Raw genomic sequence first — 59442 nt, 5'->3', positions numbered from 1 at the left:
AAGGTTTAAAGCAAGTACAGAGTACTTAAGACGGTTATAGGTTAGATCGTAGCATGGTGTTAACAGTTTGTACTATGGAGGCATTAGACTAGAACCGGGACGTTAACAGTTTGTCCTACATGAATGCTATAGGACACATGTGTGTTTCTTGGTTTGTTGGCACATGGATTTTCTATCCGTTGGATCCGTCTCACGTGCGTCTAGGTCGTTCGATGTGGTCTGTTGTCTTTGTTTCTCTAACATGTGGACCCTACATATCGGCGCTACAGTTTTGATTTTTTGGGAGTCGTGTCTGATTTTGTGGCGTCCGTCCCCTCCCCACCCCACCCCCACCCTTCATTTCCATTTCGTTTTGGCTTCTTCCAGGCGACTCCAGGCGACGTGCCGCTCTCCTTGGATGGCCGACCAGCGATTTCTAGGGTTCGTCGAGCTAAGTTCTCTCCGCTCCCTTCTTGTCTTTCAGTTTTCATGGATGCTAGGCTGTAGTTTTTGGCGTCAATCAGTGTGTTTTGGTTTGCCCCTTTCTTCTGAATGTTGTTTTCCCGGCCGTCTCCGATGAGCGTCCTACTGAGAGTACGTCGCTGCGTCGGGGCACTCGCTCCGTGCTGCTGCCGCTCGTTGTTTGTTGGAGCACCCGCGGGGGCACCGTCCATGCCGCTCGTGTCCATCCTCGTTGCTTCCACGCTGCGCCGCGTCAGGGCCTCGGACTCCTTCGTGCCCGCCGCGCTCGTTGACACACTCTGCGGCGTGGCGGCCGCTGCGTCGCCGCCGCTTGGCTCATGTTTTTGGTCGCCGCTGTGTTCGTGGCTGTTCTATAGTCTAGATCTGGTTTTTGTACGGTTTGATTTTTTTTATTTGTTTTGTCGTTGGATGCGAGGTTTTCGTGCTCTGCGGTTGCACGAGCATCATGTAGGTTGTAGGGCAACAACCATGAGCCAACGGAATGGGCCAAACGAGACCAGGTGTTTAGTCTGCCTGTGCTGTTTTGCGCCATGTCGATTCTTCAATACTGTACTACGTAAAAAGATATAGGGCATGTTCTGTATTGTAGTAATCTGTATCCTCAGCTCAGTTTTATGTATGTATCTTTTGAGAAAGAAAATGCTCGTGCACAGCCTGTGAGTTTGAGTACACCTCTGAGCCTGTCTGTGAAACAAACAACCCCTATATCCAGTGGCAAATCTAGGATTTTGTCTCAGGGTATGCTGCTAAAAAATTTTCATATACAATTCGGTAAATCCATTTCAGCAATTCGGTAATAATTATAAAATTGACAACATAATTCGGTATATATGCACTAAATAACATAATAAGGCTTAAATTCATGGATTAAGTTCAAACCATCCACTAAGGATAGTATAAATAGTTCAAAAGCCATATCAATAATTGAAGTAAGGCATAAAAGAGAACCAGAGACTTACAATGCTATTTTTGTGATTATTTTATTCGACGCTTTCGAAGGGACATAAATGTATTGATTATATCATCTTCATCAACTTTAAAAAAATATCCCGCTCAATGAAAGTGACTAGACAGTCATCCAGAAGACTATCTCCCATCTTATTTCTTAACTTTGTTTTCACAAAAATCATTGCAGAAAATACCCTTTCAACACTTGCCGTTGCCACAGGTAGAAGCAATACCAATTTGAGGAGCTCATAAACCATATAGTACACTTTGTGCCTCTTTGTTTCAACAAGCTTAATTGAGAGATCAACAATATTGTCTAGACCTTTGAAGCTATCATCATGTCTCATATCATCAATATAATTATCTAGCTGCAACTCAAGCTTGAGCAAATTATTATTTGAGAACTCCTTTGGGTAGAACTCAGCTAGTCTACATAGCTTCTGTGCATCAAAAGAAGCAAATAACTTGGAAGGACTGAAGGCCGACATACAAGACAATAACTCCATATTAATCTCATCAAACTGATTATCAAGTTCTTGACTTATTTGATCAATGACACCAATATATACTTCTTTTCTAAAGTGTTCATCATTGGTTTGCTTTTGGGCACGAGCTTTCCTTGCTGATTTTCCATAAGGAACATAATTACCATCCATAGCAGGAACTTCAACACCATGTTTATAGCAAAATGAAGTGACCTTCTCAAGAAAATTATCCCAACCATCATACCTCAATTTTTGCATTCTTTTCTTTGCCACATTAACAAGTGATATTGCATTAAAAATATCTTGGCCCCTTCTTTGCAAACACTCAGATAACTCATTTGTATATCCAAGAATAATATATGTTAAGTGTGTAAAGAAAACAAACTCAAAGTTCTCAAACGCTCCGGTCACAAAATGTATTTTGGTCCAATCATCCTTATATGCAGGATCATCCCCAAGATCAACCAGTACATCATGGATTGCTTCATACATAGTAATGATGTTGCATACAGTTTTGTAATGAGATCCCCATCGAGTATCTCTAGGCCTAGGCAAACCCATCTCTTGATGTAATTTAGTTCCAAATTCAATTTCACCACAGTCAAGTGCTTTCTTGACATTCTCAAGCCTAGCATTTCTAAGCATGTCATGATGCTTATAGGAAACTCCAACAATATTCAACAAGATAGATATTTGATCAAAAAAGTCTTGCAATCAGTATTTCCCTTGGCAACAGCAACAAGAACCAATTGGAGTTGATGAGCAAAACAATGAATATAATAAGCAGAAGGTAATTCTTGCATGATCAATGTTTTCAACCCTTTAATATCTCCTTTCATGTTGCTAGCCCCATCATATCCTTGACCACGGATTTGAGTCATAGTCAAGCCATGACTAACAAGTAAAGCTTCAATTGTATCCTTAAGTGATAAAGAGGTAGTATCATCTACATGAACAACTCCAATAAAATGCTCACATGACCTTTCCAATTTATCAACATAACGTAAGCAAAGAGCTAGTTGTTCTTTATGTGATATATCACTAGACTCATCAGCTAAAATTGTAACAACCCAAAAATCCATACACTAAAAATACCAACTACAAAATTTTTCTTAAAATTCCCATGTGATGATGAGTGTTATGTATAGAAACCCAACCTAAGAGATGCATTAGGTCTAACCCCAACCCAAGTCAACACATAAGCATGTCATGTCATTAGTTAATTATGATTATTTAAAATCTAACAAATAAAGTATTGCATACGTTGTTAATTCAAATTGTGATTTGGATTTCCATTTGCTTTATGTTATGCTTAACAAATACATTAAAGTAATAAACCATAAAGTAATTATTAAACAAATCAAAAGAACAAAATCTTAAAGATAAAATTATTTCTATTTTTGTATAACAAAACTACACTTATTTTTGTTATAGAAAATAGCTAAATAATTTCCTAATTTATATATAAAAGAATGTTGTGGGACTCATATCTAAAACTCCAACAAGGTACACCAATTTGGAATTCAAATTTCAAACCAAATTTGAATTCAAACAAAGGAGAAGAAAACAAAACAGAAAGAAAAAAGAAAAGAAAAAGAAGCCTCACGGCCCAGCTTCACGCGCAGGTCGGCCCAACCCACGCGACCAAACCACCGGCCCAGCCCTCCACTTCTCCTCCTCCGCTGGCCCACGCGAGCGGCTGCAAGCAGGCCTGGCCTGACCGCGCGCGGCCCACGTAGCCAGCCCGCACACCGCGCACGCCCACGCACTCGTCCGCTTCCCTTGCTGCCGCTGCCACACGGGCCCCGCACGTCAGCCACCCCCGTCTATAGTGTCGTCTTCCTTCCCCACACCGCTCATGCCTCCGACCAAGCCCCGACAGCGCTGGCAGGAGCGGGCCAGGGGGTCACGCTCGGGGCATGGCCCTGTCTCCTTGGCGCCGCACCCACGCAACCACTCGCGGCCGTTGGATGCAAGCTCGTGCCTTCGATCGCCCTTGATCCCCATCCGCCAATCACCGGGCTCCGCCGTTCCCCGATCGGCTACAAAGCCCCAACCCTGGTGCCCTGAGCTCTCAACGCCCTGCCGCCACTTTGTGGCCATCCCGTGCACACCTGAGCTAGAGAAGGGCGAGGAAGAAGGAAGGGAGAGGGAGGAGGAAGAAGGAGGCGCCATCGGAACACCTCCGAAGCCGCCAGAGCAGGAGCCGACGCCACGACGCTGCATGGCACTGCGCTGCTTCCGGAGCTACACGGCCGCAACTCACCACTGTGTCACCATCCAATCTTCCACGACACCTACGGTGAGCACCCGACTCTCCCCTGCTTGTTGCCAGACTTTGCTACTCCGGCCATGGCGCTCCATACCATGAGCGCGTAGGCCAAGGCCATCTCCGGCCTCTAGGCACACAAGCACAGCACACTCACGCGCACACCTACGACCACCTCCGAGCCCTTGGACGCCATAGCAGAGCGCGTGCACGTCGTGCTCACGATGCCGCCGTCATGCCGTGCACCACCACTCACGCACCCGGCCGCCTCGCCGGACTAGAACGCAGCCGTAGAGGATCATAGTGATGTCTGGAGGATAGCCGCGTAGACTGAGTCATTGATAGCCGACCGCAGCGCCCCGACCACGAGCACCGAACCACCGGCCGGAGTTACGCCATGCACCACCACCGTGGCCAGGACCGCTGGAAGCGCTTGGAGCTTCCTTGACTCATCCGCCCTGTTCACTGGAGCCATGGGAAGCTAACGCGCCCCGCCAAGCAAGCTTCCACCCCACCACATCACCCTGTCCGTGACTCGCCGATGAGCACCGCCACGCCAATCCACCGTTCGCCGTGGCCAGAGCCTTGGGAAGCCTTAACCGTCAGCCAACCCCCACCATCGTAGTCGCCACGGCGTGAGGGAACTTTTCCCCTCCTCAATTGGACACCAGCGCCACCACGGGAGCTCACCCAACGAGCTCGCCGCCGACAAGAGCACGGTCGTGGGAGAAACAGGGGAAATTCCCCTCGCCGGCCACCCGTGCATGAACTCGGTGCTCGTAGACCATGCTCGAGGAAAGAGAGGTGGACTTGGTCCACCATGCACCCTGCCTTAGGTCCATAGACCAGCGCCTCTTGGTCCACCGTGAGCCACGCTCACGCCCACAGCCTAGAAACGAAGCCCAGTAGAGGCCCAAGGACGTGACGTGGTAGCGCCACAGCATGCCACGTGGTGGGCCAAAGCCTAACCCGTATCCAGGCCCAACCGGCCTAGTTTGGACCCGACCCGTGTTGACCGTTGATCGGTCAATGTTGACCATTGACCGAGCCCCACGTGTCAGTGGCACAGACACTCTGGACCCACATGTTAGATGCTGACGTCACACGGGTCCCACACGTAAGAAGCCAACACAGCTGGGGTGACATCATGCTGACGTCACGATGACATCAGCCGTTGACATCAGCAGCCCTGGCCCCACACGTCAGTGACTCTGATTGTTGACCATTGACTCGCTCGTTGACTGATGTTGACTTTGACCAACCCACATGTTAGTGACCCAAGAGTCCCTGGACCCACCTGTCGGAACTGATGACGTTGTTGACGTCATGCCGACGTCATGCTGACGTCAGCTGGACCCCACCTGTCAGCTCGGAACCGAGATGATGATGTCATGCTAACATCAGCATGCCATGTGGACCAGTCATAGCGTAACACGTGTCAGCCCAGGATTAATTCAGCCTTTTTCCATTTTCAGAAATGATTTAAACTTCAGAAATTCATAACTAATTCATACGACCTCAGAAAAATATGAAACTAGGACCAAAATTCATCTAAAATAAAGCTCTACGCAATGAACCCATGTTTGGGTGCATTTGGCTCTTTTGAATTTCCATTTGCTTCTTTGTGCTATTCTATAGATGTCGCTAACGCGACTATAATGCGATCGATGCAGACTCGGAGGAGAACCAGACGGACGAGGATCGTGAGTACCATGAGGAGTATGGAGACGACTACACTGAAGGTGCCACATCCCACCCAATCTCGTAGCACCTATTACGCATGGCTAATATAGAACTGCTATTGCTTTACTTTATTGTTGTAATCACGCTGTGATAGGAATTGCATGGTAGTATGTTTTCTTGATGGCTTTTACCTTGATGCAACCTTACCCCTGCTCACCCTGCTATTAGGCTAGACATACGCTTACTGCTTATTACTTCTACTACGATTGTACTACATTGATGCGTGGTGGAAACTGGTGTTAACTGGACTATGGGGAGAGTGCTGCATGTGTGACTTGGGTGCGTGGAGGGTAAGGGTTGTGTCGACTAAGTTGGAGTATACGACGAGCCTAGGGCAAGTCATGCTATGTGGTGCTACCTAGGCACCCCTAGAATGGATACTTGTGGTGGGTAAAATGGTATATGAGGTGGTCCTGGGTGTGAACCTGTAATGGGAGGAGCCCAGGATGGAGATGCTGTGGTGGCACGATAAATGGAAACCCTGATGGAGACATTCTGGCTTGGTCATCCCTAAGGACTTACTAGTACTCAGATTCACCGGGAAGCCTTACGTACCACTCGCCCTATATGGTGCGGGACGGTCGGACTACTTGGTAGGATATTGCCACTACTGCTAGGTTGATAGCGGACAGTGTAAGGAGGTACGGAGCGTAGAGGATTTCCCCCACACCCTTTCGAGACTTCATGGAGACCTTGTGGACCCGGCTCATGACTCACAGTTTCAGCCACCCCAGACTAGACTTGGGGTGTACCAGGGCTGAATGGTAGGGTGGCATTATCCTAGGCTAGCAAGCGTCCGGAATCAGCCCAGTTGACGACGGTCAGCAAGGAAGGCAGATCTTGTGGTTATGTAAAACCTCTGCAGAGTGTATGGTTGATCGATCGATACATGTGCCGACTTATCGGCTATGGACCTTTCCTGGGTTTTGCTTAAACTAGATAGTGAGAGGAGTCATTCTTTTCTCCCACTGTGAGAGAGTGTCGATCGTAGCCAGGGGCTACAGGCCTTGAGACAGTGCCGAGAGGGAGTTGGCCTATCGACTGAGCGATGGTATGGTGTTGGTGGAGATGGTGGTATATCGATCCTAGGATCGAAACCTGGCTCTAGATGGAAATGGGGTGGAATGGGTATGGAAATGGTGTTAAAACTTGACTATACTATTATATACTTGATATGCTAAATACATAGGAAACCCTAGCCATATAGGTTCCTTTTGATTATATTCAACTTGCATCCAATTTCCACAAAGCAATGCTCATAGGGTGGGAGTGGCCAGTACAAATCGTACTGATAAATTTTAGCACACAGGTTCTGCTGAGGAGTATAGCTCCGAGGAGTTTGATGGATAAGGGGTTGTGCCTACGCTCGAGTTTGGCGATCTTATCTTCAAGCTGTTCTAAATGAATGCTACTTTTGATTTCGCTAATACGGCGATGTAATAATTTATGTACTTCCGCACTATTTGTACTCTGAATTTATCGTTGTATGGATGTGATATTCGACTGGAATTTGGGTAATATGATCTACAACGGTCTTATTACACTTCGACTATGTGAATTTCCCTTCGCGGAAATCAGGTCGTTTCAAAAATTGCATAGGGCTCATCACCAAGTTCTTCAATTATTTTCTTTCTAGTTTCTAGGGTACAACAGTGAATAATTTGCTTTTTTATGTCTGGGCTAGTTAAGGTACAATTACCTGGAGCATTGTCCAAAACATACTTCTTCACTTCTTCACTATTTCTGGCAAGAAATTTCAAAAGTTCAATGAAGTTCCCTCTGTTGCTAGATTCTTCACTTTCATCATGTCCACGAAACGCCAACCCTTGATGCAAAAGAAACTTGATACACCTAAGTGAATAAGTCAACCTTTTCTTATAAAGATAAAGATCCTCATCACTCCACTTCTCAATATTATAATCAATTGCTACCTTGGGATTTGTAAAGCCAATGTATCTCTCTTGAGCTGCAATATGTGCCTTAGAACCCATATGTTTGTGAAGTGCTTTCTCTCCTATATTCCAATTCTTCTAGCCATCAACAGTAAATGTGTCTGACCCAATACCCTTCTTGAACAAATAGCATATGAAGCAAAACACATCATCCTTCTTAATACTATACTCAAGCCAATCATTATTATACATCCAACAATAGTTGAATCCCCGATCCCTGTCTGAAATCTTTCTTTTTGGAAAATCATGTGCAAAAGGTTTGAATGGACCTTTAATAATATATGCTCTTCGAATTGCATCTTGATCATTAACAGGATATTTTAGAATAGGATATCTTTCACCTAGATCATGTGGAAGGCGATTGGTGTCATAAACTCATGGCAGTGAAGACGGTTGTGGTGGTGGCATAGGATTTACAATTTCCTCAACTACTCTCTCATGAATCTGCTCTTCCACCATAGGTTCAATCGGATCAGGATTAGAAGTAGCAGCAGCTGCCGTAGCCTTCTTCTTTGCTGCATGCTTCTGAAAAAGAGATGTAATGTCTCCGTTTCTCTTCATAACTACATAAATATTACAAAGAACACAATGCCAAATAATTAAATAAATTGCGCTTGCACGATTGAACTCTCAGATGCGATTATGGATCACTCACATGATATGAGTACTAAACAAAAGATCAATCAAGATCGACTCTGATGTTGAGAAAAATCCTCCACCTCGCCGCGTGATAGATGATTCTATAATTTTAGTGCTAAGCAATTAGCAATTAAAGTACACATGATTTTTTTAAAAAGCCGAAGAACAAAGATTGAATCTCACCAGAACAATTGTGATCACAAATTCGCAGACTATTAGATCGAGTAGGAGAGTGAAGGAGAAGGAGCAGCAGGATCGTTCATCCTATGTACGACGACCAAGGATGGAGATGAGCCGCACTGCTGTGGACGACATCATCTGTCGCCTCCTGGTCCAGGACACGCGGCGCAGCCACCCGGCGGGGAACAAGCAAGCACAGCTGGGTGAGGGTGAGATCCGCAGCCTGTGCGCTGCCGCCAAGGACGTGTTCATGCAGCAGCCCAACCTGGTGGACCTAGACGTGTTCATGCGGTAGCCCACGCAGCCCAATCTCGTTTTTTCTTTGTCTGGCATAAAAGCTCGTGCGACTCCATCCAGCTCTACGGCGACGTGCACTTATGTGAACGCCTTCTTTGCTGCGTGGACCGCGTGGGGTGCCTCAAGTGGGCCTTTCGTGGTGGCATGATGCATTCCAGGTATTTTTTTTTCTTTTTTCTTTTACATAAATACAAATGCAAATACGTATACAATATATAATAGTATATTCATCCGTGCCGCAGGGTATGCCAGTGCATATCTGGCATACCCTGTGCCTCCGCCACTACCTGTATCTATTATGATGCGAGGGATGGTGGTCGGCTAGAGGAGTTATTTTTTGTGGTTGTTTCTGAATGTTAGTGATAATGATTTGTTGATTCATCGTTTTGTGTTTTACAGATTAAGTTTCAGCAATCTATTGTTTGATAAATTTTCTATATTGCAGCTGAGTTTGTACTGTTTTCTTGTATTGAATTAAATTTCCCTATCGCTATTAATCGAAATGTGCTAGTTCTATTTTGATTTGCTTGCATATGAGTTTAGAGTAAAAATATTGAAATTGCTATATGATGCCCGGTTGAGTTTAATATTCCTTTCATGTATGCTCTGGGGGTTTGTTGACTTTTAAAAGTATGCCATTCATGTTGTGCATTAACTGAATAGTTTCTTTTTTGTTATGTTTAGTTTTAGCTAGTTTAGAAAGTAATATTTTTTTCAGGTTCAGTTTTAGATATTTTTGTTTTTAGTATTGGTTTCGGAACGTTTTGTTATTGAAATTTTTAGTTTCATTCAGGTTTAGCTTCTTTACTTCATTTTTCTTTCAGTTTTCAAAATCAGTTTGCACTAATTAGTTCAATGTATTTCTACTAACAGTTTTTTCAGTTTCATTTATGTTTATGTTCAGTTTTAGCTAGTTCAGAAAGCAATATTTTCTTCAGTTACATTTTGTTCAGGTTAAGGTTTAGATATTTTAGTTTTCAGTACTGGTTACATTCTGTTCTCGTTTTGATGCAGTGCTTGTTTACTTTTAGTCTGAATCTGTTGAGCATCTTTTTCCTCTGTTTTGTGTGTGGTTGTTACTGCTGCATTAAGTTCATATATGTCTCCACTGATTGTAGTTTGCTTGGAACATTAAGTTCACTTTGTGATAGGACACCAGGTTGCTCACTGATGCGTGTTTGTGTCATGGCCTACTGCGTGTGAAGTAATTATCTAAAAAAGATTGTGTGCTTGTTGATGGCTAGTTGACATCCTGATTTTTTAAACTAAATTCAGGTGCAAAGATCCAAGGCTTGAAGGAGGATACCCACTGAAGGTTGTCAGCAAGGTAATAATATTGTTAAGCCTGCATGTTGTGTGCTCGAGTGAGCAAGTTGAGGTCTGTAGTGTGTGGCTTGCGTATGTGATCAATTTAGGTGCTATGTTTGGCCTTATTGTTGGTTACACTATATACCTGTTGATTTATGTTGACGTGTGTGCATTGCGCTGCCTACTATCATGCTCTCATGGCTAATTTATATCAGTTCTCTGACTAGCATTAAGCTAATTTATTTTTACTCAATGTCTATGGTAACATAAGATTTTGTCTGACGATAGTTTTGTATAGATGATCTATCCATAGGCTGCCATGGTATTACTAACTCAGTTGTAATAGCTACACTTACTGCTCATTAGTTCACTATGAGTAGTAATAGTAATAAAGGACATGGGGAGATTTGTGATGATTCTGTGAGGTAGTTTTATACATTCCAGGATTCTCCGCTTCATACATGTGAGGGATATCTCAACTGAACTATCGTTATTTGAATATCGGCCAGTAATTCTTTGAAATAGAATTCTTCAGTGAGTTTCTACAAGTAGTTATTTACTCTTTTATCATTAGTGACATGCCAACAAAAAATGAGAAATTTGTGATCTGCTATTTTATTTTGAGCAAATTGTACAACATTGCGGTCTAACAGAGATGATGCAATATTTATAGTTCCCAGTGAAACACATTTTCTGGAACACTGCCCATTGATAGATAGAGATGAAGCAATATTTTCTGGCATTTGATCTGTAGTTTTACCGAAAGATTTTTTCGCTCTAACATGATGTTGTCATGTCCTTTTTCGTGTATTGTATTTCATGACGTTCTCAGTCAAAGTTAGTAGCCTGAAAGCAAAACTTGTATCCAATAGTAGGTTGCAGATTCAACTCTTAGACATATTCCTATATAATCCATTTCAAATAGTCCAACATAGCAGCTGTGCTATTCTTTTCTCCTGTTGAGCAAGGTTTGTTCTGGCTGAGTTAGTACAACTGAAAGCTCTAGTTTGGTTTTGGTGAATTAATGAAACCCTAAGTGCTAACCTAATTTATCAAGTGATCATGAGATAGGTAGCACACTCCAAGTGGTGAAGAAAATGGAGATCATAACATGATGATGATGCCATGATAATGATCAAGTGCTTGGACTTGAAAAGAAGAAAGAGAAAAACAAAAAAACTCAAGGCAAAGGTATAAACCATAGGAGCTATTTTGTTTTGGTGATCAAGACACTTAGAGAGTGTGATCACATTTAGGATTGATAGCCGTACTATTAAGAGGGGTGAAACTCGTATTGGAATGCGGTTATCAAAGTGCCACTAGATGCTCTAACTCATTGCATATGCATTTAGGATCTAGTGGAGTGCTAACACCCTTAAAAATGTTTGTAAAAATATGCTAACACATGTGCACAAGGAGATACACTTGGTGGTTGGCACATTTTGATCAAGGGTGGTGAAGTTTGGGAGAAGGGTAAGAAACTCCACCGGTGGAGTGTCTGCCCGTAGAGTGCGGACAGTTGAAGGGTCGAGATGGCGACTAGAGGGGGGGTGAATAGTCTTTTCTAAAACTTAATCGCGTCGGCTAACCGATACAAATGCAGAATTTAAACTAACGGTCTAGCCAAGACTACACCCCACTATATATGTTCACTAGCACCTTGTAAAGATAACAATTATGCAACTAAGGTGCCGGACTAGCTAGAGCTCTCCTAAACAATTCTAGGAGCAAGGTCACACAAACCTATGCCACTAGTACCTTAAACAACAAGGGAGCTCCTACACATGCTAGTAAGCAAAAGCACAAAGCTAACTAAGCTCACTAGCAATGCTCAATAACAAGGCAACCAATGCCTAATTAGAGAGCGCAAATACTTAGTTACACAAACTAAGCAATGTGACTAACAAGGTTACTAAAACCAAATTAGCCACGTAAGGGAGCTACTTCTATGCTACACAAGCAAGAAGGTAATTAGCAAGCTACACAAGCTATCTAATTATAAGAGCAACTACACAAGCTTAATATGTATAAAAGTAATTGCAAGCTTGTGTAATGGGGATGCAAACCAACGGGAAGAACAAGGTTGATACGGTGATTTTTCTCCCGGGGTTCACGTGTTTGCCAACACGCTAGTCCCCGTTGTGTCGACCACTCACTTGGTAGTTCGGCGGCTAATTAGCATCACCCGCTAAGCCCGCACGTCGGGCGCCGCAAGAACCTACCCCTTGAGTGAGGGTAGCTCAATGACACGCTTTACTAGAGTTGCTCTTTGCGGCTCCCGCGGGGCGAGCACAATGCCCCTCACAAGCACTTCTCCGGAGCGCCGCACAAGCTTCTTGCGCGCTTCAACGGAGACCACCACCAAGCCGTCTAGGAGGTGGCAACCTCCAAGAGTAACAAGCACCACCGGCTTGCAACTCGATCACCTAGTGCCACTCGATGCAACCTCACGATGCAATCGCACTAGAATCGCTCACTCACACAATCGAATGATCACTATCAAGTATGTGTGTGATGGAGGGCTCCCAAGCACTCACAAGCATGGACACTAAGTCCCTTGAGGTGCTCCACACCAGCCATGGCCGAGGGCCACTTCTATTTATAGCCCCAAGGGCTAAACTAGCCGTTACCCCTTCACTGGGCAACGGTCGGGCCGACCGGACGCTCCAGTCGTGTTGACCGGACGCTGGACCTCAGCGTCCGGTCACTCACAGACGACCACGTGTCCCGGTTCCAACGGTCACTTGACCTGACCAGACGCAGCAGCACTCAACTGACCGGACGCTGAACCCCCAGCGTCCGGTCGTTTCCAGTAAGCTCCCGAGCATGACCGGACGCGTCCGGTCGAACGCGATCGGATGCAGCCAGCGTCCGGTCACTCTCCAGCTACTGCGTCACCGTACGTCAGCCTGACCGGACGCAGCCTTCTAGCGTCCGGTGCATTCAGATCCAGCGTCCGGTCAGTTGACCGACGCCGGCATCTTCGCGACCAACTCGTTTTCACTTCTAACTTCTTCACCATTGCTCCAATGTGCTAACCACCAAGAACTTGCATCCGGCGCAATAGAAAATAGGCATTCCATTTTCCCGAAAGCGCCGAATCCCGCCTCGCAAGCTCGGCGGGAGGGAGAGAGGGACCCAAAACCCATCTCACCCCTGCAAACACCACCTCCTTTGTAAATGTGCCAACACCACCAAGTGTACACCACCATGTGTATGTGTGTTAGCTTTTCACAATCATTTCCCAAAGGATGTTAGCCACTCAACTTGCCACGCCACTCGATCCTAGCGACAATGCAAAGTTAGATCACTCGAGTGGCACTAGATGACCGATATGCAAACAAGTTTGCCCCTCTTGATAGTACGGCCATCTATCCTAAACCCGGTCATAAACTTCTCTACACACCTATGACCGGTGAAATGAAATGCCCTAGGTTATACCTTTGCCTTGCGCATTCCATTCCATTTCCTCCAATGTTGATGCAACACATGCACCAACACGATCAACAATGATATGATCCACTTCATATCATCATATGATCATATTGGTTCATCGATCTTGACTCTACTTGCTCTTCACCATTGCCATCGTCCATCGGCGCCAAGTCTTGCTCAAGCTTCACCGCCACGCGGTCCATCACTCCAAAGCCTTCAACTTGCCCTTCATGCTTGCAACCGGTCCATCAAGCCAAGTCTTGTCTTGATCTTCTCCACCTTGATCACATGACTCAATGTCATGTCTCATGTGCATTTAAGCTCCTTCATCATCACATGTGTGAGCTTTGCAACATCTCCAAGCCATTTTCACCTTCATGGCATATGTTGCTCACACACATGTACCTGTGGACTAATCACCTGTGTATCTCATATAAACACAATTAGTCCACCTAAGTTGTCACTCAATTACCAAAACCAAATAAGGACCTTTCAACAGTCCGATGGTGCCACCGACGCCCTAGACATAAAAGACAGAGGTCACTAGGAGTGATCAGACGCTGGCCTTAGTTGGACCGGCGCGTCCGGTCAGGTGTAATAGCGAAGACGCTAGCGTCGGTCAAATGACCGGACGCTGGGTCGCTCTGCGATCGGACGCTGGCAGGGTGCGTCCGGTCAGTGCTGACGTACGCTGACGTGAGGCGCACAGAGAAGACATCGTCTGACCGGACGCTGGCAGGGTCCGGTCAAGCATGACCAGACGAGTCCGGTCGGCAAAATACGTTTCTGGAACCTTACTGAAAACGACCGGACGCTGAGATCCAGCGTCCGGTCACTTTCTAACTGACGCGTCCGGTCAACTCAAGTAACCGTTGAGATCGGGACACGTGGCTGTTGTCGGGCGACCGGACGCTGAGGTCCAGCGTCCGGTCAACATGACCGGAGCGTCCGGTCAGCCCGTGTTGTGCCCAGTGAAGGGGTACAACGGCTCTATTTCGTAGGGGCTTCTATTTAAGCCCCATGACCGGTTCAAGCTCACTCTCTTGGCCATTTGCATTGACATAGCAACCTTGTGAGCTTAGCCAAAGCCCTCCCACTTATCTCCATCATTGATTCATCATCTTTGTGAGATTGGGAGAGAATCCAAGTGCATTGCTTGAGTGATTGCATCTAGAGGCACTTGGTGTTCGTGTTTCGCTGCGGGATTCACTTGTTACTCTTGGTGGTTGCCGCCACCTAGACGGCTTGGAGCAACGAGGATCGTCGAGCGGAGGTTGGTGATTGTCTCCGGCTCCGATCGTGGTGATTGTGAGGGGTTCTTGACCTTTCCTCGGTGGAGAGCCAAAAGGTACTCTAGTGAATTGCTTATGGCTTGTGTGATCCTCATCTTGTGTTGGTTGTGCGGCACCCTATTGAGGGTTTGGCGTGTGAAGCCAATTAGCGCGTGAACCTCCAAGTGAGTGAATCGCCACAACGAGGACTAGCTTGCCGGCAAGCAAGTGAACCTCGGTAAAAAATCATTGTGTTCATCATTGATTCCGAGGTGATTGGTCTTCATTGTTATACATCCTTGTGATTGATTGGTTTCTTTATCTACACGGCGGTATAACTTTCTTGATCACTCTTTTTACTTTATCGCAAACTAGTTGACAAGCTCTTTAGTGTAGCTAGTTGTGAGAGCTTGCTTGGTTGGTTGGTGTGGCTCTTTAGTTAGCCTTTGAGAGCACACTAACATAGGGTAGTGTCATAGCTATTGTGTGAATAGACACTATCTAAACTAGAATTGTGGTAGGTGGCTTGCTTTTTGAGTAGGCTAGTGCAACACTTGCTTCGCCTCATAATTGTCTAACTATTTTGTTAAGTGTTGTTGTAGAAACTTTATTAGGCTATTCACCCCCCTCTAGCCATTAGAACCTTTCAAGAACCCCTTTTGCCCCCAAGCCGATGAAGCAAACTCTTTGCAGTTCAAGCTTCATGCCATCGGGATCCCACTGATTCATAATCTTTATTGTTTGGATTTCGGGTTGTAGTAAACTTTGACCACACCTGAAAATATGATGAAGGTTTGCTTCTTCAGCATCACACACTCCAAGGAAACTTGGAAATAACCGTTCATCTTCTTGAGTATCTATTTGCATCGTCTTCCCACCTTGACGCATGTATCTAGAGCACACCCTGCCTTCAAAGGTTGTCCATTATCTGATGAATGACCCATTGTACTGATCTCAGCCAGAAAAAACTCAGCTGTTGAGTTACTTGTAGCATTAACCATGGAAGGGGTTGTCCACATGTAGATTGCTTCAGTAACCCCTGAAACTATCTGCTTGCAAGCTGAAGCTTCCAGCACCGGAATACCGTAACACAAACCTTGCTCTCTATGCAGAAACTCAACCCATGCATATTCTTGACTTTATTTAATTGTGGACTGTTCTGTTATGGAACATTGTATCATAATCAAATAGCTAATTGGATTTTGCAGCCAATCACAAATTTGTTTCTACTGACATTTTTTCCCACCCACCCACACGCACCAAAATTTTTTTTATTTACTTATTTGGTTGCTTTGAAATGAATGAATTGTTTATTCATTACCACAGACCCCTACGATTGTGATAATTCTGTGTGTAGTGTATTAGCTATACGCATTCTGCAATTCAAAATTTTTGGACATAAATGACAACGCACCTACTAATTACTTATATCAATATTCTATGTAGTTCTATACTCCTAGTTTTTTTTCCTGTGTGTTTTTGCTTGTTATGTGCATTTATTTATGGTCTGCGAATGTGGCCGTGATGGTTCTGCTACACTAATGTTTTTTTCGGGAAAATCAACTATAACCTAATAGTTGCATTGAAGTAATTCTAAGTCAACTCCATTGTTGCTGTTTAGAATTCTTCAGCGTGTTGTGATAACTGTGAATTACTTACACTTTACTGATTGGAGTAGATAAGAGATGGCAACGAACAATGAACAGTTAGCCACATTTTCTCTAGGCCTAGCATGAGACCATCTTCTTGTGCGGAAACATAAAAAAATTCAGTGTTTGTATTCCCCTAATAAGTAATAAAGTCTAATATGTCAATTTTTGCAGGTACTGACACTGAAAAGGTGGGCCTTATCCAAGTGGCAAGCCTTACAGAGTCATCGGCAAAGAAGGGGACTACAGAGCTCAATCTCCAGGGTAAGCTGGTGGACCAAGTTGAGTGGCTCCCTGTCTCGCTTGGAAAGTTACAGGTTGCCTTCAGTTATAATGTTTAGTTAGTCTGAAAGGCTGCAGTTCACTGCTCTGTGTCCATTTTTGCTCCTTGCACAAGTCCAGGCTCTCTTCTTGAAAAGTCTAGATTATTTCCCATGATCCGATAGGTCCAGTTATTTCTTAACCCATTTTGTCCCTATTGTTCAAAGAAATATGTAGAGTTGAATCTGGACTAACTAAATAGCCTTACTGTTTCTGTTAAACCTTGGTACAACAAAAAAAAAATGCTACCTGAGCAGACACCATATTTTTTGTTTCAGCTTGATAGAGCTGTGTTAATTATTGTTAACTTTTGTTTTATTTGATGCAAACTAATTTGATCTTGCAAGTCTCTATCAATCTGATTCAGTTGTTAATTGGTCTTTTCTGTCGCTGCCAAGGCTGCTGGTGTTGGTTAGACTGGTTTCTGGTGCCACCTGGACCACTTTGGGTTGTCCCTGATTTAATAGTTGAGTCTGAGTGCTTCCTAAAGGAAGTTTCCGTGTTGAGTCAGCTTGTCTGAGAGCGTGTTTCTGTCCTTGTGCTGGGTTCGTTATTGGCTTTGACTGTTCAAATAAAAAGGGATTCTTTGTGCATTTCGTTTGTCGCCCTTTTTGAGATGGTGGTTGCTTTTCGAGTGTAGGAATGCCTGCGCTGCTGCTCGTGTGAACGATGCTGGAGCATCCTGTAGCGGTCTGTTTTCCTTAGATTCCTTTGGCTTCACGCTGTATGTGTGCTCTGTGTCTGTGCTTAAGCTTTACCGTTACTTATTCTGGATTTCAGCTTCTTCGAGGTCTGGCTTCTTGTGGTTAGGTCAGTGTTAGCGTAGAAGTATGTTTGGCACGTGCTTCTTTGTGCAACTGTGCAATGGGACAGGGTCGGTTGATACTGAGATAGGTCATTTGTTGTTAGAGGCATGGAGAATGACTGGCATACGTGCAGGCTGTGTTAGGCTATCCGCACTCGTCGACCTCTATTTTCATCTCTAAAAAGGAATATTTTATTCTAGTCATCGAGATTCTCTACTCTATATCCATTTCTTCCGCACCCGTGTTATCTCTATCCCATACTCTATACGCACTGTTCCATATTTTATTTTCCTCCCTCCTCTTTCTCTCTCTCACCTACTCTCTCTCTTGCTACAGTATTTAGCTTGTGTGCGGCCGGTACGCTAGAATTGGCGCGGCGCTGTGTGGCCGCTACGCTTCCGGACGATTTACAGGTGCGCTTGCAGGTCTGCGATGTGGACAGCCTTAGAGGTCTGAATTTGCAGGAGAAGCGTCTAGTAGAAGGAACTTTTCTTCTTCTATGATACAAAATCTATGTGCATTGTCTTTTTCGGTTGTAGCGAGGGTGTAAGCTTTGTGTGTTTTCTTCTTGTGCTAATGGGTTTGTTTTCCTCAGCTTATGTTCGCCTTGTACAGATAACTTTGTACATTTTCTTTTTCGGTTTCTCCTGCTTTTTAATACAGTAGGCACCTCTCCAGCCGCTTCTTTCAAAAAAAAAAAGAAGAAAAGTTGATAAGTTAGGCCTTTTCATTTTGATTACTTGATGCAATTGTAACTTTTCTCAGCAACTTTTGAAGCATTTAACATGAAAATATAAAAGTCACATGTATGTAGATTTATGTCAAAATTCTCTAGTAAGTTTATAAGCTAAGTTTTTTAATATAATACTGCAATGGCTAAGCTGAGAGACAATGGAAACGAAAAAAAAAACGACCAGCGCATCTTTTTATCTTAGAGGGTACACGTACACACCGACCGATTTATATTCTGAGCCAAGTTAAGCATCTTAAATCCTTGGGTACCATTCCACGTACGAAAATACGAAATGAACAACGGAATGCGGAATGCCAACTAATTTGATCTTGCAAGTCTCTATCAATCTGATTCGGTTGTTAATTGGTCTTTTCATCTTCTTGTCATGAAAATTAACATCATGTGCAAATCTGTTCAGAGACATGGATGATGATGAGTTGAGTTCTGATGGTCAATCTATATATGGTGAGAGTGATGATGAGTTTCATATAAACTATGAAGATGACAACAACTCTAGCTCAGGCGAGGTAATAAGTTTACTTGAGTGTTATAATACAGAAATGTTATATGTTGTTAGGGCACCTGTTTATTATAATATGGTATATCTTGTTTCCTTTTTTAGGATCCAAATTCCTTAGATGATGATATTGATCGTGACGAAATTGTGAGGACTTTCAAACATTTGAAAGAAGTCTTAGTATGTTCTAAAACTTGACATCAGTCTATGTCTCTTTTGTGTATATCAAATGTATCTGTTATTATTCTTATCTTGGAATCAGCAGCAGGAGCAGCAACATGCATGTGCTATTTATCTGTTACCTGTGCATAGCTGTGTTTATGAAATTTTCATATGTATTTTATAAGTTTTTTAGTTTTCTAAGTCTATTCAGAAGAAAGGGAAATCATGACGTTCTGGAGTTCAGAAGCGTGCTGCAAAGGTAAATTCAGTAGCATGTGGTTTTTTTTGACACCATGTTTAGTGAACTGATGATTAGTTTCATAACTCAAAACTTATTTTTTTATCGATTTTTCATAATACTAGAGATGTTAAAGGCACTGTTAAAGGAAAATCAACTACCGATGAGAGTTCATCTGGTAAATCAGGAAGCAGGTGAATAACAAGTATTTTGGACATAAAATAAGAGAATTGGATGAGCATAAGAAAAAAATCACCAGGGATCATGGATTTGAGATCTTGCTTGGGTACGATGGATGTTCAGTGCCTAGAAACTTTGTCCAATGGATTGCGGATCAAGTCGATGTCAGCTGTTGTGATATACTTGTTGGAGGCAAAGTAGTCCATTTTTCTGCAAAATCAGTTCACCTTTTCTTAGGGATTCCAATTGGTGGTGAAGACATCAGGTAGCATAAAGATGAGTCTGCAAAGGCCAATTTTCTTAAAAAATCAATGAGACTTCTTTGCTCCTCATTAAGACCTTTGGCAAGAAGTTGGTAGGTAACACTTTGTCTAATGATGACATCTTCCGATACTTCATGGCTGTTGCATTGTCAACTTTCCTGTGCCCAAACTCAAGTACTCTTCCCAGCCCTAAGTACCTAGGTGCTTTGATTGATGTTTTGACTATGAAAGATTAGGACTGGTCCAAGTTTGTATTTGAATGGTTGTTTGCTTCGATATCATTATACAGAAAAAAGCAAAGGACAATCGGTGACTGCATATACTTTTTTGCGGTATGTCTTTTTTCCATTGCTTGTTTTCGTATCAATTACTTTTTGTCATCTATATGTAATGTATTTACTGACCACTTTGTAATTTCTTGTAGGCTTACTATCTAGACATCCTGAACTTCGGATCTCGTCACCAGCTTCCCCCAAATCTACCAAGAATTCTGTGTTGGAAGGGTTCTATGATAAAAAATATGCTTCATATGATTGTGTCTCTGCTGATAAGTTTGGAAAGCGTCCGGTAAGTCTTGGTTTGAGGTTTTATGAGTGTTGTCATGTTTGTTTTGTTCTTGTTTAGATTACTGACTGACTAACTATAATATATTTTGTGTAGGTCAAATCTGTTGAGGAAACTTGTTATGCTGAATCTTTGTTACCGGTTGATGCTTGTGCTTCTTTTAGGAATTCTCTGTATACTGATTGTAGATTATTTGATGAACAAGTAGGTACCTTGTTCAGTATGTTGATGAGTATTTCATTTAGTTTAATATTTGTGTGGTTTAGTTCATTGCTATTTTAATATGCAGAATCCACAATTTTTGCTATTTTAAATTACTATTAATTTAACATGACAGGACAATGAAGCTTTGTGTGGCATTTTCCAAGAACATCACACAACACATGGTTTTAGGAGCCCTAATAAACTTGTCATCTCAATATTCCAGTACATGAAAAACCATCATGGTCATATAGTTGATGATGATCCACTGCCTGAGAATTCTGCTGCCGGAATCCCTTCTCCAGCCAATGTTAGTCACAAAGATGATGATGCAATGGCTCATGAATTTGAAGCCCCAATGCCTGCTGCTTCAACTCATACCATTGTGGAAGATGTTTTGGATACCACATTGCCTGCTGCTGGTGTATTTAATGTGGAAGTTGTTGATCCCACAATGGCTGCTGCTACTAAAAATAATGATGAAGAAGTTTCTGTGACTGAAAAAGTTGATTCAGATAGTACATACAATGTTTTTGGTAGTGACAATTGTGGTGTTTCTCAGACAACTGTAATTATTTCTTTCAATAACTCATCAGCTCAAGGTACATAAAGTGTTTTTGTAGCATTTTTTCAGCATTGAGTTAACTTTGTATCTCTTGTTCATACTCTTATGAATATTTTTGAGGTGTAGATTCAGGTAGAAGGAAGAGGAAGAGGAAAAACTATGCATCACAAACTTCCACTCCTGATAGTGTAGCTTCTAGGACTCGACATGGACTATCTCAACGTCTTGAAAAATCCCCTCTTAGTTGCAGAAAAGATGATGATGTTGAGGTCAACGTTCCTACATCTTATTCAGTTTCCTTTTGTTTTGTATTTTCTAAATTGATGGATCATGTGCAGTCAAAATTTTCTATTTGTTGATTATGTCCTTGTGTTTTGAATAGAGATTTCAGTTACAAATTATTTTCTTGAATAATATGTATTTGTGAATTTTAGGCAAGTGTACTAGATCATGCTGGAATTGGAGGTACAAAGGATAATGATGTACTTGTTGAAGAAGCCCAATATTAGCTTCTAAAGCTACAACCAAACGTCAGAAGCTTGAACTAAAAGTGAGTTTCTGTGTTTCGCTGGTTTTTTTCTATGTGTGCACCTCACAAGTTTTTATTTTTAGCTCTATTTTGTGTATGTTTGAGCATGAGCTCACCGTGTGCTTTTTGATCTCTGTTAAATATTCTGAATTCTGAAATAGATACCACTTGACAGGATGTTTGTAGCTAGATATAGAAGAGCAAGCAATATTAACTTATCCTAGGATGAAAACACCTCATATCAACAATGTTAAAAGTGCATTTATGCAACTATCTTCTCATATAGTGCTGGGTGCAAAAGTACATAATGGATATTTAGCCGTTTGAGATGTATTCACTTTGACAAAATCATCCCATTAAATGGGGAATAACACCAGGGCATGGTAGCTCTTGATCGCAACCCAAGTTAGCATCAAGCTGCACTGCCCACTGAGTTTGGCAGGGGGGCTGGGGGCGCGTTAAGAGTGTATTTTATTCAAATTGTATTCTCACCTAGTTTAGGGCGGTTTGTGTAAATGTCCCAGCTATACTAAATTTATATAGGCTTGAAAGTTGAAACCCATCCTGATTACCTAAATGCTTTCTTTCACTCTTCTTACCTTCTTGTGATCGAGGCATCCGTGGGTGATTAAAATAGACAACATGTTTCTATCTTCAGTCATGGTTTGTTAAGTTCTCTTGAATTTTCCTCATATTCTATATCTGCTGCAGAGAAAGGTTCTGTACTGTGCTTGTGGTCTTAACTGGAAGCTGAAACCAGTGTGCTAAAATATTGCAGTGGTTAATTTTCATCTAACCTCTTAATGTGAGGCACTGATAATATATAATGATGCTCTCTAATGTTAAGGACTGAAAGTACACCCTATTGGTATGCAACATTTGGGTCTAGTGTCTACTCCTAGATGAATAAATTTTAGTTGGCCCACTAAAACAGCTTATCCTACTTGTTGAACTGCTAGCTAGTCATAAGGAAGACCACCTAGAAATTTTAGAATAGTTCATAGTTGTCAATGGTACATGATTATTGGAGCTCAGTGAGCAATCAACGTACTGATTGCCTAGTTCAAACACACAGTAGCAGATTCTTAGTTTGTGTGTATCTGTATCGCCTCTATCCAGCAGTGTTCGATTTTATTTCAGTTTAGTATGGAAAGCACTAGGTTTAGTTTAGACCACATTGGTTTACTGGATTATTGCTTGGATCTTTTTTGTGTGTATTTGGGTCTGGTTTAGTTCATATCACATTCAGTTTAGTTCAGTTCAATTTGAAAGTGCATCTAGCCCTTTAGTGGGTTTTGGATGATTGAATGACAATGTGATTAAAGGGCTAACCCGTTTGCTAAGTGTGGACAGGTAATAGGTTATCTCACAGGCACTTAATGAAATCCAAAATGATATGTTGTTGTATAAACAATCTAGTTCAAGCACAAGACAATAATACAAATGGAATTCATGCAAATACTTATTTATTGTGGGATTTTCATGTACTATGTGAAAGCAAGCCCGATAAAAATTAGTTGACGAGACATAAGGGATTGCATATGGAATGGTCTCATATTTGAAGCTTGCTAAATTAAAATGAAAAATATAACAATACAAATGAATGGATGATTCAACACATGATGTGACTTAATGGCTTGAGATGATGAAGATAGCAAGGAAAGGCTTTGAGGTACTAAGCAAGGGTGAAGGGCAAGCGACGGCTTGGCGACCGAAGAACCTAGCTAGGGTGAAGAAGAAAGTACTTTCATTTAGTTGAGGTACTAATCAAGCTATGATGGTCATATTGATGTGGAGGATCAAATCTATGTTGGACAAAGTGTTGGAAGTGACTTGATGTATTTGGAGTTATTCATATTTGATGAATGGAATCAAGTCACGTGCTCAAGATGGCTATGCTCAAGTAAGAAGATCAAACATCAACATGTTGGCACCCTCACTTGATGAATATTTAAAGACACAACATCAATTCAAAAGAGATTAACTTAAGTGGTATAAATTCATTTTTCCTTTGATCTTGAGTTTAATATGTATGTCTTACTATTAAGAGGGATGTATCATGTTGATAGATAATCATTCATAAGTGCTCATGCCAATCCATGTGAGTTTTGAGTGTTTGAGAGACAAAAGAGCTTACCTATTTTTTTGCTGGTCTGTCAATACCGAACGGTATTGATACCGGACGTGTCCGGTATTTGCCCAGCAATGATAAAGTTGTTGTTCTCGGGTTGTTTCATTGGGAGTTCCGACGTAAGTCAGGAGTTCCAACGATCGGTAGTCCCAGCAAAGGTCGAGAGTTCCGACGTCTTGCGCTTAACTGACTTGGAGAGTTCACTGTCCTAGTCATACTGGACATGTTCGGTATGGACGGCCAGAGGCAAATGGCTAGTTTTCAAATGCCTTGAGGGTTAGGAGTTCCGACATGAGTCAGGAGTTCTGGCATGCGTCGGGAGTTCCGACACCTCACATACTTTAACTCAGTTACTGTAGTTTTCAAATGTGCTGAGGGTCGGGAGTCTCGACGTGAGTCTAGAGTTCTGATGGTCAGAAGTTCCAGCATTCATCAAGAGTTCCGATGCCTCACAACATCACTGTAACTCAGTTACCGTTGGCACAGTGTAAGTCATACCGGACATGTCCAGTATGGCAACGGCTATAAAATGGCTAGTTTTTCCAAGGGGGCTATAAATACCCCAAGCCTTCACCTTTGGAGGCTGCTGATTCTACTGATACACATACATGTTTTTGAACCTTACCAACTCTCCAAAACCCTCTCTTAGTGAGTGTGTGATCTAAATTGCTAAATCAATTAGTGGGTTAAGAGAAATTCAAAAGGAGAGCAATCCAACCACTTGAGCACTTGTGCATATTAGCAATCTCATGATTTGCATTTGTTACTCTTGGACTCTTTGATCCTAGATAGCTAGGCGTCGCCGGAGAGCACCTGAGAGATTGTGGTGTGCCTCAGAAAGTTTGTAACGGTCGATTCCGCCGCTTTAGAATCAACTAGTGGAAGGAGGAAAAGGAGTTGGAAAAGACTCCGGCTAGAGTGACCTTCGTGGTATCCTCTAGGGCTGACCTTCGCTGGGTCGCCCGCAGCCCCCTCAATGGAGAGTAGGACTCAAACGAGTCCGAACTTCGGTAAAATAAATATCGTGTCTCAATTCGCATTTTATTTAATATTTGTGTTGCTCTAGCTCTTGTGTAGGTTATCTATGAATCTTATCATCTCTAGTAGGTACCTGCAATTTGGTTTGAAGTTAGAATTTGAAAGGAGCAAGTTTAGGGCTGTTCCACTGCAACCGTGTATAGATACCGAACACGTTCGGTATTGATCACTGTGCCAAGCTGTTCTGTAGAACACGTGTATACCGGACATGTCTGGTATTATAGCCTAGTGCTGAATTTATTTGATCCATGCACTAATTGTTGTGTTGCAGGATTGTGGCTCCTAGATTTATTTAGTATCTTTTACATACTCTATGGCTAACTTGTGAGGGGTGGTATTACTCTTATTTGGAGTTTCCATTTTGGAAACTCCCTTTACTAATTGTTTCCATATTTAAAGATGTTAATTTTTAGAAATGTCTATTCACCCCCCTCTAGGCGTCATCCTAGGTCCTTTCAATTGGTATCAGAGCTAGGTTCTCACCTAAAGCTTCACCGCCATAAGAAAATGATGTCAACGCCTATCGAGTTGGAGCCGGTGCTTCTCCAAAATGATGGTTCAAACTTTCTACCTTGGTCAATTCATGTACTTAATGCTTTTAGAGATATTAGTCCTCTTGTTGAGCATATTATGGATGCAAGCATACCTCTTCCTATAGTTGATTGGAGCAACTACAAAAATTTATCAAAAGAGGAAGAGATATGCGTGTAACTCAATGCTCAAGCTATTAATATCATTTTGAGTACATTGAGTGCAGAGGTTCAAGATGAGGCAATCTTTAATGGACAATCACCTCCAGAGAGTGCTCATCTCATTTGGACTAGACTTGTTGAGTTATATGGAAAATCTAAATGTGATAATGCACTTGAGATCAAGTCAATGGAAAGTATGTCTATTGTGTCTTCATGCAGCGAAGAGCCTCACAAGACCTCAAGAGCGCCGAGCCGGAGCAAGAAGTGCAAGCAGCGCATGACCTGCTATCTGCATGCACATACCAGACGTGTCTAGTATGCGTACCGGATATGTCCGGTATGGCTGAGGCAGCAGAGTAGGAAGCCGCTATTTGCAATGATGCTCAAGCTTGGTGATGGCCAAGTGATGAATCAACCTCAGTATCTCATGAATCTCATCACTTATGTCTCATGGCCAAGAAAAGCAAGAAGAAGAGTAACAAGGAAGATCAAGAAAAAGAGAAAGCACAAGTAGATGATCAAGATAAGAGTGATGTTAAAGTTGAAGACAACTACAACCTTGATCATCTCAACTGCAAAGACAAGTTCATCATCATGAAGATAGTTAAAAAGAATGATGAGCTTGAAGAAGAGATTGAGAAGCAAGAGCAATCACTTCAAAAGCAAGAATTATTTCTCATCTCTAAGATGGAAGAACTAAAGGCTCTAAGTGAAAGGTATGAAAAATTGTCAATTGAGCATGCTTTAGTTACTAACTCCTCTTCTAGTGTTTCACAACTAGAGAAGGAAAACTTTGAGCTCAAGGCAAGGCTAGATGAACTATCAAGCAAGTATGATGTGCTACAAGCAAACTATATTCATCTCAAGTGCTCATATGAGGAAGTAGTAGAATCAAGCATCATGTTTGAGGTGGCTCATGAGGTTGTGACCACATCGGTAAAATTTTCTCAACCTCTCACAGATTCAATCACTAGTACACCATCTCAATTAAATATTTCTTGTACTAATGAGTGTGCTTCTCAAGCGAGCCAATCTTCAATTTAGCTAAATCTCATAGAAAACATAGAGCTCAAAGAAAAAGTAGAAAGATTAAAGAAAGATGTGATTCGGTTGAAGGATAAGGAGAAAGCACAACCTTCTCAAGATAACCGTGATAACATGGTGAAGAAGCTTGAGAAAGGTTCAAACCTTGCTTCCTCCAAAGCCCAACAAAAAAATCACATCTCAAGCAAGGCCAACACAACAAAGAGCAAGAAACATGGAAAAAGGTTATGCTATGGTTGTTGATTATATGGACATGAGTGGACTATGTGTCCACACAAGAGTTGGCCCGACAAGTGTGAAGCGGCCGAACAAAAGGCCTCAAACAAGTTGGCCAACCAAAAGAAAAGTGATGGGCAAAGTGCTTGTCTCATGAGCAAGAAACTGGGGCATCCTACCAAGAAATGCCCAATGTACAAAGAGGCAAGAAAGGAAGCCCAAGTTGCAACAAAAAGATGCTATGGATGCAATGAGATGGGCCACAAGGTTGATAGATGTCCATACAAGCAAAACAAGCATAGAGCAAACAAAGACCGCATATGCTATGCTTGTAGAAGAAAGGGGCATCTAAGCTATGAATGCCCAAATGGTAACGTTCCTAAGCCGAACACATTTGTTTATAATGATATGCTTAAGAAGACCACAAATGGAGTTAGCACTAGCAAGGTGATGTGTTCACCACAAACTAGTACTAAAGTCATTTGGGTACCTAAGCACTTATTAACTAACCCTAAAGGACCCAACAAGAGTTGGGTACCAAAGTGTGCTTAGGATTAATGATGTAGGTACTTGGTGATGAGATGAAGGCTTCGGGGTGGTTGAGCGAGCAAATTGATAATATTCACTCAATCTATCAACCAATTCTTATCATAATCTCCTATATGGTTGATCCAAAGATAATTTAATGAATATATCATCTACTTCATCCTCACTATTGGTAACAAGTACTTAAACCTTATAGGATAGCCACTTTGTATATTTTGTGCTCAACGGCTCACAAATAGGTCTATTTATGAAATATTGAAAGTGACTAATTAGATTCAATTGAAAAGTATTTTATTTTGCCATATGATGCTTTTAATGGCTCTCTAGTAGAGCAATTTATTTGTTGAGATGCAGGGCATAAAATAAATACTATAGCTAAAACGAAGAATCACAAGCAGCGAGTTATTTATTTCTGTCCTGCACCTATCGCTATCGGACGTGTCCGATATTACTATCAGACGTGTCCGGTATGGCTAGGGACAGAAAGAAAGTGTTTCTGTTCTACGTATTTTGGACGTGTTCGGTATACCTACCGGACGTGTTCGGTATTACAGGAACCAAAACACTAATAGGATTACAACTAGGTCTTTTGATCCATATATTTTCATATATCCTCAATTTACTCAGAAGCTTGTGGTTTACCAAATCTAAGTGGATTGTGAGCATCTCTTGAACTTAAATTTAAATATGACAAATTATTTGGTTGTGGTTCAAAATAGATAATTGACTCCTAAATTCTTAATAGAATAAAGTGCTAGTTGAAAGTTATTCAAATTACTTAAAGCACTTATTTAGGGGGAGCTCAGTTTCTATCTTGCACCTTTGTGGACTAACAAATTTATCTAGCATTCTTTGTAGTTCTTTGGATGAAAAATAATTTCGTATCTAGCATGATTATTTGGCAATTAAGGTCAACATAAAGATTATCATGCTATGTATCTTCTTAGTGGTATTCTAGTGGGCTCAAGGCAAAGGTATGTATTTACATACATGCACTGAAAGTGCACCTAAGGCCCTTTATATGTTAGAATGTGCATTTGTGTGACATAAGAGAGATGTTTTTTCAAAACCCATAACTAGCATCTGTAGGTGGTGTGAATTTAAAAAAACTATTTGAATCTTGGTCTTTATGACCTAGCCTTGTCATGTGATAATTATAGCTCTCCTTGATTGTTTGATTGGCTAATTACACATGACATGGCTTTCTTAAGTCCACACTCTACTATGTCTCACTATATCTCTCTCAAGTAAGCAAAATCATGTTTGTGCCATATATTTGAAAAAGAGAAAATCAATTAATGGCATTGGATAAGAATATTGATGATTCTTAGCTTGGATCAAGATTGTATATCTTTTTAGACTGAGTAATGATAGAGAAGTGGATTGGAATCAAGAGAATAAATTTTTGGAACAAAAATAGCTAGCCTGCAAATACCGGACGTGTCCGGTATGCGCAGGTCAATAAAAGGCCCGTATCCCTTTGACCCTAGTCCTCTATCTCTCTTTTCTCTCCTCCAAGCTGACGCCGCCACTGCAGTTCCACCGAATTGGCAATCGAGTGATTCCACCGAGAAAAAGAAGAGAGGGAGATTGGATCGGAGGAGATTTGCATAAAGATCGAAAGCTCCGGGACTTGGATTTTCAATCACATCTTCATTCACTCTCTCAAGGTACCACTAATCTTAGACCTCATCCGATCTAAGCGGTTAGGGCATGATTTTAAAATCCCTTCGGTAGAGATGCTACATTACCTGTCTAGAAGCAATGCCCAATGTTTGTATTGGATTGGTTGAAGATTGAGCGAAGGACCCCGATTAGGGTTGCTGTCCGCTCATAGACAGCACAGTAGGTTTTGCTCCCTTGTTTCAATCTCCTCAGTGGTTGATTCTTAGGACTAAGTTTAATTGTCTATTGTGCTTTGTGAACCTTGTGACCTAGTTTGGTTGAGGTGATTGTAAAGCATAGGATAATTATTCTTATTTCTATGTTTCAACTAAAATAAGCTATCGTTTGGGCATGTATCTAAAATTCCTTGCAAATCTTTGGATACAGGACAACAACCATGAGTGGAAGACACAAGCCTAGTCAAAGCATAGGCATGATCTAGCACTAGAGAAATACAAGAAGGTAAGGTAGGACATGCATCCCAGATACAGTCAGTAGGAGCAGGACAGCAGTAGGGGACTCTCCAGAGCTACTAGGGGTGCTCCACAGTACAGAGAGGGAGACAACAGTTCTTCCTCTGACACACGTATGTCCTGATTTATTCTGTTAATTAACTTTTACTAGCAGGCTACAGTGGGCTGGTTAGAAACAAGAATGGAGGATCAAGGAGTTTTCAACACAATTAAAGAAGCTGTCAATTTGCATCAACGAAAGATCTAAAAAGTATATGATCAGTGGTGTTATTTTGTAATTGTGGTTGCAGGGAGTGGTTGGGCCGATTGGTCGCACAGTTTGAGGAAGGTGCATAGCAGCTAATCAATAAGGTATGTGCAATTTATTATGTCATAAAAATCTTAATGAATCTCATTGTTCGTTTTATTTTTAATATGTTTTGTATTTTACCATAGTGTTAGCTGACTTATATAATTACCGTACCAGCTAAGAAGGGCTTAGACTGTTAAGCTTGATTCCTCTGGCCTCCTTTTCCCTACCAATCTCTAATCTCTCTTCCAGTTTGCGTGCTGCAGTAGCAGGGCGCTGGGGCTGGGCACCAGCACCTCTGTCATCTCTTCCCATTGTGGCTGAGGTGCAGTAGCAGGATTCGATGGCATGTTTTGGCTTTCCCTTAGCAGCTGGCGAACTTGCTATCAAATGGTTACCAGAGAATAGGATTCTGTAGATTTTTTTTTGATCTCATGTTTTTTTTACTATGTTACTGTTAGGGATCACTGAGAAGGAAAGATGTTATGGGTCTATTGATTTAATCCTGTTTTACTTGTCATATTTGTATATTGGAATAAATTGAGACTGTCAGCTTGTTTCTCCGATTGAGATTGTTACAAAATATTTGTATTGGAATAAATTGCCTTTGGGAAATAAAAACACAAATCGATCTGTGGGTTATTAAGTTGCAGCAAATGGGAATGCAATTTGCAGCTAATCCTCTACTTCAGTTTGTTTGGGTGATTTTTTTTTCTTACATGTGGTACAATGGGAGTCTCGTAGCTGAGACTGAGTATTTCATGGTTATGTGCTGCCGTAGCGTTAGCACAAGCATTATACTAGTACAGATAAAAGGAAGCAATCGGTTATTTATTTTCTCTTTTTATTAAATATTTTCTCTCTCCTAATATTTATGAGCTTGGGTTTATTTGAAATCTTACCTGGGTGGTTAGAGTACCGTAGAAAACCATTTAAACTTTATCAAATTTTGAAAGTATTGTACTGCTGGCCTCTAATAAAAAAAAAGAAAAGTCGCATTTCTAACTGCAGTGGCTATAATTGATTGTCCGAGAAGATGCTAAAATTCACGGCTTGTTTTGTGGTTGGAGAAAGTACTAGTTTATCACAGTAACTCAAACCACCCAGATTTTGTTGTCCATCTTCCTTACTTTTGAATTTTGATACGACATTTCCAGAAAGACAACCAAAGTGCTTTGAACAGTTCATGTTGAAAAGTAAATATTCCTGTAATTCAGAACCAAACCTCCTTAAACAAACAAACAAACAAACAAACAAGAGAACAGTCAGAGAACTGAAACCCAAAAAACGTGAACCAGAAACATCCAAGTTCATTGATCCATCGACGTCGTCCATGCTGATGTCGCTGACGACCCATCAACGCGGCTCCAAGTCAGTAAGGGAGGCATCATTGATGGACATGGACTGTCCCCGACCTGCTGCCACCGCCCTCGCACCCTGGCGATCCGTCCCCGTCACGGGCGCGTCCGCGTCCGAGGTCACCGTGAGACCACGGCCCGGCATCGCGAAGGCTGGCGCGTTGGGGTCCGGTAGCGTCATGGAGCGGCTGTTGAGCATGACGACGACCGACGCCATGCTGCGGCGGAGGTGCGGGTCCTCCTGGACGCAGAGCAGACCGACGTGGATGCACCTCAGCATCTCCTGCGCCCGACGCCCCTCCTCGGGGCACCCCTCCAGCAGCGGTTGCACGCTCCCACGGCTCCACTGCCTCCAAACCTGCCCATGCCATGCAAAACAAGGATAATAGGACTAGGATATTAGCCTTAAAAGGACTTAGGATATATACCAAAAAAAGGTTCTACTTGATGCTTCATCATCATGACAGTAATAAGAGGGATCCATACATAGGTAAGAAGATCTTCGGAGGGTCCTGAATCATGCGTGTACGTGTTGCGTCGTCCGGTGACTATCTCGAGGACAAGGACACCATAGCTGAAAACGTCTGATTTGGCCGAGAAGATGCCGTGCAGAGCGTACTCCGGCGCCATGTACCCACTGCATGCATTTCAAAGCCACGGTCAGCATGTCAGATTGTCAGGTTAACACAGATGATTACACCCACGCTCGTGATCACCACAGCTGGAGTCCACCGGCAGGCAAACTTGTGGTGTTTGGATCCCGATACTAAAATTTAGGAGTTGTTCCGGGAGAACGTTGTATGGAGTGTTGGATACTAATAAAAAACAAATTACATAATCCATCAGTACTTTGCGAGACAAATTTTTTAAGCCTAATTAATCCATCACTAACATATGTTTACTGTATTAAAACATTATCAAATCATAGACTAATTAGGTTCAAAAGATTCATCTCGTAAATTAATCGCAAACTATGTAATTAGTTTTGTAATTAATCTATATTTAATACTCAATACATGTGTCCAAACATCCAATAAGACAACGACTAAAATTTAGGAGGAGCAACCACACACCCCCTTACTAGGGGCGTGTTTGGGACTGCTCCGCTCCACGTTTTTCAGCTCTGCTCCACGTTTTTTAGCCAAACGGTTTTAGCTCCACGCACTCTGCTCCAGGAAAAAGGGTGGAGTTGTGAGAGCACCTAAAGAGGTACTCCACAAACTCCAGTTTTTTGTGGAGCTGCTCCACGGTGGAGTTTGTGGAGCAGAGTTTGTGGAGCAGTCTCAAACACCCCCTAGGTTCCAGCAATGCGGCTGGTGTTTCCAACGCTGGAGTCGATACTAAACAGCTTTGCCAAGCCGAAGTCTGAGATCTTGGGGTTCATGTCGGCGTCCAGCAAGATGTTGCTCGCCTTGAGATCACGGTGGATGATGGTAAGCCTCGAGTCCTCGTGGAGGTAGAGGAGCCCTCGGCTGATCCCCTCGATGATCTTGTGCCTCAGTCCCCAGCCCAGCTCTTGGTGCCGTGCAGGATCTGCGAGTTGAATTTACTGAAATTATTAGCAAATGGAGTGTCCTAGTGACCCTGGTGTGAAATGATAGTATTAAGAATCATGGTTGTCTAAAAATGTAGCACCAAAGACGATCTTGTCGAGGCTGTTGTTGGTAAGAAACTCGTAGACGAGGAGCCTCTCGTGTTCCTCGATGCAGTAGCCGAGCAGTCGCACCAAGTTCCTGTGTTGCAGACACTGTTCGCTGGTATGAAATTTGGCTGAAAACACTATTCCGACTGAATTGTTGTGAGAGAAAAACACTGTTCCGGCTGAAAAAAGAAGCCGAACAAGCCATTTTTAAAACAAGCGAACGGAAGCAACCTCTTCACTGCAATCTCCTGCCCGTTTTGTAGCGTGCCCTGAAGAGCATTGAGACCGGATCAACAACTGATCTGACGGACTTACGGGAAAGAATATCAGCTGCGTAGAATATCAACGAGTGGAGAAGAAGGTTTCGATGCAGATGTTGCATTTGTGATTAGAAATCTTAGAAAGTTTATGAAGAAGAAGAGCAACACCAAGACCTATGGTGATAGAAAGAAGAGGTACAAGAAGAGGTTTTGCTATGGATGTGGTCAAACCGGTCACTTCATAGTTGATTGTCCTAATGAGAAGAAGAAGCACAAGCACGACAAAAAATGAAGACAAGAAGAACAAAGGCAAGAAGAGAGGTGAAGCTCATCTTGGTGAAGAGTAGGAGTCAAATGATAGTGACTCAAGTGATAATGATGAGAAGAAGAAGAAGAGAGCCACAAACATCGCCATCCACCACTCTTCCTCACCGACCATGATCTTCCTCGACTTGTCTTCACCACCAAAACTCTTCCCCAACCTATCTTCATCACCAAGGCTCTTCTCCAACCTCATCGACAACGACTACTACACTCCAACTTGCCTCATGGCTAAGGGAGAGAATGCACATGTCTCATTCGATCCCTCTAGTGATGAGTATGATAGTTGTGATGAGAACATATAAGAAATTGAAGCAACCATGATAAAGAAATTTGGTAAAAAGGTCTTCACTAAAATAAAAACGTTAATGAAGAAATTAGAGAAGAGGGATATATGCTTAGAGATGCAAGGAGATATAATCACTCAAGAGAGAGAGAAAAACCTTGCACTTGAAGCATCTATTGCCAAGGAAAAGATGAAGGTTGAGAAGTTAACCGTAAAATTGTCTTTAGTCAATGACTCAATTGAAAAATTGACTAAGGAACATTCCTCAGTTAATGATCAAGTAGCTAGCCTCAAGAATGAGAAGAGTATAGCTTAAGAAATCCTCACAAGATTGGAAGAAAAATACTAAAATCTTGAGCTAAACTATAGTACTCTTTGGGCTAACACTTCAACTTCTCCTAAGGCAACCGAAGACTCTAATGTGTCTACTAGTAATAATTGTAAAAGATGCTATAAAATTGATGTGAATGCATATGCAACTAACCTTGTTGAGTTAGAGAAGAAAGACAATGAGATTCATATGTTGAAGATGATCTTGAAGAATGGGTGCAAGTGTCAAGAGCAATCCAACAAGACTATATACAAGTCATCAAGGCACCCATCAATCAAGAAAGGCATTAGCTACAATAGGTATGATGGAAAGGCCAATAAAAAAACATGATCAATGGTGTGTCTTGTGTGAAGTTCAACAAGGGCTTTGCTCTTGATGAGCTTATATGCAAGGCCAAAAACAAAGTCTACATTCCTAAGATCCAACCTATAAGTGACAAGACAATCAAGATAAAGCAATATGAGGCCCCCAAGCCACAAACACCACTTCCACAGTGCTATGCTAGTGACTATATGTGTTGTTGGGACAAGGATGGCAAGATTGTGGTCAAGTATGTTGGTGCCCAAAAGAGGAAGAAGATTATGAGGAGTGTTTGGGTGCTCAAGTTTTGTATGACTAACCCCCTAGGACCCAAATCCTTTTGGGTACCTAAAATAAAAGGTTGATTTGTCTTTGTAGGAATACTCATATCTAGTTGATTTCACATCAAATAGAGTAAATCCTTAGACTTGTTTAATGGGAGAATCTAGCATGGGTTGGTTATGGCATAGCCGACTTGCCCATGTTGGGATAAGAAACTTGGCCAAACTTTAAAAAGGCGAACACATCCTTGGACTAACGAATGTTTCTTTTGAGAAAGATAGAATTTACGGTGCATGCCAAGCCAGAAAACAAGTTAGAGCTAAACATCCCATCAAGAATGTTGTGACAACCGAAAGGCCATTGGAGTTGCTTCACATGGACATATTTGGACCCATCGCTTATATAAGCATTGGTGGTAACAAATATAGTTTTGTAATTGTTGATGATTATTCTCGTTTCACTTGGGTATTCTTTTTATATGAAAAGAGTGAAGTCCAAGGTATCTTCAAGAAGTTTGCCAGAAGAGCCCAAAATGAGTTTGATGTCAAGATCAAGAGAGTTAGAAGTGATAATGGGACATAGTTCAAGAACACCAACATTGAAGAGTTTCTTGATGAAGAAGGAATCAAGCATGAGTTTTCGGTTTCATACACTCCACAATAAAATGGTGTTGTGGAGAGGAAGAACCGAACGCTCATTGAAGCTGCAAGAGCAATGTTGGATGAATACAAGACTCCAACCAACTATTGGGCAGAAGCGATTAGCATGGCATGTCATGCTATCAACCGCTTATATCTTCACATGAAATGGGACAAGACCTCCTATGAACTTCTAACCGGTAAAAAGCCTAAGGTGCACTACTTTAGAGTTTTTGGATCCAAGTGTTTCATACTTAACAAGAAATCCAAAAGCTCAAAGTTTGCACCAAAGGTTGATGAAGGTTTCATGCTTGGTTATGGTACTAACGAACATGGATATCGAGTTTTCAATGAAACCACCGGTTTGATTGAAATCGCGATAGATATGACATTTGATAAAACCGATGGCTCTCAAAAGGAGCAAGTCAATGTTGAGATTGTAGGTAATGAAGAAGCTCCACATAAAGCCATCAAGAAGCTTGCAATTGGTGAAGTAAAGCCCATCGAAGATGAAGATGATGACAATATTGTGCATGTTGATCTTGATCCAACCACTCATCGTGTTTCATCTAATGAACATGGTGAAGCTTCCGCAACAAGAAATGATTAAGATGGGAGATCAAATGAAACACAAGATCATTCTCATAAAGATGGTGTCAACAATGAGCAAGCTCAACATCAACTCAATAATGAAGAAAGAAGTGAAGACAACCCTCCAATCGATCATGACCATGATGATGAAGATGATGGCCCCATCCAAAGATCAACTCAAGTGTCACATCTTAGAGTACATCAATCCATTCAACGGGATCATCCCATTGATAACATATTGGGGAGCATCCGATGAGGGGTAACAACACGTTCATGTTTAGCAAGTTTTTGTGAACATTACTCATTTATTTCTCCTTTGGAACCTCGTAGGGTGGAAGAGGCACTTGATGATTCGAATTGGATGATAGCCATGTAAGAGGAGTTGTACAATTGCACTCGGAATGAAGTCTGGTCCTCAAATCAATAGCGCGTTCTTGTCATCAATCTCGTGGAGATCCATGCCGGTCCACGACGACGATTCATCGCTGGCTACATCAGCACCTACGACTGCGGATCCAATCTCAGAACCACCTTCGAGGTCACCTTCATCAATAACTCGCCACCCGCTTCCTCGCTATCTGTCGATGTTTCGTACAAGCACCAGCAAGTAAATTTATAGTAATGCGCGTCAGGCTCGGATGGTGCGCTAAAGGACACGAAATTTATACTGGTTCGGGCCAAAAGTCCCTATGTCTAGTTTGTTGTTGCTCGTGTTATTAGCACCGTGAACGGTTATAGTAAGGGGTACAAACGATCGAGAGAGGGACTGGTCCCAAGTCTCTGATGGAAGGGTTGAAGGGAGGTCAAGAGGTTCGAAGCAACTTGACTGTATGAATCTATGTGTCATATTGTTCGGTCTCAAGAGTCCATCCCCATGATGGAGGAAGCGCATCCCCTTTTATAGAGGAAGGGGGTGGCTTTTACTAGGGCGAGGGTTCAGGATGTATACTCTACTTAGTCTTGTGGCTCACGTCTACCCAATCCTCCTCCTTCATTCTGATGAGTGCGAAGGAAGATAAGTACCTACAATACTGTCGATATCTCTGTAGAATGTCAGGTTGATCACAGAACATTGCCTTACATAGGGTATGGGCTGTAGTATAGTGGTTTTGACTTATTAGCCTCTCCTAGCCTTGCTCCACACGCCTTCTGGTTCTTGTGAGTCTTCGTCGGAGGGACGAGGGGTCCGAATCCGGCATAATGCCATGGTCAAGGCCTTCTGACTTGGCGGACCTGAGGGGTCGGGAAGCGGGCGTCGCTCCCTTGGGTCCATAGTGTGGTGACAAAAAATCCATCATTTGTGGAGATAGCAAATCCTTTTTTGGAGCGTAGCGGTTGTCGTATATCTTCGTCGGGTTCTGTGTCCCAGGGCTGAAGGCAGAGCCTAGAACTCTATAGGGCGAGGAGCACGCACCTGTACAACCTTTAGGGCTCTGCGGCACCTGGAAGGGTCTAAAGCACTTGTCCTGTCATCCCCTAGCAGTACTTTTCCTGCCAGGGCATAGGGTATGGTCCTTGGAGCCATGGTTGACCCGAACGTCTTATCTTGCCCTGTACTTATCATCTTGAGGGAATGGGGAGAAGTTGTCAGGTAAGATGAATCCAATCTTTAGATATGGAGCAGGGTGAGACTTGTTCCTTGCCGTCGGGCGAAACAAAGACTAATTCCTATCTCTCGAGCGAGACCGACCTCTCCCCTCCGGGGTCGGGCGAGGCGGAATCTATCCCTTAGCCCTCGGGCGAGACTGAGCCCGCCCTCATGGCGTCGGGCGAGACAGAGTTTATCCCTTGGCCCTCGAGCGAGACCAAGCCTGTCCCAATGGCATCGGGCGAGACGGAGATTAACCCTAAGCCCTCGGGCGAGGCAGAGTTATCTCACAAAGGCGTCGGGCGAGGCGGAACCAAACTCCTGTCACTCGAACAAGGGATGAAACGGCGCCCTTATACGTCCAGAAGTTTTTTTACGTTCGGTGGTTATTGGTTCCACCTTCTGGGGTACCCCGGTATTAGGTCCCCGACAGTAGCCCCCGAGCCTCTAGGTGATTCGAGTAGAACCGCCTGGAGGGTGTTTTTTGACTTCATCGAAGTTACTTTGCCAGAGGGTGCGCGCGAGCGCACCCGATGGGTGTAGCCCCCGAGCCCCCGGGTGATTCGAGTAGAGTCGCCCAGGGGGTTGTATCGGTCCCTTCGTGGGTAAGGCTGAAGGACTTAGTTTTTCATCAACTAGATGTTTTTCCGAGTGGGTCGTGGCATCCCGTTCGCTGGGAACTGATTCAGGGCTGATCTAACTGGTGCTTCTACCCTTGATTTTGGATCGTTCGCGGATCCTTCCTTAGTTGGGCCGGCCACCGAGCTTCTAGGCCCTAGGTGGGCCAAAGAGAAAAGAAAAAGGCCTTCGTGGCTTGCGTTTCCCAGGTGGGTAGAGAGTCTGGATTCGCCTGGGGAAGGCGAACCGTCCGCCGAGATTTTTGGGGTGAGAGGATAGGGACTACGGGCATGTGTCCCACGACATGACACGGTGGCGCGCATGGTAGGCCTAGAGATTGAGGCGGATGGTTGCCCTTCTCGCGTCCGTCGCCCCCTATAAAACCATAGGGTTCACCCCCAAGGTTCTGTATTTCGCTCCCCTACCTTTGCGTTCTGAAACATCCGCCGCCAATCGCCCCAGCCTCCTATGCCCGTATCGCCACCACCGACCAGCTTGCGTTCGTGTTGCAGCCGCCGTCAAGCTCGCGCCTGCCCTCCTCCCCTATTGCTTTAATGGAGTTGTGGGGCCGATCTAAGATCACCTCACGGCGTCTAGAGGGCCTCGTCTGCCATGGCCTTCTCTGCCCACTGTCCACCGTCCAGGAGTGGTTGCTACCTAGTGACGAGGGTGAGCCAGTGCCGCCCGAAGGGTATGTTGTCTCTTTCGCCATCTTTCATGAGCAGGGATTCGCGGTACCCGCGCATAGATTTCTTCGGGGGTTGCTGGATTATTACGAGGTGGAGCTGCAGCATCTAACTCCCAATGGGATTCAACACATGGCAGCGTTTGTTGCCCTGTGCGAGGGTTTCCTGGGGATCGATCCCCATTTTGATCTGTGGTGATATTTCTTTAACATTAGTTTATCGAAGAGGAAGATTGGGGGAAAAGATATGAACGCGCTGATGGGATGTGCCAGCATCCATCTGCACCATACCCAGTCGAGGGGTTACCCATACATACGTCTGGCGACATCCAACAAGGGATGGCATTCACAGTGGTTTTATGTTAGGGATGATGTGAGTGCCACCCTACTGAGGTACACTGGACGCCTTATTGTGGATGCTCCGGAGTCGTGGAGCTGGGGCGTCCAGTCCAAAGACAAGAAACACATCTCTGACCTTCTTTCCGCCCTCCAAGCCCTGAAGGATCGGGGTGTAAAGGAGACGGGGATTATCGGCACCTACCATGCGAGGAGGGTGGCGCCACTGATGGCGCGCGTGCTTCCCCTACATCGGATGATGCCCGGGATGTCGTTTGAAGGGACGGTGCTCATTGATGAGGCGCTCCCTTACTCAGAAGTGGCGCAGTGCATCAAGGTGGCGACGGAGCCGACAAAGGATTCCACTGGTAGGGTCCTCGACATCGTGTATCCGGTGCCCAGACATCCCCCAATGCGGCCGGAGCCTGGGTTCTTTGAATTCGTAAGCCCTCTTCTCCCGTGCTCTTTTCTTTCTCCTGAATCTCCCTTTTTTAATACTTGCTTTTGTGACGTTGGGACCAACCGAGGGGCTAGTCTTCAAGGATAGTCTGGTTCCACTGCCGATGGACAAGGCCATGGCGGCGGCGAATCGACTCGCGGCCGAGCGGGACAAGAAAGCAAGGGAGGAAATGAAGAAGGCGAAACGATTAAAGCAGGAGGCACGGGATCGGGGGGAGGACATGAGCAGTGAGGATGAAGACGACGACGATGATGATGACGATGAGGTAGCCATCGGCGTGGATTGGGACATCCTAGAGGACGAGGACACGCTGACGAGTGGCCACCCATCCGTGCAGGGACCCTTCCCTTTCCACGTGGAGGGAAGTGAATCGATGATGTCGGTGGAGGAAAGTGGGCCTGCCGCTGCCGACCCCGAAGTGATGGGGGAGGGGAGTGGCTCTAGTGCCACGCCCTGTGAGACGATGGAGGGGAGCGGCTCTAGTGCCGCGCCCCATGAGACGATGGAGGGGAGCGGCTCTGGTGCTGCACCCCATGAGACGATGGAGGGGAGCGGCTCTGGTGTCGTGCCCCATGAGATGATGGAGGGAAGCGGGTCTAGTGCCGTGCCCCACGAGGTAAGCCTCCCTGCCCCGGAGTAGGGGGTAGGCTCAAAACGGTCCCGCCTAGATGAGTCGGGACAGGGATTTGGGGATCCGTCCCCAAAACGCTTCCGCCGGCCGAGGACGTCAACGTGAGCTGCTGATTCCCCTATTTTCATCCTCTTTCCATTTCTATTTTGATCTAATGATTAATACCTTTGTGTAGGTTCTTGCGGATGGGTCACCCCCTGGGGCTGGCGCCTAAGAAGAGTCTCACCATTCAAGCGGGACAGACGGTGTCGCCTGGAGTCACCCCCATTTCGGGCAGGAGTGGTGCTGACGTCGGGGCCGCGTTGGCCGACCCGACGACGCCCGTGGTGGCTCCCACGCCTGCGGAGGTTACTAAGCGAGCGGCCTCCTCCATGGTGGACGTGGAACAGCCAGCCGAGGGCCGCATACTGCCGGTGGAGGTGGTCGTGACCGCACCAAGCCAGGATCAGCCGAGCGCGGTCGTGGTGGCGCTCGAGGGCGTAGTGCAATCCGCGCCACCAGGGGCCCAGGTGGATCCACCTGTGGTGCTCGAAGCGGCCCAAACGGAGGAGGGTCCAGCCAGAGGGTCCTCGAGTGTGGCGGTGGTGCCGCATAGGGTCAGGAGGGAGCCGCTCCTAGCCCCTTTGTTGGGAGGAAACCGCTCCCTCGCATAGGGGGAGCCGCCGCTTCAGTGGATGGCCACCCTAGACCCAACATCAGCTCTGTTCTTGCTCGATGATCATTCTGAGAGCATGGAGCAGGAGGGTCTTAACATCAGAATTTCGACCATGCTGGAGGCCCTAGACCAGGCCAGAGGAGCCCTGCGTGAAATTGTCGTTCCTACTACCTAGGTATTCGCTTGATTTTCTTCCTTCTCTGCATGTTTTTGTGTTTTCCCATTTCTGATTCCAGTCTTCTTCCTCTTCAGGTTCTTGTTGCTCGTAGCCGGAATAAATCCCACTTCCTCCGCGAGCAGAAGGCAGAGTGGGATCGCCTCTCCGAGGAGGCCCGGCTACGAGCAGACATGGCCACACAGCTTGCTACTGCCCAGGAGCAGGAGGCCCAGGCGCATCAAGACGTGGAGGAGGCCCATAGGATGTTCGAGGATTTGTCAGCGAGGTCCAAGCTAGATGGGGAGGAGATCGCTAGGCTCCAAAAGGAGCGAGACGAGCTACTATAGAGGAATGTCGCGGCTAATGAGAAGGCCGGCGAAGTCCTAAAGGAGCTAGAGATGGAGCGGGACCTTCGGCGGAAGGCCGAGAGTAGGGCCATGGCCCTCCAGCAGAAGGTGGATGAGGATGTCGAGGTGGTCCGCTCTCTTCGGGCGGAGCTCGGTGACACGGTGAACCGAAGGTTGAGCGCTGAAAATGTCTCCGTCAAGCTAGAAAAAGAGGCTGCCCATGCATGAAGGGCCCTTCAGGTTGAGAGCGATGAGCATGATCTTCTGCAAGCTGCGGTCGGGGTGGTCCTTAATGCCCTGAATGTGACAGAGCCAGTGGAGACCAGCCCGCTTGCGGCTCGTGTCGCAGGTATCACGGCTCGGGTGGGCCAGCTTGAGGAGAGTGCCTTTCATGCTGGGATCACCCAGGCCTTCACCATTGCCCATGCTCATTACGAGAAGGAAATCAACCTGAAGGTGATGAGCGAAGGCTTCCCGTCCACCTATGAGGATGAAGAGCTGGAGGAAATGGAGGAGAGGTTGCTCCCCTTGCGAAAAACCTAGCAGACAATCTGAAAGAGATGGTTCTCCCTCCGCGGGAGTAATTAGTCGAACAATTTTGAGAACAACTTATATGTAATATGTGGACAAGTGTCGGTATTTTTTGAGTCTGGACGTGGTTTGGTGATTTTGCGTTGTAATTTCGTTTTGTTTGATTTTTTGCGATCTTACCAATCTGTTCCCCTAAATTATGCCGCTGGTCATGATGCGAGGAGATTATTTTGAAAGAAAGAATGGAGGTAGCCATACCTTAACTAGCCCCCGAGTAAGGTCCGACCCCCTGCATTTGCTGGGGTTAGGGGTTACTGGAGATCAGAACTATGGTTTTGGTGATAGGGTCGACGAAGTCCATGGATGACATCACAATATTCCTCGCCCTGTCTTCCAACAGAAATCCCCAACTAGGGATTCTATGGGCTCGGCAAGGTGGGGCCTTCGAACTTGTGTCCCTGTATTGATTGGCTCGAGCCCCCGAGCCTTGTTAGGGTCTGATAGGGGTCAGTCGTTATTTGCGTGTTACCCTGTCCTCGGTTTTCGCAATCGGAGGGGCTGAGTGAACGACACTTGCCTCGACGGCTCGAGTATCGCGCTCAATGAGCTCACTAACAAGTACGTTCGTGTGGAATCCGGGTCCATCATTTGCTGATGGGGTCGGCAGAGCCCTCTGGTGGCACTCCACAACTTCTTAACCCGCCTCCTGGTAGATGCCCGAGCCGTTCAATAGGCTCCGGTGGCCCGATGGCCTCTCCTCGATGGAGATTCTGTGGGTTTGGCTCGGGGTTAGAATCGAACGAGAAAAGGTCAAGACGTCCCTGTCTGCTTCTGAGCAGAGTCGGGCAGGGCCGCTAGGGCTTGTCTTGGTTATTTCTCCCTGGCTCTGTTTGGCATGAGGCGGCCTCGAGCCCTTCGCAGACCGACCTTCGAACCTTGGCCTGTGGTCGCCTATATCGAATGAGGCGATGGCCGTTTCGTGATGCAACACAAAGCGTTGGGATGTTTTGCACATGTATAATATAATCGAAATGAAGGCAGGGTCGGTAACGTTACCGTGGCGGTATGAGTGATGAAAAGGTCCTACCAAATGTGTCCGTGCGGGGTTCGGACCCTGATGTTCGCGATGAGGTTGGTGTAACCTGCATAAGAATTGCTATTCTTTGTTTTTCGTATCTCGATGGTGATCCGAGCCGTTTAATTAACTTGGGTAGCCTGACAGCTTCTCCTTTGGGAGAGACTCTATAGGTGGACCTCTCCGAACCCTTCTTGAGAAGGCAGACGTTGAAGCCGGAGACGCGAAGGGCATTGAGCATGGTTTTTCTAGTGAACAGAAACACCATAGCTATCGAGGCGTAGGGTCTGCTAGTTCATCCAGTTTCTACTCAAAGTTTTATGCCTGTATTTTGCATCCTTAGTTTCAAGTGTACAGAGGGGGTCGGGTGGGGAGGATGTCTAGACTGGTAGACATCCTCGACAGCCCCCGAGTGATGTTCGTGTTCCCGCCGTTTGATGGGGTCGGAAGCTCGAGAATGAATTTTAACGCATAAAGTAAGAAAGCTGAGACACTTAGCTTTCTTTGGACGTTCATTCGTCGTTTCTTCTGGGCCGAATGGCCGGCCCAGGAGATCCAAAAAGGTCGTGCCGTCGGATCATCCCGTGGTCCTGCATGGGGAGGCGAAGGGTTGTCTGCCTATGTGGGTGCCTTAATTACCGCGGCTAGAGCGGGTCAGTGGCGGGCCATACCCAGGTAGTGTTCAGTTTGACCGGGGAGGATGCCTCGTCGACTGGGGCACGTCCCCTTAGGTATCAATCAGCATTGATTTTGTATTTAAAGAGGAGAAGGGAGAGGGTTTTTCATCCAACCTTTCGCCTTTCCTTAGCTGTAGTGGCTCTTCTTTAAATAGGGAGGGGGAGGGGAGTTCTCATCCCACCTCATCTTCTGCCTCTAAGCCGCTATCTCTCTTTCTTCTTCCTTTCCGCCGAATGCCTCCGTGCGTCGTGGCGGTTCCTGAGTGAGGAAGAGTAATGCTAGAGAGAGAGAAAACTCACAAATCCACTCATGAATCTGGAGCGTGATGTCGAGCTGGAGATCATCCAACGTAGATGAGATGGTGTATGCCGCCCTTGCTGAGGAGTCGCTGCTGCCAAAGGAGAAGAGGCGCCGGTGGGCGTCGTACGTCGTCGACTGCGTCGACGTCCGCTGTGCTCCTCCTTTGGCTAGAGGCGTTTCCTGCCCATATGCCATTGTCAGGGTTATGGCTGGGGATGATGGCGTAGTCCCCGGACACCCTAGCGGTGGTGTTGCTGTCGAGGTTGCGGCTGACGACGATGGCGTAGTCCCTGGACGCTCTGGCGGAGGCGCCGCTATCGGGGTTGCGGCTGACAACAATGGCGTAGTCCCTGGATGTTCCGGTGGAGGCATCGCAGATGGTGGCGCCTTCGAGGATCCAGCGAAGTGGTGGGATATCGGGATGTCGCTGATGGAGAGTGTGGCACAGCGACCGCAGTAGACGAGCTGGCCCGTGTACATGCCCTGGGCGTCGCCGATGGAGAGCGTGGCGTGGCGACCGTAGTAGACGAGCTGGCCCGTGTACACGCCCCGGGCGTCGTCGATGGAGAGCATGGCGCGACGACCGCAGTAGATGAGCTGGCCCGTGTACTTGCCCCGGGCGTCGCCGATGGAGAGGCGACCATAGTAGTACTTGTAGTAGAGCTAAGCAGAGACTGTAATTGAATAACTTTGTGGGGAAGCCCCCGAGTAAATAATCCTCTGAATTTATAAGTATATTGTTCCTTTTTGTAATGAAATCACTCTATAAGTGATGAATTTGTGCAAAAAATGAACAAAATTACATCCTTTGCTTATGGCAAGCAATTTTTTATCTTTCTCCTTTCTGTAGGAATGATTTTGGTGCTTTTCGAACCTTCTCATGGTCTAAGTCATAAGAAGCTAGGAACGTGGGTGAACTAATTCTGATTGAACTGGTGAGCAAAGAGTTGCAGCCACTAGGGCGTGGGTGTCTCACAGTCCTACTAGTTGTATTCAGAATTGGTTCCCAAAATCTTAGCCCTTGGGACTCGTTTATGAGGCGAATGAAAAACTTAGAGAATGTTTGTAAGTATAACACAAGAGGTTTTTTGCAAGTGTAATACTTTTATTACATATGTCATATGTTACGATCACATGCCAGCCCCTGAGTGAGGTCTGACCCCTCGTGATTTGCTGGGGGCGGAAGTCACTAAGGATCGGGGTTTTGTTATGACAAAATCTAATAAGGAAGAAGTGTAAGCTTATTTTAAGGATAGAAACAACGTAGCTGCTCGATGTTCCAGGCGTTGATGAAGACCTTGCCGTTGATGGTTTTCAACCGGTAGGCGCCTGGGCGAAGTACTTCTGTGATGACGTAGGGCCCTTCCTAGGGCAGGGAGAGTTTGTGGCGGTCCTTGTTGCTCTGCACAAGACGGAGGACAAGGTCTCCGACATTGAAGGCTCGACCCCGCACCCATCGACTGTGGTACCATCGCAACGCCTGCTGGTACTTAGCCGAACGGAGGAGGGCGATGTCGCGGGCTTCATCTAGCTAGTCCATGGCGTCTTGGTGAGATGCTTCGGCCCCCTATTCGTCGTATGCTCTGATTCTTGGTGCTCCGTAGTCGAGGTCCGTTGGGAGAACGGCCTCAGAACCATAGACCATGAAGAAAGGTGTATAGCCAGTGGCCCGGCTAGAAGTTGTCCTTAGGCTCCAGAGCATGGCCGGGAGCTCAGCTAGCCAGCGTGCGTCGAATTTGTTCAATCGGTTGAAAATTCTGGGTTTGAGGCCTTGAAGAAGCATGCCGTTTGCGCGCTCGACCTACCCGTTCGTCCGGGGGTGTGCGACGGCTGCCCAATCAATCCGGATGTGTTGTTCATCATAGAATTGAATGAATTTCCTACCGATGAACTACATGCCGTTGTTCGTGATGATGGAGTTTGGTACTCCAAAGCGATGGACGATGTCGAGGAAGAACAGCACGACTTGCTCGGATTTGATCGTGGATATTGGTCGAGCTTCAATCCATTTTGTAAACTTGTCTATGGTGACAAGTAGGTGGGTAAAAGCCCCCGGGTGCCTTTTTGAGTGGCCCAACTAGGTCGAGGCCCCAGACCGCGAAGGGCCACGTGATGGGGATCATCTGGAGGGCCTAGGCTGGGAGGTGTGTTTGCCAAGCGTAGTACTGGCACCCTTCACAGGCGCGTACAATTTGCTCGGCATCGGCTACTGCGGTAGGCCAGTAGAAGCCTTGTCGGAATGCATTCCCAACCAACGTTCTTGGTGTGGCATGATGACCGCAGACTCCACCGTGGATGTCACTCAGCAGGAGTTTTCCCTGTTCGCCAGGGATACAGAGTTGCAAAATCCCACTGTGACTCCGTCGGGCTTCCATCTTGTCTGCCGGTAGTGTGTCGTGGAGGAGGTAGTTGAGGTAAAGCGTTCTCCAGTCATTGGGAGGGTCGGACTCCATTGCTGGGTCCTCTTCAAGCTCCATGACCTCAGGGTCGGGCGGAGCAGTTGACAGATCGTCCCCTGGGGTCGGACTAGAAGGGCCATCATCGGCTTGTTCTGACCCCGCATAGCGTATTGAGGGTTTGTGTTGGTCACTGGCAAAGACGCTAGTTGGGACTGGCTCTCGGTCGGATGCTGCTTTTGCGAGCGTGTCGGCTGCTTCGTTGAGGCGCCTAGGGATGTGATTGAGTTCAAGGCCATCGAATTTGTCCTCCAACCGTCGGACTTCTTGACAGTATGCCTCCATCTTGGCGTCGTGGCAGCATGACTCTTTCATGACCTGGTTGACGACCAGCTGAGAGTCACCCCTGACATCGAGGCATCGGATGCCCAGCTTGATGGCGATTCATAGGCCGTTGATGAGCGCTTCGTATTCTGCAGTATTGTTTGATGAGGGGAAATGGAGCCGAACCATATACCTCATGTGGACCCCGAGGGGAGATATGACTAGTCCTGCTCTGGTGCCCTTCTTCATCAGCGATCCATCGAAGTACATTATCTAGTACTCTTGATCGACGGCTGCTGGTGGCATCTAGACCTCGGTCCACTCCGCGATGAAGTCAGCTAGTACCTAAGATTTGATCGCTGTTCGGGGAGCATAGGAAATGCCCTAATCCATCAGCTCGAGTGCCCACTTTGCGGTTCTTCCTGTAGCGTCATGGCTACGGATGACCTCGCCGAGGGGGAACAATGTCACTACTGTCATGGGGTGTGACTCAAGGTAGTGGTGTAGCTTCCTTTTGGTGATGAGGACGGCGTAGAGGAGTTTCTGGATTTAGGAGTAGCGGATTTTAGAGTCAGATAACACCTCACTGATGAAATACACAGGGCGCTGCACCTTGAAGGCATGCCCCTCTTCCTCTCGCTCTACTACTAAGGCAGAGCTAACCACTTGGGTGGTGGCCGATATATAGAGTAGGAGGGATTCTCCGTTGCATGGAGGAACTAAGACCGGTGGTTTAGCTAGAAATCGCTTAACCATCTCAAGCACCTCCTGAGCCTCGGCCGTCCACTCGAAGTGGTCAGCTTTCTTTAGGAGTCGATAAAGGGGGAGTCCTCATTCGCCGAGGCACGAAATGAATCGGCAGAGGGCGGCGAGGCACCCTATGATCCGCTGAACCCCCTTTAAGTTTTGGATCGGGCCCATCCTTGTGATGGCTGATATCTTCTCCGGGTTGGCTTTGATGCCACGCTCGGAGACGATGAAGCCGAGCAGCATGCCCCTTGGGACCCCAAAAACACATTTTTCGGGATTGAGTTTGATGCCGTTTGCCCAAAGTTTCACAAAGGTTTGCTCAAGGTTGGCGATAAGGTGGTTAGCTCGTTTGGTTTTGACTACGATGTCATCGACATAGGCCTCAACGGTTCGCCTGATGAGGTCTCCGAAGCAATTGAGCATACAACGCTGGTATGTTGCCCCAGCATTCTTTAGACCGAATGGCATTGAAACATAGCAAAACGATCCGAAGGGGGTGATAAAAGATGTTGCGAGCTGGTCGGACTCTTTCATCGCGATTTGATGGTAGCCAGAGTATGCGTCAAGGAAGCAGAGGGTTTCGCACCCCGAGGTGGAATCGACTATTTGGTCTATTCGTGGCAAAGGAAATGGATCCTTTGGACACGCTTTATTGAGGCTGGTATAATTGACACACATTCTCCATTTCCTGCTCTTTTTCCGCACAAGAACGGGATTTGCTAACCACTCTGGGTGGTATACCTCGTTAATGAATCCAGCGGCCAGCAGTTTGGCTATCTCTTCATCGATGGCCCTACATTTCTCCTCGTCGAAGTGGCGCAGGCGTTGCTTCACCGGCTTGGAGCCCGGGAGGATCTGGAGAGTATGCTCGGCGACCTCCCTCAGGACGCCTGGCATATCCAAGGGTTTCCACGCAAAGATGTCTTTGTTGTCGCAAAGGAAGTCGACGAGCGCGCTTTCCTATTCGGAGAAGAGCGCGGTCCCGATACGGACTTTTTTGCCCTCGGGGCTGCTGGGGTCCAAGAGGACCTCCTTGGAGCCTTTTGCCGATTCGAACGACCCGGTTGATTTCTTTGTGTCGGGTGCCTCTTCAACGACCTCTTCCCTGAGGGTGGTGAGCTCTTTAGAGGCAATGACTGCGGATGCATGTCCGCAGCATTCGACTTCGCACTCGTAAGCGCGCTAGAAAGAGGTGCCGATGGTGATGACCCCACGGGGACCCGGCATCTTCAGCTTAAGGTACGTATAATTGGGGACGGCCATGAACTTCGTGTAGCATGGTCGTCCCAAGATGGCATGGAAAGTCCCCGGGAACCCCACTACGTCGAAGGTGAGGGTCTCAGTCCGGTAATTGGACCGATCCCCGAAAGTGATGGGCAGATCGATCTGCCCCAGTGGCATAGCCTATCTACTAGGCATGACGCCATGGAAAGGCGCTCGGATGGGGTGGAGGTTTGTTCGATTGACGCCCATCTCGTCGAGCGTCTTGGCGTACATGATGTTGAGGCCGCTGCCTCCGTCCATCAGTACTTTCGTGAGCCGCTTAGGTCCGACGATTGGATCGACGACAAGCAGGTACCTTCCTGGATGTGGGATGGCATCCGGATGATCGGTCCGGTCGAAGGTTATGGCGGATTCCGACCACCGGAGGAAGGCTGGCGTGGCTGGTCCGGCTGTATAGACCTCGTGGCGTGCGAGCTTCTAGCGATGCTTGTAGTCGTAGACCGTTGATCCTCCGAAGATCATGAGGGCATCGGTCGGTGTTGGGAAGGCATCGTCCTTCTCTGTGTCATCTGTGGTGGGAACAGGTTCCTTCCCCTGCTCCCCTTTGTTGAGGCCCCCGTTTAAGTATTTGCACATGAGGCCACAATCCTTGTATAGATGCTTGGCCGAGAAGGCGTGGTTTGGGCATGGCCCCTCGAGCATTTTCTCAAAGTGGTTCGGAGTGCCTTCCGCGGGCTTTCGGCCACCTTTGCGGTCGGCAGCGGCCACGAGCGAGTTGTCGCACCGTTGCTTCTTATTTTTCTTTTTGGCGGGACGGTTGGAGGCACCTTCGCCGGCGTCCTCATCTCGCCTCATCTTTCCATCGGAGCGATCAAAGATGGCTCCGACCGCCTCCTCTCCAGAGGCGTGACTGGTGGCGATGTCTAGGAGTTCCTTGGTAGTTTGCAGGCCCCTACGTCCTAACTTGTGGACTAGGGATTCACAAGTTGTTCCGAACAGAAAGGCTCCTATAACATCGGTGTTAGCGATGTTAGGGAGCTCGTTGCACTGTCGAGAGAAGCACCGAATGTACCCGCGAAGGGTTTCATCGGCCATCTAGCGGCAGTTTTTGGGGTCCCATGGGTTTCCAAGGCGTTTGTACGTGCCCTAGAAGTTGCCCATGAAGATCTTCGTCAGATCCGCCCAACTCTGAATAGCATTGGACGGTAGGTGCTCCAGCCATACTCGTGCCGAATTGGCCAAGAACAGCGGGAGATTGCGAATAATGAAATTGTCATCATTCGCACCACCAGCCTGACATGCAAGCCGATAGTCTTCGAGCCAAAGCCCGAGATTTGTTTCGCCAGAATATTTAGGGATGTTGGTAGGCGGTCGATACCTTAGGGGGAACGCAGCGTTGAGGATGTGTTGGCCGAAGGCCTGAGGGCCTAGCAGGCCGAGGCTCGGGCTTCGGTCCTCGTTGCTGTCGTAGCGTCCGCCATGTCGGGGATGATAGCCGCAGCGTGCTGCTTCTCCATCATCGCTGTGGGCACGTCTCCGAGCGTCGATGATGCTACGTACATCGCGGCCATGGCCGAGGCATTGATGTACTGGGACGACGGAGGGCTGCCTATCGGCTGGCGGTGTTTGGGGAACGGACACATCCTTGGTGGGACACACTGAGGGCGTGCGCTGGCTGGTGTCGGGTTCGCATCGTCGAGACAATGAACTTTCCGCCTGCTACGCCGTTGCACGCTCGAGCAACGTGCGAATTTCTCGACGAGCGCGGCGATCCTCGGACGTCGCGGCCTCCGGAAGGCCATGCAGCAAGGAGGTTGCTGCGGCGATGTTCTGGCTGGCTCGAGCAAAGTGGGGAAGGGCCCCATCGTCGGTGAGGATCCTTTGGTGTACGGCGCGGGCCGTGGCGCGCGCGCCCCCCGTCTTTACGGCGTTCAATCTCGCGATTGATGTCCACGTACTCCTAGATGAGCCCTTGCCCGGCCTCATCGATCTCTTGCTGACGGGCCCTCAGCTGCTCCATCCTTAGGCGAGATGGGGCTGTCATCTCTTCCCTAGATCTACTATCAGGGTTGTTTGTAGGGGTGACCTCTTCCCTAGAGGTGCTTTCGATGTGACCCTCGGGGGTTTGCGTCATGAAGCATTCCCGAGAAGGGTGGTGGCTCCCCCTACTGGAATCCGAGCTAGAGAACGATCCTGGCTCCTCGTTGAGGAGCTCATAGAGGGTCTCCGTATCATGCTTAATCGCCCCCACGAACTCGATGTCCGTGGGTGACTGAACCATACGTAGCATCCGAAGGCGACCAGCGGTCGCCGCGGTGTTACGGAGACCAAACGGAAACACCGTCGGGGTGCTTTGTACGGACCCTTCCGGACATAGGGTGGCGTTGTGAGAGGCCTCCCTTGGTGACTGGACTCCTAGGGAGTTGCCCGGTGGGCCCTCAAGCCTAAGATGGCTGAGGTTGATGGAAGGGAGAGATGGGGCGACTAAGTGAGTCAGCGCCAGCTCTCCTCCTAGTGTGATGATGAAATCTAGGTCACCGAAATGCACATGTGCGCCCGGGGCCCAGGTGAATGCGTGGGTGGCCATCCGAGGCCTGATTTGGAACGCGCAAGCCCTCCTACCTGGCACGCCAACTATCGGTGTTTCGTATAAGCACCGATAAGTAAATTTATAGTAATGCGCGTTAGACTCGGATGGTGCGCTAAAGGACACAAGATTTATACTAGTTTAGGCCGAAAGTCCCTACGTCTAGTTTGTTGCTGCTCGTGTTATTAGCACCGTGAACGGTTTGTAGTAAGGGGTACAAACGATCGAGAGAGGGACTGGTCCCAAGTCTCTGATGGAAGGGTTGAAGGGAGGTCAAGAGGTTCGAAGCAACTTGACTGTGTGAATCTATGTGTCGTATTGTTCGGTCTTAAGAGTCCATCCCCATGATGGAGGAAGCACATCCTCTTTTATAGAGGAAGGGGGTGGCTTTTACCAGGGCGAGGGTTCAGGATGTATACTCTACTTAGTCTTGTGGCTCACGTCTACCCAATCCTCCTCCTTCATTCTGATGAGTGTGAAGGAAAATAAGTACCTACAATACTATCGATATCTCTGTAGAATGTTAGGTTGATCACAGAACGTTGCCCTACGCAGGGTATAGGCTATAATATAGTGGTTTTGACTTATTAGCCTCTCCTAGCCTTGCTCCGCATGCCTTCTGGTTCTTGTGAGTCTTCGTCGGAGGGATGAGGGGTCGAAATCTGGCGTAATGCCGTGGTCAAGGCCTTCTAACTTGGCGGACCTGAGGGGTCGGGAAGCGGGCGCTGCTCCCTTGGGTCCATAGCGTGGTGACGAAAATCCATCGTTCATAGAGATAACAAATCCTTTTTTGGAGCATAGCGGTTGTCGTATATCTTCGTCGGGTTTCGTGTCCTAGGGCTGAAGGCGGTGCCTACAACTCTACAGGGCGAGGAGCACGCACCTATACAACCTTTAGGGCTCTGCGGCGCCCGGAAGGGTCTAAAGCACTTGTCCTGTCATCCCCTAGTAGTACTTTTCTTACCAGGGCGCAGGGTATGGTCCTTGGAGCCATGGTTGACCCGAACGTCTTATCTTGCCCTGTACTTATCATCTTGAGGGAATGGGGAGAAGTTGTCAGGTAAGATGAATCCAATCTTTAGATATGGAGCAGGGTGAGACTCATTCCTTGCCATCGGGCGAAACAGAGATCAATTCCTATCTCTCGGGTGAGACCGACCTCGCCCCTCTGGGGTCGGGCGAGGCGGAATCTATCCCTCAGCCCTCGGGCGAGATCGAGCCCGCCCTCAAGGCGTCGGGCGAGATGGAGATTAACCCTGAGCCCTCGAGCGAGGCAGAGTTATCTCACAAAGGCGTCGGGTGAGGTAGAACCAAACTCCTGTCACTCAAACAAGGGATGAAACGGCGCCTTATGTGTCCAGAAGTTTTTCACGTTCGGTGGTTATTGGTTCCACCTTCTGGGGTACCCTGGTATTAGGTCCCCGACACTACCAGAGGAGGTAGATCAACAACGATGATCTGATCGCATCAATCGATCAGATCTATCAGAGGCTGCTCAGGAAACTCCAGGGGTTATGGCCCTTCCCTTCGGGTTCACCAACGCCACCGCCGCTTACCAACATGCCTAGAGGGGCAGATTCGCCGACCAGGTTAAAGACGCCCATCCTCTCGCCGACCAGATAACGCCATACGTCGCCGACCAGACTTTCTACCTAAAGCTAAGTCACGTTTTAATATTCGTCTAAATATTCTCTAATCTCCGTATATCGCCATAATGTTTCTCCAAGCTGTTTTCTCCATGTTTGCTCTCCAAATGATTTTTTGAACCCCCGAACAGTCCTGTTGATGCTCAGACGCCTCCAGAGATGGCCCTGTCTCTGGCTCCTCCCTACACTGCACGAGCGTTTGCCCTCTGCGTTATGGGTGGTTGGCAGCGACTTCTTAGTGACGCTTGTTCCTCCTACACGTGCACGGGCTCCGTGCTCCGCGTTATGGTTAATAGGCTAGCTAGGGCTAGAGACTCAGCTACACACTAATTGTTTAGGCAGTTTATATGAAATACATCTTCGCTCCAACTAATCGCCAAGCTACATATGCTATTTTTTTCTCCGGAGTTCATATATTTTTACATCATGTGCTACCTGTTCTACATGTTTGTATTGTAGGGTCATCGTCCAGGTGATCGGACCACCTGGTGCTCGGACTTCTCCACCGATCAACTGGTCGGACCACTTGGTTCATCGACTTCGTTGCCAACCAGTTGATCGGACTGTTCGCCGGTTGTTTCTAGTCAATGCTCACTTCGCCGCCGACCAGTTGACTAGACTATTCATCGCTCATGCTTCATCGCTAGCTACGCCCAGGACTCCTCGCTCCTCGGTGCTCAGTCATCGCCAGTGACGTCGAGGACTCCTCGGTGCTCAGTCATCGCCAGCGACGTCGGGGACTCCTCGCTCCTCGGTGCTCGGTCATCGCCAGTGACGTCGGGGACTCCTCCCTCCTCGGTGCTCGGACATCGCCAGCGATGCTGGGGACTCCTCGCTCCTTGGTGCTCGGTCATTGCCAGCGATACTGAGGACTCCTCGCTCCTCGATGCTCGGTCATCACCAGTGATGTTGGGGACTCCTCGCTCCTCGGTGCTTGAACATCGCTAGCAACGCTAGGGACTCCTCGATGCTCGGTCATCGCCAGTGACGCTAAGGACTCCTCGCTCCTTAGTGCTCGGTCATCGCCAGCGACGCTGGGGACTCCTCGCTCCTCGGTGCTCGGTCATCGCCAGCGACGTCGGGGACTCCTCGCTCCTCGGTGCTTGAACATCGCCAGCGACACCAGGGACTCCTCGCTCCTCGGACATCGCTAGCTATGCCAAGGACTACTCGGTGCTCGGATCTTGCTACGTCTTATTGGTGTGCTATCAAGCTGCTCCATGCTATTTGGATCAGGGTGTTGATCTTGGGCAGCACGTCTAGGGTCTTGATACGCGCATGTCGGACGACGTCAGTAAAGCTTTCAGACTTCTTTTTCTTTGGCCCTGCTACAAGATTCATTCTTCATCTTCCAGCAGGCTTGGGGACTAAGTGGGCACACTTCACCTTACGGTGAATGTGCTTATTCTCATCTCGAGGCTACGCCCAAGGACTGGCTGCCTGCTCGGCTGGTCTTCTACTTTCTGATCCTAGCACCATGTGACTATGTCACCTACTATTAGGCTTGGGGACTAGCTGTGGGGGTATGGCCCTCGGTATCCACAAGACAAGACATGGGCCGTACCATCAGAGGTGGCCTAGCCTACAAGACCAAGGCGTGCACGGTGCTGCTCGGCATGCACCGCAAGCTATTGTATAGTACCAAATAGGCTACTTTCCTTGTAACCCTGCCCCTCCATAGTATATAAGGAGAGGCAAGGGTCCCCTAGCGGACAAGATACATACATCTACACCACGATCCATACATCTCAATGCAATACATCAGAACACAGGATGTAGGTATTACGTCATACTGACGGCTGAACCTGTCTAAATCTTGTGTCTTAGTGCATGTATTACCATCTCGCTCCTGATCTCACTCACCTCTACAACAAATCTACCATCGTGGGATACCCCTTGGTGAACTGTCGAGCATCTTTTATTGACAACCGAGCTTTGAAGATCCCAAGTATCCTAACCACGTCTACAAGCTCGATAAGGCGCTCTATGTTCTCAAACAAGCCCCTATAGCTTGGTATGATTGCTTGAAGGATTTCCTACTCACACAAGGGTTTGAGATAGGAAAGGCTGATGCTACTTTATTTACTCACAAAGTCAATAATGATATCTTTGTTTGTCAAATATATATCGATAACATAATATTTGGTAGTACTAATGTGGCTTTTTATGAGGAATTTAGTAGGATTATGACAAATAGGTTCGAGATGTCCATGATGGGAGAGTTGAAGTTCTTTGGATTTCAAATTAAGCAACTCAAGGATGGCACGTTCATAAGTCAAACTAAGTACACCAACAACATGTTGAAGAAGTTTGACATGGACAAGGCCAAGCCCATCAAGATACCCATGCCAACCAATGGACATCTTGACCTTGATCAAAGAGGAAAGGATGTTGATCCAAAGGTATATCGCTCCATGATTGGATCCCTCCTTTATCTTTGTGCATCTAGACCCAATATTATGCTTAGTGTGTGCATGTGTGCGAGATTTCAAGCTAATCCAAAAGAATGTCATTTGATGGCCATTAAGAGAATTTTTCGATATTTAGTGCATACTCGTAATCTTGGCTTGTAGTATCCTAAAGGCTCCACTTTCGAGTTACTTGGCTATTCTGATTCATATTATGCCGGTTGCAAAGTAAACTGAAAGAGTACCACCAGGACTTGTCAATTTATTGGTAGGTCTTTGGTGTATTGGAGCTCTAAGAAACAAAACTCTATTGCTTTGTCCACCGCCGAAGCCGAGTATGTGGCGGCCAGTGCCTGCTGTGCCCAACTACTTTGGATGAAGCAAACTCTCAAAGACTTTTGTTGTGAGCTAACCAAGATTCCCCTTTTGTGTGACAACAAGAGTGCCATTAAGTTGGCAAACAACCTCGTAAACCACTCTCGAACAAAGCACGAAGACATCGAGCATCACTTTTTGAGAGACCACAAAGCCAAAGGAGATATCGCAATTCATCATGTGAGCACCGAAAAGTAACTAGCCGATATCTTCATAAAGCCCCTAGATGAGTCAAGATTTTGTGCTTTGAGGAGTGAGCTAAATATCATTGATTCTTGTAACATGGCTTGATGTCTTGCACATACTTTGTTTGATCTAGCTAGGTGAAAAGATTTGTTAAAGCATTATGTGACACTTTCAAAATCTATTTTATAATTTTCACATGTGACTATTGCTTTATGTTGTTTGATTGAAATCTAGTCACTTGTGAAAAATGTTAGTGTCCATCGTAATTTTGCCCCACAAGGCGGTGTGAGTGTGAGCTAGGAAGTTTTTCAGTTTTCCTACGCCGGAAGTCTTGGCTCCCACCGGAACTCCCAACTCAGCGCCGGAAGTTCCGACGCAGATCTGGGCAGCGTCTTTTTCACCATGTTTTGACTGCGCTTTTGACCTAGGGTTAGAAAAACATTTTGACTATGGCCCAACCCAGTCATTCCCCACCTCCCCCCCGCCCGCCCTTGCGTCCGTCCCTCCCCCCCCCCCCCCGCATGCTGCCCCTACGCCCTCGCATCACCCCATGTCGTTGCTTGGCTGCTGGGAGCTTTGGTCCGCCTCCTCGACCACTGGGAGCTCTAGCTCCATTGCCCTAGGAGCCCCTGCCTCTGCCACGCCCTCCGCCCTTCCTTCTCCTCTGTTCTCTCGGCATCTCTCTTTCTCTCCTCGTCGTCGAGTGGAACTCAAGGTGTGGTGCGTGCTTTTCATTGATCTGCCTGTGGATTCATTCAAGGACGTCGGTGTTGGTGCTGTGGATTTGGTGCTTCTCCTCCTCTTCCTCTATATCCCAAGGTACAACCTCCGTGGCTAACCCTAACTTCCAATGTACCTTGTGATTTGGTTCAATTCTTCCTCCCTCTCTTTCCCTCTACCTTCCTTGTGTGAATGGTTGCGTGGATTTGGAGCCCCATGTATGGATTGGCCACCAAAGTATGCTAGAAGTCCTGGCTCCAGGGTTAGAACTCCCGACCGTCGGGAGTCCTAGCTATCGCTTGAACTTCTGACCCCTTGGTCGCTACTCCATCCATGTTTCTCCATCTCTAGGCTCTCGTTCCACATTCTTCTACCTTGATTCTTAGCTTCTCTTCGTTTTCCCCGCAGCGATGGCTTCTAGTGGTGATGACACTCCTCCCCGTCGTAGCGAGAAGCGTTCCAAGCAAAACCATGACCGTGCAGAATCCTCTTGGCCGACTGGACGCACCAAGGCATCACTCCCTCGTGATGCAGTTGGTGGTTGTGGGGCTCGTGCTTGTGCTGCTCGTGCTCAAGCCCCAGCTCCAGTTCCGCCTATTGGTGCTGCTGCTCGGTAGTTCGTTCCCGGCATTGGCGATGTGCCCGTTGTTGATACTGCTGAGGAAGACCTTGATCAAGAAGGAAGGACTATTGCTAAAGATGTCTACACCATGACTCCCTCTGCTCTAGGCTATTTTGGGGTCAGCCGGTTGGTTCCGTTCGCCGGTCCAACTCCATCCATCCGGGAGCCTCAGCACACCCCCCATCCCGCTGGTGGCTACACCCCACACTTGATGGTGGATTATCATCGCCATGTGGCTGAGATTCATCGTTAGCGTGCACGACATCTCTATGATGATACCAAGGATTTGAGGAGAATGGGGTTAGTGCCACTAATGGAGTTCCGCAAGCCATGGAACAACGAGATGATATGTCAGTTCTATGCTTCCTATCACTTGGACCCTCGTGAGGATACACATGTCATTCATTGGACCACCGAAGGCAAGCATTACAAGGTTAATTTCATTACTTTTTCTCACCTTCTTGGTTTGGACCGCAAGGATCGCACCTCCACTGCCATCACTGAGATTTCAGCTCTTGCTATGGATGAGTATCAGTATATGTATTTGGATGGTCATCGTGCTGATGGGAAGACCGTTTGGCTGAAGCCCTACTACTATGTGCTCAACAACATTCTTTGTCAGATCTTGTATCCCAAGATAGGTGACTCTACTAATCTTCGTGCGGATTCCCAGGTTGTACTTGATTGCTTTGGCGATGAGTTCACCAAGTTCTCCATCAGTCATTATATTTGTGACAAGATTTTCATGGCTAGTGAGGATGTGGTGAAGCAATATCCGTTTGCTCCTTTCATCATGCATATCATTGAGCACATGTCAGGCATTCACTTCCCCATAGATGCCCCTCATAAAGTTCTCAAGCTATCCAACCAGATGTCCCTTCAGGCAAAGCGTGAGTTGGAAGAGATTGCTAAGGGCAAGGGCAAAGGCAAAGGCAAAGGCACATATTAGTCAAAACAGTATTTTTCTCTCACAACAATTCGATCAGAACAATATTTTTTAGTCAGTTTCAGCTAAAATTTTACCAGCCGAACGAGGCGGTCCCGTTTACGGCTTATCCGGATAACCTGCTAGCCGGTAAACATGAGGCCTAGTTCGGCTTCGGCCCATCTAACTTCCGTAACCTGTACCCCTTTTTTTATTTCCGTATCCTGTACCCGTAGGAAGCCTGCTATTGCTAGCGCTAACTTTTCCTTGCTGTTTGATATGAAAAAAATTCCTTGCTGCGTTTAAAAAATACGCATTACTTGCTGGTGTGTGGCCATGTCCCATGTGGCATGCAGCTATGCAGCATGCCAGCATATGCGTACAGCACACAGGAACATGCGCTGAGGTGCAGCAGCACACGTACGAACAGTAAGCTAGCTGATGAGCAGACTAGAGCAGCTCCATATATCCGTCGTAAACGTTACGAATAGAGATTTTGGTAAAAAAATACTCTACAATAGCTTTTCTAAATGGTTATCTAAATATAGCTATTTTCTATTTTGGATTTTTCGCAAGCCAAAAATAGAAGACACGAATAGCTCTTGAGAGCGCCCACGAGATATAGAAAAATTGTTTGAGAGTGAAAAGATATAGAAAGCGATCTTTATAGAGTGAAAAGATATAGAAAACGATCTTTATGCAAATGACTTTCTAAATGATGATTTAGAGAGTGAGATTTAGAAAGGCTCAAAGAGATGCTCCTAGTTCGTGATTTTCTGTGGTGTGTTATTTATTTATTTATTCACTGTTTTGGCAAAAGATTTATTCACTCTTTCCGCCTGTATTAACCCGTTTTCGTATATCCGTATATTCCACTCGCTCATGTTACCGGCTATCTCGCTACTGCTACCGCTATTCAACATATTCGTTTGTTGGTTTCAGCCAGGCCTTATCAGCCATCCAACGGTATTTTCCTCTCACAACAAATCAGTACCCACTAGACTTATTAGTACAGAAATCAATCAGCGAACAGGCCGATTGGCAAAAGAACGGAAAACAGGATAGGTTGATGCTACGACAGTGGTCTTTTGTGTCTAGGGGTTGTTTGGTTCTACGCTACCATTTGCCTTGCCACAACTAGTGGTGACGTCACAAAAATGAAGGCTGGCTCATGCTTGGTTGATGAAAAAGCTGAGAAATTCAAGAAAAAAAGAGAGTACGTAGTGTGGCGTTGGTTTTGGCACCACATCCCAACACCACCGCACACGACACATAGGACGTGGCAGGCTGTGGCCTGTAAAGTGTATGATCCATGGACTAAGGAGCGGCAGGAGGTGTCACATCGGATATTTAGATATTAATTAGAAGGATTAAATATGAGTCTAATTAGGTTTAATA

At 46.2% G+C, this 59442-nt stretch overlaps 1 protein-coding gene and 1 long non-coding RNA gene across 2 annotated transcripts; one reads left to right on the top strand and one right to left on the bottom strand.

The window, feature by feature from the left end:
- The first annotated feature begins 29634 nt into the window (after positions 1-29634).
- Positions 29635-30324, top strand: LOC136518565 (uncharacterized). Its single transcript, XR_010774551.1, has 2 exons — positions 29635-29873; positions 30064-30324. It is a non-coding gene; the product is annotated as an uncharacterized lncRNA (long non-coding RNA).
- Positions 30325-31065: 741 nt separating this feature from the next.
- Positions 31066-33588, bottom strand: LOC136515932 (cysteine-rich receptor-like protein kinase 6). The gene is made up of 5 exons (XM_066509382.1): positions 33479-33588; positions 32805-32923; positions 32465-32702; positions 31656-31806; positions 31066-31527 (listed from the first exon to the last, which is right to left on the bottom strand). Exons 1-5 carry the CDS (start codon positions 33586-33588, stop codon positions 31168-31170), a joined length of 978 nt encoding a protein of 325 aa, XP_066365479.1. The 3' UTR covers positions 31066-31167.
- Positions 33589-59442: the final 25854 nt, after the last annotated feature.

Source organism: Miscanthus floridulus, chromosome 17 (assembly GCF_019320115.1).
Source record: "Miscanthus floridulus cultivar M001 chromosome 17, ASM1932011v1, whole genome shotgun sequence".
Classification (NCBI taxonomy): domain Eukaryota; kingdom Viridiplantae; phylum Streptophyta; class Magnoliopsida; order Poales; family Poaceae; genus Miscanthus; species Miscanthus floridulus.
The sequence above is the reverse complement of the archived record's forward strand: the minus strand, read 5'-3'. Positions and strand labels throughout refer to the sequence as shown.

Excerpts from the sequence above, each read along its gene's own strand:
- LOC136515932 (XM_066509382.1), bottom strand. The coding sequence starts at position 33,588 with ATGAGGTTGGAGAAGAGCCTTGGTGATGAAGATAGGTTGGGGAAGAGT. Across the intron at positions 32,703-32,804 it reads CCTCGACAAGATCGTCTTTG|ATCCTGCACGGCACCAAGAG; the intron begins GTGCTACATTTT and ends TTCAACTCGCAG. Across the intron at positions 31,528-31,655 it reads CCGAAGATCTTCTTACCTAT|GTTTGGAGGCAGTGGAGCCG; the intron begins GTATGGATCCCT and ends TGGCATGGGCAG.